General features: G+C 42.8%; 1 protein-coding gene across 2 annotated transcripts; it reads right to left on the bottom strand.

Moving 5' to 3' along the window:
• Nucleotides 1-21,530: 21,530 nt before the first annotated feature.
• On the bottom strand, nucleotides 21,531-54,006 carry LOC111150975 (dopamine receptor D3). Of its 2 annotated transcripts, XM_022508660.1 has the most exons (7): nucleotides 53,737-54,006; nucleotides 43,463-43,575; nucleotides 33,943-34,085; nucleotides 26,704-26,900; nucleotides 23,041-23,176; nucleotides 22,894-22,941; nucleotides 21,531-21,727 (listed from the first exon to the last, which is right to left on the bottom strand). In XM_022508660.1, the coding sequence occupies exons 1-7, from the start codon at nucleotides 54,004-54,006 to the stop codon at nucleotides 21,531-21,533; spliced, it is 1,104 nt and encodes a 367-aa protein (XP_022364368.1). The 2 variants fall into 2 exon arrangements, with proteins under 2 accessions (XP_022364368.1, XP_022364365.1); XM_022508657.1 differs by having other exon boundaries at nucleotides 22,894-23,176.
• Nucleotides 54,007-72,089: the final 18,083 nt, after the last annotated feature.

The following is a 72,089-nucleotide window of genomic DNA, read 5'->3' as shown; positions in this document are numbered from 1 at the left end:
CCTCCATGTTATTTCTTATGTTCCACACATAAGTGAAACCATATGATAATTGACTTTCCCTGTTTGACTTTTTTCACTCAGCATAATCTCCTCTAGTCCCATCTAAGTTGATGCAAAAATTGGGTATTCATCCTTTCTGATGGCTGCATAATATTTCATTATGCATATGGACCACATCTTCTTTACCCATTCATCTGTTGAAGGGTATCTTGGCCCTTTCCACATTTTGGCTATTGTGGACACTGCTGCTATGAACATCGAGGTGCATTCCAAACAAGTTCTGATTCCTTTTATTGGAAAGTACTTTTTCAGAGGCTATGGTCTGGATTCTAGGAGTACTTATTGCTAAATTTATGGTCATTGCTTCTAAGTTCTTTAGTGGGAAGAGAAAGGAAATACACATTTTTTAAAAGGGAAAATACACAGTGAATTCAGGTCCAAACTTAGATTATGGAGTTTTTATAGAAGTTTCATATTTTCTATTTGTACCCCTTAATACTAAAAGCTTAGGTCCTAATGACAGCAGTCTAAATACTTATTTTGCTTCATCTATACACAGACATATGTAATAATGTCAGAATGACAACTTTAGCTTATTACTGACAAGTAATAGCTCATAATAATCTTAAGATTCTTTATAAATTCTTCATGCTCTTGGAGACATACATGTCTCAGAGAAGAACAGTCAGGGGTGCCTGGGTGGCTCAGTCTTTAAGTGTCTGCCTTCGGCTCAGGTTATGATCCCCAGGTCCTAGGATCGAGCCCCGCATTGGGATTCCTGCTTGGTGGAGAGCCTGCTTCTCCCTCTCCCTCTGCCTGCCACTCTGCCTGTTTGTGCCCTCTCCATCTCTCTGTCAAACAAATAAATAAAATCTTAAAAAAAGAGAGAGAGAGAGAGGTACAAATTACTGTGATTTTGAAGTCACTTGAAATGACTCCTCTCTCTGATTAAATTAATTCTCTTCACAGATTCATTTATTTCATTTTGTTTTTAATTTTTATAGGTTGCTTCTTATCATGAATATTTGATCCAGATAAAGGTACATTTTTTCTTTCAGCACTTCAATTTTTCCATTCTATTCTCTTATTGCATACTTGGTTTTTGAAGAGAAGTTTGTTGTAATTCTTATCCTTGTTCTCTACAGGTTAAGTTGTTTTTTTTCTGTCGCAGCCGGCGCGACAAATCGACCAGGAACATGAGGGTAAGAGGATGGTGAAAAGAAATTAAGAGACAAAGAGATGAGGGCAGGAGGAGCACCAAGGAGGATGTCCAATAGTGCCGAGTTTATTCAAGGCAGCAAGGCATTATATAGCTAACAGAAACAATCATAAGAAAGTATCTATTTTTAGCTGATTACTAAAGAGTTTGCAACATGCACAGAAAATCCTTCAAGCTTTCCCATTATCTATTTCCCAAGCACCAATAGCAGACCCTCCAGCTCCAGATGTACTGACTTCAAGGCCACTCAAGACATAGTTTATGTAAGCACAGCACAGTCTTACAACGGTGTAGTGTATAGCCCGTGCAAGGACAGCAAAGACCAGCCAAGAATTCATGACCCCAACCAAATCATTTCTATCTGACTAGCAAACGTGTGGGAAGTCACGTAGGCGAGCGCGCAACACATAGCACAGACCCTTTCTCAGTGCTACTCGACTTTATTGACCTAAGCCTTTTGTTCAGCTATTCAGCCTTTAAAGGAGGCACAAGTCAGGGCCTGGTTTGGTTCTCGTCTCAAGCCTTACCGTGGCCTCCCACATTTTTCCTCTAGCTTCTTTCAAGGCTTTTTTCCTCCCTCTTTGTTTTTGGTTTCCTGTAGTTTGAATATGATATTCCTAGGTGTAGCTTTTATTTTTATTTATTATTTAAAAAATATTTATCCTGTTTGATGTTCTCTGAGCTTTCTGGATCTGTGTTTTGATGTCTGTCATGAATTTTCGGCAATTCTTGTCCATTATTATTTCAAATATTTCTTTAGCTCAATTTTTTTTTTCCTTTTCCTTCTGGTATTCTCACTACAATATGTTATACCTTTTGAAATTGTCCCACAGTGGGTAAATAGTCTAGGTTCATTCTTTCTTTCTTTCTCTCTTTTTTAGAAAAGGAGGGGTGTGTACTGAGGGAAAGGGAGAGAAAGAATCTTTTTAATTTAAATTATTTATTTATTATTATTATTTTTTTATAAACGTATAATGTGTTTTTATCCCCAGGGGTGCAGGTCTGTGAATCACCAGGTTTACACACTTCACAGCACTCACCATAGCACATACCCTCCCCAATGTCCATAACCCCACCCTCCTCTCCCTCCCCCCCTCCCCCCACAACCCTCAGTTTGTTTTGTGAGATTAAGAGTCACTTATGGTTTGTCTCTCTCCTGATCCCATCTTGTTTCATTTATTCTTCTCCTACCCCCCGAATCCCCCATGTTGCAGGAGAGAAAGAATCTTAACCAGGCTCCATGCTCACTGTGGAGCCCAGTGAGGGGCTTGATAGATCATAACCTGAGCCAAAATCAAAAGTTGGACACTTAACTGACTGAGCCACCCAGGCATCCTGTTTTTGTTTTTATTCTTCTTTCTTTTTGTATTTCAGTTGTGGAAGTTTCTACGGACAGATCTTTAAACTCGCTGATTCTTTCCTTGGTCATGTCCAGTCTACTGATGAGTTCATCAATTGTACTCTTCTTGTCTCTTATTGTGTTTTTGATTTCTAGCCTTTCTTTTTTTATTTTTCTTTGAGTTTTTATCTCTCTGTTTCATTTCTCCCATCTGCTTTTGCATCTTATGTACTTTTCTCATTAGAATCTATAATACATCAATCATAGTTATTTTAAATGCCCTGACAAACAATTTGAAAATCTGTCATAGCTGGTGCTTACTTTGTTTCTTCAGACAGTACTTCTTTCTTGCCTTCTAGTATGCTTTGTATTTTTTTTCCTGTTGTTGAAATCCAGAAATGATGTATCAGATAATAAGAACTCAGGTAAAGAGGCCTTTAGTGTGAGGCTTTATGTTAATCTAGCTAGGAGCTGGGCTGTGTTTAATGTTTCTTTTAGCTGTAGGTGTTGAAAGCTTCAAATTCTCATGTCCTTGTTTTTTCCCACTGTTGTTTTGGGTTTCCTTAAGAACTCCTTCTTAAATAGAGTCTGTGCCTTGGAGCTCTTTCAGCTATTATCTAGTTCTTACACTGGGGCCCTGTTGATATGGCAGTAAGGTGTGTGGGAGGGGAAATGTTCTATAATATTATTGTTAAATCTCAGTCTTTTAGTGGGGCTGTATCCCTAAGGTGACTTTCAGAATGTTTCTTAGTTGTTTTTTTTTTTCTTGTTTTTCTTTTTTGTTTTTTTGTTTTTTTCTTACTCCCTGCCTCCCTGCTTCCTGCCTAGTAGGTGAGGCAGGAAGGCTAGAGAAGGATTTGGGTAATGACCCTTCCTATGAAGTGGTATAAGACACTGGTAAAAAGTCTTTCATCTGTAATATAGGTCTTTGCTATGAAGAAAACTCTGGGCACATTTCAAAATGGTTCTAGTTACCCTCTGCTGCAAGAGACATGAAGAAATTTTTCTTGGTTCTTCATCATGAGAAGCTGGTGTGGGACCTCCCAATACCGTGGCCCCTTGAAGTCTCTCATTCTCACACTAGTTCATACTCAGCCTCCAGCAATCTGTTACAATTACCACTGAAGAGTTCCTCTCAGTTTATGGTTCCAGAAGCTTCTGCCCCAGGTGAGCTTGTATCGGAAAAGCTGTGGATTTGCTTGTATTGCCAAGTTTCTAGGTGGTGCATTGCCCAGAGACCTCAATTCTCTAATGGGTCCAAAAAAATTGTTGATTTTCAGTTTGTTCAGATTTTTTCTTGTTGTAAATATGGGAGTAATGTCTACCAGCTTTTTACATGTTGGAACTAAAATTATAAGTCTTTACACATTTATTTTAATATGTTTGGGATCATTCTTTGTCCTGGTTTGTATACTGATATTTAAAAAAATCCTTGAACTTTCATTTATCATAAGAAAGTTCCCATGTTATGAAAATTCCATATAAATATTATTTAAAGTATTTTCTAAATCCCTACATCTTCTTTGGACCAATGCTGTCCAGTAGAACTTGCTGTGATGATGGAAATGTTCTAATATGTTCTGTTTCTGGAGTGACCACTAGCCACAGGTGGTTACCGAGTACTGAAAATGTGTCTATGCAGCTGAGGAACTGGATTTCTAAAATTTTACTTAACTTTAATTAATTTAAATTGAAATAGTCATATGTGGCCAGTGGCTACTGGATTGGATAACACAACTCTTGAAACACTACCTTTCCTTCTTTTAACGAGCTTCTTTTAAAGCTTGAACTTACAAATGTTTTTTTCCCCTTCTGGGACCTTCATGGATGTTCTTTGCCTTCTATGAACAAGCTTCCCCAGACTCATTTCATGGAAAACTTATTTCTAGCCTAGAGGTTTCTCTATGTATTACTTCCTCAAATCGGCCTTCCCTGGCCTCTCAGTCTATAGAAGGCTAGTTTTCCCTATTATTCTCGCTCATGAAAGCCTCCTTCCCTCTCTTATAATATTTACCCCACCTGATAATTATATACTTGTGTGTATGTATCTTTAATGTCTGTTTCTCCTGCCAAGTTATCAGCTCCATGAAGACAGACATCCCGTTTGTATTGCTCATCATTATGTCTCTGGGGCCCAGCACAACCACTGGCACATATTAGAACTTAAGCAATCAAAGGCAACAAAGTGAGTGGGGTTGTTTGTGCAACTACCAGGACAACACAACAAGAACCAAGTAGTTATTTGTTCTCTTTATGTTTTTGTTTTCTTTGATAGGAATTCAAACACACATTCTGATTTTAACCACCATGATATTGCTTATGGTTAGACAAAATTGAATAAATAATTTAAGAACTTTAGGATTTCTCCTACATTGCCCCAGGTTGAAACCTGGCAAAGGTCTGAAGGCAACAGTGTGAGTGGAGGGGTAGGTGGGACAGAGTTAGCAGGTATGCTTTTGCTTTCTTCCTCGTTGAAAGGATTTACTCCTTCCAGTTTTCCAACTATTCTAGAATTGTCACAGAATTCTTTCTTTCTTACTAACATGTCTCATAGCTGCTCTTTCTTGTTTCTGTACCAATATTTAATGTATTTTCACTTGATAAAGCTATTTTTCTCCTTCCTCTCCATTTCTACCCTACTAGAATACCTTCCCTTAACTCACAAGAACTTGGCTTTTTCACTTCACCTGTCTTTGCAAATCCTGAGCAAGTCTTACCCTTCTCTCCACTCCCATCTCTCTATTTCAGTCTTCTAGACAGCTTTGTCTTTATAATATTTTCAAAAGTGAAATAAATCATCTAAGAGGATCATCACTTTGTTATCTCATGAAGCTTTGTTATTTCCTACTTCTTCAGCCTTTTCTTAGTCCCCATATATGTGAAGACAGGGCAATTCTTGATTTAAAAAACTCAGTGCTCCTTGTTGTGATGAGCACTGGAAGTTGCATGTAAGTGATAAAACACCGAATTCAACTCCTAAAACCAATATTGCACTGTATGCTCACTAACCAGAATTTAACCAGAAATTGGAAAAGAGAAAAAAAATAATAAAAAGCCCTCAGTACTCAATGTTCCTTGCTCAAAATCTTCCCTCAAGACAATTCATTTCTACTCAGTTTCACACTCAAAATCTCATCCTTGCTATTTTCAGGCAACATACCTATGATTAAACACAAGTAGTAGATATTCTTTTATAGATAGATCACACTTTCCAATCTAAATTTTCTTACACATGATTTTCCCCTCAGTAACTCTGTAAAGTAGAGAGGACAGAGAACATGCCTTCATTTTACTCCCCAAGAAGCTGAGGCATGGAAAGATTTGTTCCTTAGAATTTTTCAGCAAAAGGTGAACTTTGAAGTTTATAGAAGCAGGTCAGTGAGGAAATGGAAACCCTCAACTGTCAGGGGTTACAGAGACAGGCAGTTCCCTCTAGAAGTGTTTTCTTCCCTTGGCTCCACTCATGGACTTCTCCGGAGACAACGGTAGGTGAGTTTGCCTGGTACCAACAAAGGCTTGCTCCATACATGAACAGCAAGTATTAAAGCCCAGGGGCCTTACGTGCATCCTGGAAGGAAGCAGGAAAACAACCAGAGGGGAAAAGGACAGGAGGACGGTGGGAGGGGGAAGGAGATTAAGTGACAGAGAGGAAAAAGGTGTGAAATAATTTGCCCCTAATTGGTCCTTATGAAAATTTGATATATGAAAATTCCTACTTGAAAATGAGATAAATAAAGAGGTAATTATTTGCATTACAAATTAACTCTTCACTTCAAAAGAGTATTTACCACAGGTGTGATTCTGTGATGTGAGAATTTAGAAAGGAATATGACTTGGGGGAGGGAGGAGATTTAAACAATAAAATCCTGATTATATAATATAATAGGAAATAATCCACAGATAAAGGGGGAGACATCTAAAGAAAGAGGTGGTTGTACAGGGAGCTCTCTGCAGAGCTCAGGTTTTAAAAAGGTACACAAACAAAAGACAGAGAGAGGGGATTATAGATAAGCTTGAACACAAAAGACTATCATGCACCTTCAAGAACAAAATAAAGGAGGCTAAAGTCAGGAATAAACCTAGCTTTACAAAAAGTGCTAAAGACTGTTATAAGGATGTGAAAGCTTTGCTTAGAGTTGAGAGAACAAACGTGGGGCAACTTGCTCTTTGAGTAAGTGAGGTGGTGCAATGTTAACGGGAGTTAAGTAGTTCTTACATTTTTCTATTATTTATTTGCTTCTGTCTTTTCCAAGGTGCAAAAAGACAGAGGAGATTGGATTTTTCTTAGGTGGTGGGGAAGGAGTGTATTGATATTAGCCCACCTGGGCAAGGAATGGAGATTCCCAGGGTCAGGGTATCAAAGACAGGAGGAGACCTGGGGTTCCCCAGGCCAGATTTGGGAAATAGGTGGGGAGAAGACATAAGGAAGGACAAAGTCAGGAGGATGGTGATCTGTCCCTTCCCTCTTCCACAATCTGTTCAGATCTTGAGTAAATTCCACTAAAACTTATTAATTGCTTACCAGAAGTGGATTTCTTACAGAAATAGAAGATGAAACTCAGCTTGGCTCCCAAGGGGACCTGGGGAAGATGAAAACCCACTTTCAGATGCTGGGGCCAGAGGAAAGAAAGGGACAGCAGGATATACCACCTTCTGTACTGAAAGGAAGATGCAGTGAGAATTGAAGTCCCACATGGGTGAGAAAGCAAGAAAACGGGAACCTGTCTAAATAGATTTAAGTTTCTAGCGCTAGAGGCATTCAATGCCGGGAAATTGAAGTCCTGTGTAGTGCAAAGGGGTTCTCAGAGCCTTTATTATAATCTATTGGTGATTACAGCTAATGGAGGAAGTGCCTGGAGACTGAAGGCTTTTCAAAAATGGAAACAGGTTAGATTCTACCAACTGTGAATCAGTAATCCCTGACATCCACTCTATGGCAGATGATTCCTATAAACTAAAGCCAATCATGGTATTCCATTCCCTTTGCCAGGATGGATTTTAAAGTGCAACTGTGACTTACTCCTGGTTCATAGGACACAAGCAGGGGGCAAGTGGCTGCCTTTGGCTCAGGTTATGATCCTGGGGTCCTGGGATGGAGCTCCACATGGGGACCCCTGATGGGTGGAGAGCCTGCTTCTCCTTCTCCCTCTGCCTGCTGCTCTGCCTACTTGTGCTCTTTCTCTGTCAAATAAATAAATAAAATCTTAAAAAAAAAAAAAAGACACAAGCCGAGGTCAGCGAGGGGTAACAGGCAAAGAAATGACATGAAGAAGTGGAGAGTAGGTCTGCTGCTGGTGGACATTGTTGTGTAGGACAGGACTCCTGAACTACCCCATCATTACCTTGTACTAATGGAGGTAGGGAGTGAGGAGCCAGCTTTTGTGCAAAGCCAATACAAGATTCCCGCCGGGATCTGAAAGTGGAGTATTCCTGGGAAGTCTTTTATTAGCCAACATGGAGTAAAGTGAAGAAGCAATTGCCATTAATTTATATAGAAACATTTGAGCATTCCCTAAACACCCCCCCCCACTCAAATAACCTTTTGGGACCTTTCTGATACCTTAGGACACACCTTGCTAACAGACGCACGAAAGAAATCAAGATGTAGCACAGATGGTCCCAGACACCATTCAAAGCTCTGACAGCTGGATACTGAGATGCCCTGTGGAGCTCCCGGGGAAGGAGCTGGACGCGGCCATTTTGGCTGCCCGGAGGGCCTGAAACCTCTCTAAGGGCTAGCTGCGACACAAGCTCAGAGCGCTACTTTTGCTTTTCACCTTCTTTTGTATAAGAGAAAATGCTCTTTGGATTTCTTTGTTTCACAAAAACAGGTGCTACTATAGGTCTTTGTGAAAGCAAAGTGGTGTGACTAGAAATTTCAGAAGGCAGAAGATACCTGTACCCCGGGGCAAGCAGAGACATGAGCTAGAAAGAGCCTAAATCCATTACCCTGATCCCCAAACCAGGCAAAGACCGCACCAAAAAGGAGAATTTCGGACCAATATCCCTGATGAATATGGATGCTAAGATTCTCAACAAGATCCTAGCAAACAGGATCCAACAGCACATTAAAAAGATTATCCACCGTGACCAGGTGGGATTCATCCCTGGGGTGCAAGGGTCGTTCAACATTCGCAAATCAATCAATGTGATAGAACAAATCAATAAGAGAAGAGAGAAGAACCACATAGTCCTCTCCATTGATGCAGAAAAAGCATTTGACAAAATCCAGCATCCGTTCCTGATTAAAACGCTTCAAAGTATAGGGATAGAGGGAACATTCCTGAACTTCATAAAATCCATCTATGAAAGACCCACAGCAAATATCATCCTCAACGGGAAAAAGCTCATAGCCTTCCCGTTGAGATCAGGAACACGACAAGGATGCCCACTCTCACCACTCTTGTTCAACATAGTATTAGAAGTCCTAGCAACAGCAATCAGACAACAAAGAGAAAGAGCCTAAATCCATGATGATGTTGATAAGTCACTGAGTCTGCCAGCCTGAAGCTCATACTACTCAGAGTTCTTCATAAGTGGTAGCAGTAAACTTGCTCCTTAAAGCAATTTGAGACAGGGTTTTCTGCCATTTGGGGCAAAGAAATCCTAACTGATAACAATGGTATGTATTGGATTCAAAAAACATTTTACAGATATTTTCACACCGGCCTTGACATAAAACTAACCCGGGGCTAGGCAACAGTGGCAAGTGTCTCTGTGGATGGCCAAAAGAGTGGTAGGAACCTGTGCATATCCTGCAAACATCGTTTGGCTCTGAGGATTCGAGCCAGCCTTGATATTTTACCAATAACCTGACCACATTCCCTTTGATATCTTCTTCCATTTGAAGGTAATTCGAATCTCAAATCCAGTCTAAGGCAGAAGACAGAGTTACAGTTCAAAGGGACTTTGCAAGCTGCAATGCTAGGATATAACCAACAAGTTGAATAGGTGACAAATACAAGATCCAGCACTGGCTCCAAAAATCTAGGACACATGTTAGGACACAGAAGTTCAAGATGAGGGAGACTTGGTTTAGTAGAACTTTAATGGAAGACATCTGGGAACTTTAGGTGAGTACGGATTATGGATGTTATTGTCTGCTGCCTAGATTCCTCTTTCAAAATGAAGACAACAATTCTCCCAGCTGTGGGGGTTTTGGTAGCTAATGGCCAATGGCTCTCAGCTGAGTCCCTCTCCAGGCATGGTCCTCAGCTGAAAAGAGCCATGCCCCTCCCAAGTTGGGCCTCTTCCTTGGAGATAGCTGCTTTTCATACTTGACTGATATGTGGGTATAAAGGCCTGGTCCATGTACCTAAGGGTGGAGAAGTCTGAAGGGCTGTCTCAGATCCAGGGAACCCTATGTGATCTGCTAAAGCCCTTGTTATAATTGAATTGTAGTATTTTGGTTCATCAGATCTGGGGAACTCTATGGTATAGGAAATATCATTGATAAGAAAAATGCCCTGTAGATTTAATGGTAAGCCTCAGCAGGAAAACCCAAATCGACCCCTAGGATTCAGAAGTGAGGCGAGCTATCTGTAGCAGAGAAGTATATACCTTTAGAAAAATAGCTCCTGGTACGCCACTGGTTCTTGGCAGAATCAGGGGAACTGACCATGTGATACCAAGCGTCCATGCAGCCAGAGCTGCCCATCACAAGTTCTGTCAGACCTCCAACAACAATCTGAAGGAAAGAAAGTTGTACAACCAGGGTCAGGTATGAGCAGAGCCAGAGAGCAATAATAATAAGCTGCATGGTAGGTGGCCCAGACCTCTGTGGCATTCACCACTCTTGCACTAATACTTCATGCTTAGCTCATAATTATGGCTACCATGGGGTGAGAAGAAAAGCTGAATTTGGTCTGTGAGTAGGTAAAATCAGCATGTGGTTGAAACCAAAAGTAGCCTATGGCTGTACTTCATGGGTGCCGTCCACTCAGGGATGTCTCTGAAAAATAGAGATGAGTGGAATTCTTCCTAATGAACAAAGCCTGTCAAGTGAGATACTTTGAGGTAAGAGTATATATCACTCATGGGCAGTAGTGAATGGCTTGGCTAGTGAACTCTCCACAACATAGGAAACAATGCCTTAGTTAGTCGATGCCAGCCAACTTGTATCAGTGCTGGCGCAGTAGGCACAGTTAGGGAGAGATGGAGTCACCATCCTAGCAAGGCTAATTGACCTTGATCATCAGGAGAAGGTAGTCCTGCTCTTACATTATGGAGATAGAAAAGAATACTTCTTTGCCCAATTTTGATGATAAGGGACAAATACAACAAACATAGCCTGAGAATGGTGAGGTTGGAGGCTATGTGTGGCCCAAAAATGTGGGCTCCTGCTTGCTAAGGCTGCTCTAATTACTGCTCCTGTTGGAATATGCAGCCTCCTAGCAACAGACACTTGCACTGAGCTCCCAATATGGCCCCAGCTCTTGAAAGATCAACCAGCTTCTTAATGGCAAGTTAATTACAACAGCTACTCCCATATCGTGATTCATCTTGATTAGAATTGACCAGAACTGACTAATACTCCAATATGGACTTGCCCTTCCTACTCACACAACCTCAGCCAGACAGTGCTTTTGTCGCATTTGATCCACTGGAATAGAACACTGGCAAACATAGCATCAGACCAAGGTAATTGCTTATATCAGTGGAGGTATGGCCGGCCATGTGCACATGACCATGAGCTCCACTGCTTCTATTACATGTTACACCTCCCAGAAGCTGCTAGTCTGAAGAAATGCACAGCAGTTTTTCGGATGCACAATGGAGGCATCAACTTAGACATGATATTCTGATGATGGGGCGCCAGCTGTCAGACATTGGATACACTCTAAATCAAAGACCATTCATGGTGCTTAACCCATCGGTAGAATACATGAATCTAGGAAACAAGAAATAGAAGTAGAAGTGCCCCCACTTAACATTATTTTCCCTGACCCACTTGAGGAATTTTGTACTTCTTGTCTCTGCTCTTTTGGACTCTGCAGATTTAAAGGGGCTTGTTCTTCTTATTTTTAAAATAACTTTATTAAGGCGTATTTTACATAGTGTATAATTCACCTACTTGAAGTGTATAACTCAATGATTTTTAGTAAGGTTACCAAGTTGTACAACCATCACAATAAGTCAGTTTTAAAATATTTGTATTGTCCCAATAATATCCTCATGCCCATTCACTAGTAGTCTCCATTCCCACCTTCTGCCCCAGGCAACCACTAATCTTCTCTCTGTATAATTTTACCTTTTCTGGACATTTCACAGAATGGAATAATACCACATATATAGTCTCTGGTGGTTTGCTTCTTTCTCTTAGGAAAAGATTCTGAGATTTATCTATGTCATAGTATGTATCATTATTTTGTTACTTTTCATTGTTGAATAATATTTTGTTATATGGATACACCATATTTTGTTTATCCCTTCACCAATTGATGGATGTTTGGGCTGTTTCCAACTTTTGGCTATTGTGAATAACACTATAAGGAATATTAATGTACAAGTCTATGTGTGGATATTTGTTTTCATTTCTTTTGGGGAGATGCCCAAGAGCAGAATCACAAGATGATATGGTAAATCTATGCTTAACTTTTTAAGAGTCTGTTAAACCATTTTCCAAAGCAATGGTACTATTTTGCTTTCTTATCGGCAATGTGTAAGGATTCCCATTTCTCTACCCGCTTTCTAACATTTGTTATTCTCTGTCTTAAGCCACTCTTGGATGACTAATGATGTTGATCATGGTTTTATGTGTTTATGAGTGATTCTTATATCTTCTTTACTAAAATGTATGATTAAATATTTTGCCTTTTTTTGGAACTGGTGACTGGGTTATTTGTTTTCTTATTATTAAATTGTAAAAGTTATTTGTATATTCTGTTATATCTTTTTTTTTTTTTTTTAAGTAAGCTCTATGCTTCAGCAAGGGGCTTGAATTCATGACCCTGAGATCAAGAGTTGTACGCTTTACTGACTGAGCCCCCTAGGCACCACTTGTATATTCCAGATGCAGTCTCTTACCAGATATGTGTTTTGCAAACATTTTAGAAGCCAATCTTATTGTTTTTAAATGGTGTCTTTTGACATGCAAAGTTTTGAGTTTTCATAAGATCCAATTTATCTATTTTTTCTCTTTCGATGGTGCTTTTAGTGTCTTATAAGAAATCTTTGCCTATGTTAAGGTCTCAAAGATTTTTCACTTGCATTTTCCTTTAAAAGTTTTATTGTTTAGCTCTTATATTTAATTCTATGTTTCATTTTGAGTTAATTTTGGGTTATGGCATGAGCTGGGACCTAAATTGTGTTTTTGCATCTGAATATCTAATTGTCCTAGCACCATTTATTTAAAAGGCTCTCCTTACTTCAGCAGATTACCTTTGTTGAAAATCAATTGACCATAGATACAAGGATTGGCTTCTAGAATTTCAGTTCTGTGTCATTGATCTATATATCTATCTTATGCCAATACAGCACTCTTGATAACTGTATCTTTATAGTAAGTTTTGAAATTGGGAAGTAAACATTCTCCAACTCTGTTCTTCTTTTAAAAAGAATTAATTTTGGTTATTCTGGATTGTTTGCATTTCCATATAAATTTCACAATCTGCTTATAAGTTTCTGGGGGTTGGGGGGGAAGTCCTGTTGGACTTTTGAGAAGGATTGCATTGCATATACAGATCAATTTCAAGAGATTTACCATCTTAACAATATTGAGTCTTCTGATCAGAGAACACAGAACCTCTAGGTCCTGTTCTTTTTCTATTTCTTTTTAAAGTTAAAAAAATTATTAAGGCAAAATTCATAACCATAAAAGTAACCATTTTGAAGTGAACAATTCAGTGGCATTTAGTACCTCTATCTATTGTGAGACCAATATCTCTAGTTTGAAACACTTTCATCACCCCCAAGAAATTGTATATCCATTAAGCAGTTACTCCCCATACCCTCCACTCCTACTTTTGGAAACCACCAATTTATTTTTATTTCTATGGATTTAACTATTGTAGATATTTCATATAGGTGAAATCATACAATATGTGACCTTTTGTGTCTGGCTCTTTCCACTTATTATAATGTTTCTGAGGTTCAACCACATTGTAGCACATATCAGTATGTCATTCCTTCTTATGGCCAAATAATATTCCGTTCTATGGCTATACCATGATTTGTTTATGCATTCGTGTGTTGATGGCCATTTGGAATCTTTCCAAATTTTTGGGTACTACGAATAGTGCTGCTATGAACATTTCTATGCAAGTGGGTTTTTTGGTTTTATTTTGTTTCGGTTTGATTTTTGTTTTGAATCCTTGTTTCTAATTATTTAGGTTATACACCTAGGGATGGAATTACCGGATCATGAAGTAATGCTAGGCTTAACTTTTTGAGGTAAAAATCCTTGTTCTTTTTTTTTTTTTTTTAAGATTTTATTTATTTTTCAGAGAGGGAGAGAGAGAGAGAGAGAACAAGTAGGGGGAGCAGCAGGCACAGGGAGAGGGAGAGGGAGAAGAAGACTCCCCACTGAGCAAGGAGCCTGATGTGGGACTCGATCCTAGGCCCCTCAGCTCATGATCTGAGCCGAAGGCAGATGCTTAACCTACTGAGCCACCTAGGCGTCCCAGGAGCCTTGTTCTTAAAGGAGGAATATGTATAGTAGGGGATGAAAACCCCATTAAGCTTTAAGTTATGGCTTTTACCTAGTCATTTGGAGCTCCTAGTGCCAGGAGGCCAACAGATAAGTGATGGAGCATCCTGGCAAATATAATTGAATCCTGACAATCAGGAGACGTTAAGAATGTTGCGACACAATAGGGATGGGGAAGAACACATTTGGTGCCTGGATGGTCCACTGAAGTGTCTCTCTGTATTCCTTTTTTTAATTTTACCACTACATGGGTAAGTGTAGCAGCCACGGCCTGAGAAGGTCACCATATCCCACAGGGTCACCCCATCAGATATGTCCCTAGACCAGAAGAGTGCTTAACCGGTAGTGAGAAGAATCTAGAATAGATGACAGAAGAAGGCAATGATGAGAATTATTTTGGCATTGAGACCAGTTGCTTTGACAGAGATTATAGGCCATCCCATTCAACTTCCACAGGAAGAGATTCCTGATGAAGCTGTTTCTAGAATTTACTAGATTCCTGATGAAGCTGTTTCTAGAATTTACTACATAAGGAAAGTGGAGTCAAATGGCATATAGTGCATGATGCACATCCCCTCTTCAGAACTGAGGAATTTGTTCCCCCAACTTGCCAGGAGAGTTGATAGTGAAATCTTTCAACTGCATAGATCTTTCTTGCCTAAGGCATCTCTCCTTCCTGGGGATAGTCCACCTCCAGTCATTGGCGTGGGCCATAAAAGGCCCTGCCCCCTGAGAAATCCCAGTGAGATTATCTGAGTTCCTTGTGCGACTACATTGCAGTTCAACTCCTCCCTCTGCTGAATCCTACTTCTTTCACATACAGGTGTTGATCCCTAAGGCATATCCCATTAAAGTGACCCATTCAGCATGCGGATCTCCTTCTTAGGGTTGCAATATGATTCCGTGTAATTTGTTGGGTCATTCAAAATTGAATATTCCAATCATGCAGAAATGAGTCTGAGGCACTCTGAACTAGTTAAACAAACCATATTTAGAAGATTATATTCTATCTGGGCCCTTGTATTTTAACAGAAATACTAACAACATGGCTACATCCAGAAGAAATCGACAAAGATAGAGAGTGTAAGAAAATGTTACCTGGAGTAGAGAAAGAGGAATTGAGGCTTTGGCAAACTGTCTTAGACACCCCACAAAGGTTGCCATTGGGAAGATGGAATAGAAGATTCTGTGCTGGAGAAAAGAATAGGAGCACAAAGGTAGATTTTATAAGAAGGCAGATTTTGGCTGAAAGGTGGAAAGAGTTTTCTAAAGGATAACCAGTCACATGTCTTGGAAAGAAGTGATCCAGCTTTTTAATACAGCAGGGTGGTGATCATGGGTCAGGGATATTAGAATTTCTTCAATGGGGACGCCTGGGTGGCTCAGTTGGTTAAGCAGCTGCCTTCGGCTCGGGTCATGATCCCAGCGTCCTGGGATCGAGTCCCACATCGGGCTCCTTGCTCGTCAGGGAGCCTGCTTCTCCCTCTGCCTCTGCCTGCCATTCTGTCTGCCTGTGCTCGCTCTCTCTCCCTCTCTCTCTCTGACAAATAAATAAAAAAAATCTTAAAAAAAAAAAAAAAAAAGAATTTCTTCAATGACTTGGAGACCAGGCTAAAGTCCCTTCCAAGTTTCAAATCCCATGATTTTATGTTGTGATAAATCACAAGCTTTTCAAGGGTCTTTAATACAAAGTCTTATGGAATCTGCTCAAAGCATAAGGCAAGACTCCATTATGTAAGTTTTTCTTAAAGGCAAACACCATCTTTACCGTTGCCCATCTGGAGTGGTGCTACATGAAATAGGGGAACTACATGATATTCCTTCAGTTTTCCTCAGCTCTAATGAGTTTGCTATTGCATTCCTTTTCATTTTATTTTATTTATTTTTTAAGACAGAGACAATTAAGGATGGTCTTTGAACAGTTGGACATTTATTAATAAGCATGCTTGTAGGTTTTTAGGGCTCAGAAGATAACTTATGTCCTTCTAGAATTATTTTTAGCTTGTCTTATCATAGCTTAGGAATTCAGACTTACCATTTTATTGATAACAAAGTTGAGTGCCAGGAATTTTGCACACTTGACTCAGGCCACTAAAAAGGCTATATGCCAAGGCTGGAATCTGACCTCTTACATTCTGAATGGCACAACTTTTGTGCATTACCCCAAGTCATCCAAGTTCCAAGTCCTCTTGCCTTCCAGATCACTTTCTCCATATTTTATGGATTGATTTGTGTCCCCCCCCAAAAGATATGTTGCAGTCTTAACCCCCGGAATCTGTAAATGTAAGCCTCTTTTGAAATAGAGTCTTTGCAGATAAAATCAAGTCAAGATGAGGTCACATTGGATCAGGGCGGGTTTTAATTTGATGACTTATAAGAAGAGGGAAACTTGGACACAAACACACACACAGCAGGGAAATACCATGTTAAGTCGGAGGAGAGATTAGAGTTATGCCGCCTCACTTAGGGATACTGAAGATTGCTGGCAACCACCAGAAACTAGGAAGAGGCAAAGAAAGATCTTCCCCTACAGACTTCAGAGAGAGCATGGCCCTGCCAACACCTTGATTTTGGACTTAGAGCTTTCAAAACTATGAGAGAAGTCTCTGTTATGTTAAGCTCCATGGTTTGTGGCCATTTGATACTGCAGCCCTAGGAAATGAATGTACTATATCCGGGGCACTTTTCTCAGGAAGGAAGAGGTGGAGCAAGAGGAAACACATTCGGCTCAGACATCGTGAGGAACAAAGACAGAAAGTCTTGAGGGGTACGTGTATCCTGCTTCTCATTCCCTGGTCAGGAGACGAGCAGAGACACCCCCTCCCCCCACCAAGGTCACCCTTAGCAAGTACACACCTGCCATTAGCCTGACATTGGATCATGCTATACTTGGGCATGTGGCTGGCAGAGCAGGGAAAGGGTGTGCTGTTAAGGACTAGCCATTTGCCTAACAACTTCACTACAAATTCAGCCAAGTATCCTGGGTACATGTAGGGAATAAAAGACAAGAGAAAAATCAGATTTCATGTGGGTGGCTGAACAGATTGTGCCTGATAACACGAGACAATTAGAGAATCAGCAAGGAGAAAGAAAGATGGGCTGTGAACCAGAGAGGAATAAAAATAGCTGCTTGGTGGGGAGGGATGATGATGATGATGGTGATGGTGGTGGTGGTGGTGGTGGTGGTGGTATCAATGATAACAATCTCTCACATTTGTTACAACTTTATAGTTGGCAAAGCACTTCTAATTCATGAAGTCTAATTGTTGTCTAGTGAGGAAGGCCATTGGGGTGGGTGGGGCAAGAGGTCCCAGGACTTGCGCTTGGCACTGACTCCCAGGTTCTGCCTCTGTCAGTGTGTGCGACAGAGCCGAGCTGACATTGGCATCACCCTCCACTGAGTCTCCGTGTCAGGAGGTAGTCATGGAAACTCACTCCCTTCCTAAGCTGATGAGGAGAGAATTAGGTAGAAAGGAGGAATCAAGTTAATTGCCTGTCATCCCCTCTCTGCTCTTTGTGTGTTGATTCAAATTAAGCTTTTTCAGTTTTCTGATGTCAGCAGATACCAAAGGATGAGAGCACAGGCCTGGGAGTCAGGACCTGCAGGAAACAGCCAGTTCTGAGAAAATCCCTGAACCCTTCTGCTTCTCTGTTTAGTTCTGACCCAAGCATTCAGGAAAACAAATTTCTTTGCCTGACCCCTAACCCCCTCCCCTGCCCCTCGATTTCTGACCCAAACTCTCTGAACTGCCTTCATTTAACCATCTCTGACTCTGCATCCATTCAGCCAGCCATTCCCCTCCTCTTGCAGAGAAAAGAGCAAAGAATTCAAATTGAATTCTGCATTTATTGAAATTCACTGTAGCTCAGAGGGAAATAATTAAATAAGTCAGTTAAGTAAGTCGTCTGTGATGTGTGTTGCCCACATGGAGGGAAGTGGAGGGAAGATCTAGAGGTTTTCGGCAAGTGGGATCACCACTAACTCAGTTGTCACCTGTGCAGAACTGGAGGAGGTCTCCAAGGATGAGGCCCTTTCCTTTCCTGTCCTATGGTCTCCTCTCTACAGCCAGATGGAATTATTTGAGATTCCTTGCGTGCTCCTTGCTTGTTCATATCTTCAGCTCTTCAAAGGTTTTTCTCTGCCTGGAACACCCTCCGTACTTCTTAATTATGTCTTAACCCTGACAATACTTGTCTGGGAAGCCTCTTTAGGGCTGAATAGAGGACTTCCAAAAACCACGAAATCCCTTTACTATAGACAAAAAGCAGGTCATCAGTGTACACACAAATTCGACCCCCCACTGTACTACAAGCACTGGGGGCAGGGACCCTGTCTCCCTTGATGATGTTTCCTAGCACTATACCATGCCCGCACATGGAAGGTGGTAAACCAGTATTTACTGAATAAGCAGTTGATTTAGTACATGGTTGATGAAAGGAGTATAGAGGATGGTGTTTTAAAAGAAGAAAATATTTACTTATGATTTAGAGTTGAATGTTGGTTGTAATCTCTCTGGATTTCCATACTATTTGCATTTCAGCCAAATAGTATGGCGGGCCCTGAGGCCTTTTCTTAGGGCACAGAATAGGTTTGCCCCAAGAACTCTGCCTTGCTTCTTTCAGGCCAGCGTCTCTCCTGGAACTTTTCGCCACGTTGGCTCTGAAAGTAGCAAGCTGTGAGGTTAAGTGCTGGCCCAAGGTGGGAACTACAGAGGCAGAGGTGGTAGAATGAAGACTCCCAGGCTGAAGGGGCTGAAGAGAGTGCTCGGAATTCTTCTAGAAGGCTCTTCCTGGACCAGAAGAAAATTCTGGGAAAGGGATGTTGTCTCAGATTGGGGATAAGAGGCTGCTGTCTAGGGAAAAGATGCCCCTCAGTTTAAGGATGAAGGTGACAGGATGACTTTCTCCTTATATCTATATGGAGTTTATAGTTTTTATAGAAGAGTTCAGTATATTGGCACTCTTATCTGTCATTAGCCAATGGGAACAATTGTTCTGGACTTCCGTTTCCTTTTATATAAATGAAGGAGAGAGTAGAACCAAATGCTCTCCAAGGTCTGTCACCTGGTTTTATACAAACAGATTATGACTTTGCTGTGTGACTGTTTTAGAAGTTAAACGTGGCAGGAGAGTGAGAGCATTGCATTGGGCAGGCCGCCTCAGGAAGTTAAGGGGCGGAGGTGGGTCAGGCAGTCTGAGGATCTTCCCTGGACCCTGGCTCCGTTTTTTTCTCCTCGTCTTTTTTTCCCACCCGTTTCCCTCTCTGGTGGAAGGCAGTGTATCCTAGCGGTTAGTTGCACGGGCTTGCGAATCAGGTAGACGTACACTTGAACCCCAGCTCTGCCAGTTACTGAATGTGTGTGACCTTGGCCTGTTAGCCTGTTTCCTCATCTCCAAAACTGAGTTTATCTTCTCTTAAAGTTATCCTAAGGTTTTAATGACTTGATGGAAAGGAAGGATACACAATATGTGCCATCCTTCTTCTTCATAAATATATTAATACTGACATTGTCTATGTTTTTATTTTTAGAACTCTCATTTTGACATGGAATTTTATTAATTTTAACCCACTGTCCTACTTGTTTTCTGTTTATTTTGCATGGAAAATCCTAGGAATCATGTACTTTTACTTCTTCAGATATGTAACAGTTATAGTCCCCAGTTCTGCTTGCCCGATAAACCCCTTGAGCTAGACGGCATGAGGTACATACAGGAAACTAGCAGGCACACAGAATTTTTCCACCAGACTTACAATATAAATACTATTTTAGGCAATAACATTTTAAAAATGCTGGCATTAAAAGCATTCAGGAGTAACAGGTAACTAAGTTACTGGGGGTATAAATTTCCTTCTTACACACTTAAGGGTTAGAGGAATAAAGATGGGGCAAAGAAGCCTTGGATTCTTGTAAAGTTCTTGTGTACTTCAAAATTTTACCAGCATCGCAGTGGACATCTGTCACACCTGTGCACTAACAGCTCTTCACAGTAAATTTATTGAAGTTCAAGATAACACTTCATAAATTATCCATAAATTGTACCTGGATTCTCTAGGCAATGAGAAATAGCTTCTGTAGGTGAAAAGGGAAGTGGTGAGAATATTCAAGTTCCTTCTAACTGCAATTTTGAATAACATCATCGACACATTATTTCTATTATGCCTTTCATTTCAGTTGTTGGAGCGGCCCTGTGCAGACTCTGCACTAGGCCTTTATGAAGACTGTCCATGTAACATCTTTGGACAGCTACCCTGCCTGCTGCCCTCAGTTCTGAGGTCCTCTGACAGTCTAGGGGAGTCCCTACTACTCTTACAGGTGAATGAAAAAACACAGAAGCAGGTGGTAGGCAGGAGCTGTCTTCTTCATTGTCATCGATCCAGAGCCTAGGAAGTGACTGGCACTTTGTAGACACTTAAGACTTAATGGATTTAGGGTCTGAAAGTATTGGGTCTCTGTTAAGTAGGAGATGAAGATGCCTGGGTAGGAAAACCTTATAGTGTTGTGAAAAGCATATCTAAGGCATGTTATGAACCATAGAGTTTAAAGTGATTCTATAGTTGGAGTGGCCACTTCCTTAACGTCCTCATCCTGAATTTCTCTGGAGTTGATTCTCCGAGAATACAGGAATGGAGTCAGAGGACCTTCTTAGTGAGAGCTACAGGGCAGGGGTAGCAAGGTTTGAAAGCAAGCCCAGGTCCCAATGTGGGACAATATCTCCCACGGGGTGAGGAATTTCCCTCATCAGCTGCAGCCAGATTCTACAGAGAATAAGGTGCCCTTATAATTCAGCATACAGCAAACAAAAGGAATGACCACAAGGGTATGGGCCCCCAACTGCACAAAGTCAGCCTGTTGGTTTAAGTAGAGGCTTGAAGGAAGAGAAACCGGCTATTCTGCAATGGTTTACTGGCTGAGATTTCAAGGACCCCTGGCGAGTTGACAATTATATCTGTTCATTTTTCCATCACTGTGATGAATCATGCCTCTGATGACAAGTGTGTGTGTGTGTGTGTGTGTGTGTGTGTGTGTGTGTGTGTATAGAGTCATGTTTTAGGAGCTTCTTTCTGAATTATTGCTTGTCACTCAGGGACCTCCCAACCACTTGAAGACTGCCAGGATGAAGTCAGATTTTAGCTGGGGACGTAGAACATTATGTTTAGGAAGAAGCAGTTGGTTAAACCTGCCACTCAGGGAGGTCCTGGCTCTGGGAGTCGTCTTCCTATCTCACGCCACAGAACACAGCACTGTCGTTCTGAGCGGGCCCTGGCCAATGGCCTGATGGCCTGTCAGCTAAGGGTGGGCACAGGGAGTCCACTCTCCTCTCCTTCAGCAAGACAGGATCTTGAGGAAGGCTTTACGGAACTCGACATTGAAGGTGGTATAGATCACGGGGTTGAGGGCACTGTTCACGTAGCCCAGCCACGTGGTGGCGCTGTAAAGCTCTGGGGACACATGGCAGGCTTGGCAGTGAGTATTGAGAACGTGGGTCAAAAAGAAGGGCAGCCAGCAGACAATGAAGGCCCCTGGGTTGCAAAAGAAGAGAGAAACTGGGTCAGGGGTTTGCTTACTCCTTGTGTTATAACATGAAAATGACTCACCGTTGTTTGCTTTGTGCCAGCCACCATGCTGGAATTGTACATGCCCCTTTAATTTTTACACCAACCCTATGGAGGAGGTGTGATTAGCCACCTCATTTTTCTTTCTTTCTTTTCTTTTCTTTTTGGATGAGAAAATTACATGTTTACATCTTTGATTCATCTCGGGCCTTTGTTCCTAAATCAACTTTTCTAGCTTGATATTTAGGTAGCTCTTTACTAGTCTTTTCTACTTCTCAGTTCAATTCGAATATTTACTTAATGTCTAGCCATGCAAGACATGACCCTAGGCACTGACAGGGAAGAGGACCTTAAAGACATGACTGACGTTTCCTGCTGTTGAGATTACATCCAGGTATCCTCATAAAGTCCCTGAGACACGAGAAAGGAAGGTTTGTCAATGGCAGTGAACAGGTTGACTTGTCTTCACTAACTCTACATGCTATCTGTGATTTGTCGACTGTTTCTCTTTAAATACATTTTCTATTTTTCTACTATAAAAATGAACCCTGATTTTGTACATTATGGAAAACTTGGTAAATACAGAAAAGTAGAAAGAAGAAAAATAACCGCCCACCACTCAAAGACAATCACTTTTGACATCTTGGTGAATTAATTTTCATGTTTTTCTTTCTCCGTCTTTGAAATAATCTAGATGTTATCACACCATATGACAGCAGTTTTTTGCATCCTTATTTTTTCACTTAATATTTTAGAATAAGTAAGCCTTTATTAAATATTCAATATATGCCAGACACTTTTATTGAATTATTATCTTATTTATTGTTTGATTTATCCATTTTAATTTCACGGGATAGACAACAAATACAATGAATAAATGCAGTTCAGTTAGGTCACATGTTCAATTTTATATTTCATAATTTCTGCCCAGGTCTTTTGAGTTTTCCCCATAGTTAACATTGATATGCAAACCCTTCTCAATTGTATTGCAAGCATTTATAAATATTACCATTATTGGATTTCCATTTCTGACAAATGTGTTTCCTTAGTACCCTCTGCCAGCTCCACCAAACTCAACCTAACCCAACCAAATTCAACCCAACTCAACCCAACTCAACATGATCCAAACTCACCAAGCACGATTGCCAGCATCTGGGTTGCCTTCTTCTCCCGAAGTGGCACTCCACGAGGCTGCAAGGGCCCCAGCTTTAGAGATGTCGACAACCTGCCATTACTGAGTTTTCGAACCTCTAAGCTGAGCTTGGGTGCCATGGTGGGGCTGAGGGAGTTCCGAGTCCTCCCCTCCCTTTTCAACTCTCCCCCGGCTTCTTGGAATCCGGGTCGCCCCAAGGCACTATCTTGGCAGATGCTGTAGTAACGCTTCAGCTCCATGTGTGCCTGGCTAGGGGAGAGTGGCTGTAGGTGGGACAAGAGAGGATCCTGACATTTTTGGGGACACTGTTTATCTTCTGCATGCTCCTGAAAAGGAAAGGGCATGCAAAGAAGTTAGAGAAAATCATCATTCTGTGAAACCTCCGGAGAGCACATCTGAGAGTGTGGGATCATGAAGAGTTAAGGTACATGAAATCTGCTTCTGACTTCACAACTAAAAAATACCTACCAGATATAGAACATTTGAGAATCACAATGGCCCCTTGAGGAGGGTAGTATAGGAGTATAGCCTGGTCTTTTTGAGTTAGAATGAGCTAGATATACAGAGGAACACGTGAAATGATGCTACTAAGATGTAAATCACAAAATCTGGAATGTGGGAAACTCTGTTAGACAAATGACTCAGTTTTTTTCAACAAATAAATGGCAACAATAACAACAATCGCATTTACCAGTTGCAAAGTATGGGTCTTATTTGAATTTTGAGTCAAATAAACTATGAAAGACTTGTAAGACAATTGGAATAATGTGAACACTGACTGGATATTTAATGATAATAGGGAGTTATTTATTTGCTTAGGGTTATGTATTATGGTCATACATTTTATAAAGTCTTCCTTAGAGAGTCTTACAGAAATATTTTTGCTGAAATGTTATGAGGTTTGAGACCTGCTTCATAAGAATCCAATGGGCATGGATGAGTGTAGGGGGGAGTTCAGATGAAATGAAATAAGATTGGCCATGAGTCAATTGCATGAGTTAATTAGCCCTGAGTTAGTTGTCTTTCTGCTTTTTTTATTTTTGAAAATTTCCATAATAAAAAGTAAAAAAGAAAGAAAGAAAGAAAAGATAAGAAAAGAATAAAGAAAACCCAGGATTTTCACCTCAGCTTTCCTACTTATTAGAAGGACCCTTGGGCAAGTTAATTAAATACCTTTGAACCTCATTTGTAAAACAGAAAAGAAGTTGGGAAATTTTGGTTTAGGTTGGTTGGCCCTGAGAGTATGTGGACATTTCTGGTTATTTGGTGGGGATGTGTGTGTACTCAACATCTAAACTTCTTTCCATGTTTGAAGAATCAGACACTATATCAATCTCCAGTAGCAGGCAGGACCCCTTAGCTCCCATTACTGAAGGTATAAAAGCCATATATTCACTCTCCACACACCCTTACCAGACATCTAGAGCTCTGGCACATAAATTAAGCCCAGCCAATTAGAAATTTGCACCTAAGACCTTGAACCGGAGCTGGTGAAGCAGGGACACTTGAGAATTTGTCTAGCAGTGATATGAGTTCCAGGTCTTCCAACCTGGTTCTTCCTTAGGCATGAACAACATTGTCTGAAGTTATTCTCCAACCTTCTCACTGAGTCTGAGCTACTTAGTATCCTTCTAGTAAATTCTTTTTTCTTTATGTTAGTGTCAACAGCCAAGAATGCTCATTATTCTCTCCTTAGTTCAAGAAATCACAGAGCTCAAAGTGATCCTTCCCAGATTGTATATTGGTGAGTGTATTTTTCAGCTCTCTGCAAACCCTCATCACTATCTCCATGGCTGGCATGAAGAAACACTGGATTCTTTTGGGTCTGGCTGGCAGAACCCTCCACTCCCAGATGGTAGGACAGACCAATTTCTCCAAACTCCTGGCAATGCCAGCCTCTTGCTTCTTTATTCTCTCTTTGGTAGTCTCTGCTTTTTTCCTTTTGGGCTTGGAGCCTCCTCAGACCTTAGATCTGCTATAGGCAACTTGAACATTCTTACCTATTAAAAAAATTATTTACAGTAAGACTCTCTAACTGCTACACCAGGACTGTGTAAAAAGTGGTTAATTGGCTGTACAGAGATGGGACAAAACTCAGAATGAGTTCTTAAAATTTTATTCCTAATATTGGCTTGGAGTTCAGGGAGAGGTTTATTGATCTTCTAACGCCTCCATTCTGCACTCAGCTTGCTTGGGGAGGCAGGGCTGGCTTGAATTCTTGAAAGGACAAGGATAAGGGTGACCATGAAATTGTCTTGGTTTTCCCCCATATATAGTGGGAAATAGGACACTTGAAAGTCTCACATTAGCCTCTCTTCTGTGTTTTTCTTGGCTCTGCCCATGTGTATTTCATTGACACCCTATTTCTTCTAGCCAGGTGACTCTGGATGGCATTTTCACACCATGTCCAAGTGTCACTGGTTCCAGTCGTTGAGATCTAGCTCAAGAGTGATATGCTTTCTGTAGATCACTTGGTGATTCTTATTCTGAAGCTCAAATCAGGATCTCATATTTGTTATATACAAGAGATACAAGTATAACATTGGGACTATTCCATTCTGTGGTGAAAGTGGAAGCAAGTTAAGTCAGAGTGTTGAGAAAAGGTATCTTATATTTCTCCTGTAACCAAATACATGGCTTACTTACCATTTGTCCAGTGGCATCTGATGGAAATCTGTCCCTTATTGAAAACTGCCGAATGGAGTGCAGCCTCAGACAGGAAGACTAGGGTGGGTTGAAGGAGAGACAGTTGTAGGTTAAGGTCTCCATGGATGAACCATATAGATGACGATGTTTCAAATATCCTTAATGTTTGTCCATATCCTCAGCTTTAGGTCCTTACCTCCTATTTCATGGGAACCAATATTCTTGTTCTATCCAAACTGTGGGACTTGAATTTTGAGAGACTGACTCTCACTCAGGTCATTAAAGGTTAATCTGGGCATCCGCACTGGACCTGCCTTCAACATCAAATTCAGTTCTCACTCTGTCTATGAAGCCAGTTCCTGAGCATATTGACCTTTTCTCTCATAACCTCCGTGGCACTTCTATTTCGGTGCTTAACTGTCTTCATCTCAATCCACAAACATCCCGGGGCTGTTAGTTAACTTTGGGTAGAGGGGTGCTCTATCTGCTTGTCTAGATTCTAAACTCTATGAAGGCAGATGCTGTATAATATTCCTGCTGACCCTTCCCTAGCAGATGGCAAGCATGTGCTGGACATGGGGATGAGCCGACTTTCCAGATCAAAGCAAATGGAAGATCAGTGCTGAAGCAGCTCCTTTTCAGAGCCTTGAAAGGCCCAATAACACGTATCATCAGCACTCCATTTCCCAAGTTGGTCAGCCCCTTGACACAGAGACACATCTAGTAAGAAAAAGAGCTTTCTATGGGCCCAGGTGATTCTTGGAATAAGTGGTCTGCTCAAAAGCCAATCCTGGGGATCTACCAGCAATGCACGGGACAGCTGCCACCTACAGCAGCCAATCGATGTGACATTTGTACCATTGGACATTTGAGGGCAATGAAGAACTTCGATGGAAAGCAGAAGACATCCAGAAACTATCCTATCATCTTGCCAAGCAGTGTGAGCTCTAGGGAAGACTCACAATGTACTTTCTGGATTTGATTTCCTACTCTAAAGCAGAGCCAATATGAGCAGATTCGAAGGTGGGTGTGAGATGTGTGTCTCTGATGTGGCAGCATGAGCAGAAGCAAGGACTTCTGGACACAAGGCTAGGAAGCTATGGGGTCGGGCACTGTTCTCCCTCTGCCCCTCTGAGGGGCTTACCTGTTGAGGGAAGCCAGGTCTGACACTGATGCACTGACTGTTCTGTCGAGTGAGGATCCGTTTCCGTCTCCTCTGTCTCAGCACCACGTAGATCCTGGCGTAGACGAGGACAGTCACTCCGAAGGGCAGGTAGAAGGACACCACTGAAGAGTAGATGACAAAATCAGGATTGGAGATGGAGCAGACACTGGGGTCTCCTGTGAGTGAGAGGAAAGGAGAAAACAAAGCAGTTTGCCAATATGAGACATCAGTGGGGAGCACACAAAATGGCCCCATACCATGTGTGGTGTCTCAGCCATTTAATCCACACAGAACATGGGGAAGCAAGGGTGCTGGACCCACCTCCCCCCTCACTGAGTCTCAGGTCACATGTGCCTCGTTTGTGGCGGCTTTCACCAGCTCCTCAGTCAGAAGCAGCTCCTCCTTCCTCTGTGTCCCACAGCCCTTGCCTTGCCTCTTCGCTGTGGTTAGCCCACGCGGCTGCTTGTTAAGTTGTGGGGACGGGGATATTATGTTGTCAGTTCCCTGAAGGGAGAAGGTCCAGTTCATCTTTGTGCTGTTCACAGTTCCCTTAAAAAGAAAATTACCCAGCGATTACATGCCAGACACTCTCTACACTGGGACTACAAACATGTCTGCCCTTGAAGGGCTCAGTCTAGACAGACAGGCGGTCTTCCTGAATGCTGTGTTCAGTGTCATGGAGGAATGTGGCCTGGGAGGCTGGGGAGAGTGTCATAGAGCAACAGGCCAGAGGCTCCCAGGAGTGAGGCAGCTCCCCAGAAAAGCGCCTGCTGGTGTGGAGGCATTTGTTGAGAATGCCAGATCTCCAATTTGAACCTGAGGTCCAGGGCAGGTCGGGGCTGAAGACGGGAAATTCTATATTTTAGGGAATCTCAGGACCAGTCAGGGAGATGGGGAGAGGGTTGTTAGGGAGATTGTCACTGTGGACAATGTGAAATGAGGAGCACCTTCGTCCCTGCTTTGTGACCTGAAATGCACCTGTCCCTATATTTTAGAGAGTCCCTGTGGTTTTGCCTTTTTTGCTACCAGGTGTTGAAATTCCTTCAATGTCCAGAATAAGGCCTGTAATGTGCCTCGTCTGGAAGAGAAAAGGGAAGAAAACAAGTATCTTCCAGATGGTGTGCCAAGGACTTGATGCATATCTTCTCACCTAATTACTGTGGCACAGGAGCTATTACTGACTCTATTCTCAGATAAGCAGGTTAAGTCTCAGAGAGGTTCAATAAATGGCCCAGCACCCCACACAGTCTGAAAGGGGCCCAGCCTAGATCTGTTTCTCCAGTCATTCTGACCTTAAAACCAACGTTCTTTCTGTGATTTTGATTCACCTCCCTCTACCACGATAACTGACTCCCCTCTATCACTGGGAGACCAGCACTGTCAGCAACAGCTGTTGGGACACCCAACCACTCTTCATAAAGGGTAGGGGATTCTCAGCAACCCCAGATCTGGCCTTGGAGGATACAGTCACAGAAGGGAGCTAATGAGGAGAGGGCTGCAGCCAGCCATATGGTCCCCTCATTCTGCATTTTGGTCTTCTGAGATAGGCAGAGGCCAGGTCTGGGGTGGGAGACCCAGGTCTGCCATTTACTAACTCTGGGGCACATGGCTTAACTACGCCAGGCCTCAGTTTCATTATCTGAAAAGGAGGATAAAAATAAGGTCTCATGGAGGGGTTGTGAGATTAAATGAGGGAAAATTGTAGCTATTATTATTACTATTTATTCTTTACTATGACTATGTATTATATACCTCCTCTGAGCTGTTTGAACTTAAAAGGCAAGGTATCATTTGGAATGAAACCTGTAGAGAGACTTACAAAGAACACTATCTGTAGGGGAGGGAGAGGAGCAAAGGCTAATAATTTAAGAAAAAAAGTGTACTCCATTCTCAGCGAGGCATTTTAATGAGAGCACTCACATGAGGATCTTGAGGAGCTGCTCCCAAGGTTTTTGATCTTCTTGGGAGGAGGGTAAAATTCAGGAAAAATTAATATCGTCTCGCCAAGTCTGTGTCAGCATCCTTTAGGAAATGGCTTATAAAACTTCGAGCAGTGGTCACCAGATGGACATTTTCTGGTGTTCTGGGGGAGACAGGGTTGGAGGTGGGACAGGGTGGCAGATGCTGGTCTTTCTGAACCTATCAGGACTCGTGTAGGCAGTGATCAGCCCTCTTCCTGAAATCAGCTCACCTGGGATCAGCATCTGACCGTGACTTAAACACCTCCTGTGAGGAGAGGCCTGAGCACCTTTTGCTAGTGAGAAGGGGGGCAGGGATAGATGCCCTCCCACTATTTGTCTGGTTACCATTGCTGGTGTTCGGGGTACATCCCATTCGTCCCTCCAGATATACCTTCGACCCTTCTGTACCCTCCTCTGGGTTCTGGGAAGCTGACCCCTAGATTTTATATATTAACTCCGACTTTTTTTTCCCCAAGTTTTTATTTAAATTCCAGTTAGTTATGGTCCAGTGTAATATTAGTTTCAGGTGTAGAATTTAGTGATTCGTCACTGACATACAACGGACCCCCAGTGCTCATCGCTACGAGTGTGCTCCTTCATACCCAAGGGTACTCACGCCTACTTTTAAAAGACAGGAGCAAAAGCGGGTATAGTATGCTTCCATTTGAGTAGAAAGTGGATACACCAGCACATGCACACACACACACGTGTGTGTATGCGTACTTGTTTCAAGCATTATCTTTACGATTATTAGTGTTTGCTTCTAGAGAGGGTCACAGGGCAGCTAATGATCTAGGGTAGAAGGGAGACCTACCTATATGTGTGTCTACGGATCCCCATACCTTCTGTTTTATCATGGGCAAGTATTTATTTTTCCATTAAAATATCGAAAGCAAACACATGAGAAAGAGTGACGAGAGACCACAGAGCTCTTTCACAATCACTGAGCCTGCACAGTCATCCCTTCCTCCCTCTCTTATCTGAGTAAAATGCTGCCCGTCCTTAGATCGAGCTCTGTGATCTCTCCCACAATTTCTCCAGGCCACAAAGTCCTGCGAGGTCTGCCGGTGGGTAAAGTGACCCAGGAGGCTGGTAACCAGTGAGTGAGGGCCTGCCCCAGCTCCCACTGGGACTGGTCTGGGTATGTGTCCTGTCGGCAGGGTAGCAATTCTGGAAGCTTCTCTCCGCTGAGTCCCAGATGAGGTGGTGAAGGCAATGAGGCCCCCCCGCCCCAGGAGATGAGCTGCCTTGCCTTGATTATTTAACCAAAACAGAACTGTGCTACTAGTACAGTAGCTATGGGATGAATACAAGAATGACGAATACAGGAGACAAATGGACAAATGAGCACATAAGCAGTCGCTGGCTGGAAGACAGTGGGGAAAGCCAGAGGGTCACACCTCATTCTCTGAGATGTTGGATGTTTAGGCCAACTAATCTTAACACTGAAGGAAGAAAGGATGATAAGAAGAACTCAACCACTTACTCATTCAACAAAAGTTTATGGAGCACCTACTGTGTTCCAGGCACCATGCTGGGTGACAAAATCCTTGGCTCCACAAAGGGGTGGGAGAGGCTTTTGTGGACTAGCCTGGGAACTTGAGACCCACAGTGATGCGAAGGGCAAGGCCAAAAGCAGGTTGACTTAACAGTTTCATGAGCTTAAAACTCATGGAAGGATTTGTCTTCACCCTGTTCCCAGAGACCCACCCACCTTTCCCAGAGACAGGAGAGCCTGATGCATCTGAATTCAGGATGAGCCTGTTATTCTTTTAACTTTCTTTGGTCAACCTGGCTTCCACCAGCTCCAGTGTTCTGAAAGCCAGGTGAGGGATTCTGTTGCTCAAATCTAGATAGTACTCCTATATTTCCTTGTTTCAAAGGAAAATTAAGACTATAAGTCTTGTGTCTATGAAATGAAAGGATCGGGCCGCCCATTCAGGGACTTTTAGAGTTTCCTCTAGCACCAGTACTCCATGCTGTCAATGATGGGGTGTTTAGCTAGTGCTGGGTCCCTGCTGGGAGCTTGGGGCCACACTGATCAGCCAGGGCCCCCCAACCTTGGCACTCTCTGTGACCGAAGGTCCTGCCTTATGTGCATTTCCAGAAATTCATGTTGCCCTTTTCTCGGACAGTAAGAATAACGCCGAGATGAAGGAAATTGAAGTTCAACTTTTTTCTGCCTTATGTTGTCTGATAATTCACAATCCCATAGGGCAGCTCATTTCATTAAGAAGGGCTCTGCTAGAAAGTTCTTTTGTGTTGCACAGCTTAGTGGAAATCCAGCCACTTCTGATATCAGGTGTCATTGGCCTTATCCTGCTCTTTTCTCCTCTACTTTTCACAGGGTGAGTAGAAACAAACGGCTGAGAGAAGTCATTTATATCGGGCTTTCATGTGAACTTAGGAACTTCCTTATAGATGGAACCCATATCCGTCAAGATAATGAAGCCGTACTGTGAAGGACAGACTGAGGCAGAGGAGGACAGCTGGGCTTCCACGCCTTGATTCTGCTCACCAGTTCCCTGAACTGTGTTCTAGGACAAGGTCACTGGCCTCTATAACCACCAGCAGAACTGTTGCTGCTCCGACTTTCCTGGAGCAGGTGCCTAGTTAAATTTTGACGCACAGAAACCTTTTCTAACACACAATAATCACAACAATAGCGGTAGCCAATATCCACTGGACTTTACAAAGGACCCGACACTTGGAGGCTACACATGAATAAATGGAGGGCTTACTAATTAATCTTATTAATAAACTTAAAAGTAAGAGAGAGGGGGGCCCCTGGTTGGCTCAGTCAGAAGAACATGATCTTGGGCTTGTGAGTTCAAGCCCCACGTGGGGGATAGAAATTGCTACAATAAGTAAGTAAATAAATAAATAAATGACTGAGAAAAAGTTGTGCTAGAATAAATCATGTACATCTTTCAAGTAAGAGAGAGATTGAAAGAGATGAGAGAGAAGTGAGAGTGTACATGCTAAGCCACAGGCATTTTTTGCCTTCTCAATTCTATATTTGAAAATCCTTTTGGAAAGACAGTTTTCTGAGTTTTGTTTCTGGAATAATAATGATCTCACTGGTGGCAACAACACTGCAATTAGCTCATCATTCATCTTCACTTTAGATGTTGACATTAACTGGGAACTCGGTCTAATTTCAGATTTTGAGACTGTTTTTAACTGTTACTAGGGTGTGTGTGTGTGTGTGTGTGTGTGTGTGAGAGAGAGAGAGAGAGAGAGAGAGAGAGAGAGAGCATGAGTACAACAGCCCCTGCCAACCTCCCAGAATAAATAAGAGGAGCCCCTCCACAGACTGAATGCTGGTGGGGATTTGCGGCTGGCCAGGGGTATGCGGAGCTGTGGTCTACTGGTGGTAGTGAGTCCCATACTACAGAGTCCAACTTTGACTAATGTATTTTCGTATAGAAACTAAGATACAGAAGGTGGCTTAGTTAGCAGACAAACCCAAAAAGCGTATTTAACACCCACCAAAAATAGCATTTCAATACCAGGCAGCCTCTTAAGAGTTGTGTTAGGGAATGTTGTTTTGGGGAGTATGTGTGTGTCCACAACCCTGTTTGTGTGTATAAAGTGTTATTCAGGGAAAACAATAAAGTAACAAATGGTAAAGGGTAAATGCAAACATGGTAGTAACATTATATTTTAGGAACTCCCTGAGTTAACTAGGCAAATATTCGCTGGATGACTCAACTACCCTTCAATATAGCAGACAAAGAAACCTGACCTCGAGTGCATGGTCTGTGTTTGGCTGGTCTCCATATGTTATTCCAATTTAATCCTCACTTAATCAGAAAAAAGCTCTATGAAGCAAGTACAGTGGAATTATTTCACACGTAGCATCAGATTTTAGTCAGTGATTAAAGTGAACATTGTTTAGAGCTGAAATTTGCTTTGAAAAAATCTCCTGAGTCACATGTAAAGATAGATATACACAGTCTCGTTACAGCCCTGAAGGTAGTGAGTAAAGACCGTAAGATACATACCTTAATACGGCATATATTATAAAGAGTTCAAACACAACATGCGGTTTTAGAAATGAAGTTGTTGGTCTTACATGCAGGGGTGGGCATATAAAAAATGCTGAAAATTAACTTGCTCAAGTATATTCTTCAGTGTATTATTATCCCGAAGTTATCAATAAGAAAACTTAGAAAAGTTAAGTAGCTTGTTCCAGGAACACAACAGGTAAGTAGCAGAACTGAAGTTTGAATGTAACTTTTCTGACTCCGGAGCCTCTCTCTGTCTTCCCAAATGTGTTTTGACTTTTGACTCGTTGGGCAGCAAATGACTCTTTGAGGACTATTCATAAGCTAGGATTTGCCAATATTTACATACAATGTGCTACATATAATATCTGTATACACATAAATACACAACTGTGTGACTTGTACATCTACACCAGAAACTAATGACCTTGGAAGATAGTAGGCATTAAACAAATCCAGATGAACACTAGAACATGACTCCATTAGTTCTCCACAAATACTCAGTGTTGACTTCATTATATGTGCTTACAGGAGTTTTCATTCAACACGTGAAATTCCTGAGGCTGAAAGATATACATGAAACAGCCAAAGAAGGCATTGTTCCATATGAGGTGTAATTTTGGATCAATGTCTTATGTCTAAAAAACCAAACATCTCAGATATTCACATTGTTAATCCATATGTCCATCCATCCACCCATCTGTCTGTCCATCCATCCAGTAGCAGATGTACCATGTGCCAGAATTTATGGCCAGAATTTTTGTATATTAAGATATAAGAAATACACTCTTCAGTAATTTAGGGATACTAGTTCCCAAATGCCAGAAGTGATTTTTGTTTAGTACAAAATGAGAAATATATATCCCATTTGAGGGCTTTTATAGTGTTATTTTGCATTGTAAGTCTATTATGTATTGTCATCTTTTCATTAGCAAATCTCACCTGAATTATTAATATAGTTTAATTTTTTTAACTGGCCCCTCGCTTCCCACAAGTACAATGACATTTCTTTCAAAACAAGGAGAGGCCAGATTTTTCACTAACCGGGGAAGAAATTTATGCTAATAATTGATGAGGTTCTGCTTTGTACTTGAATCAAAACCCAAAGCTTTGCAGTCTGTGGGATCCTTATTTGATTATGAGGTATGCTGATCAGGGTCAGAAATTTCCAGGCTCAGAAGCGCTCACAGTCACTCAAGTGTGCCGTGAATCCCATGGGTGTCGGTAAGAGGGGCCATCACTGTTACCTGTGGTGTTGAGGCCAAAGAGGAGAGGGCAGGAGACAGCAAAGGCCAGCACCCAGACAGCTGTGATCATGAGGGCCACACGTCGACAGGAGCTCTGTCCCGTGCCATGTTGATAGTGAACTGGCATGACTACTGCGGTGTACCTGGGAAAGGAAGTGGGAAGGGATGGCCATGATGAGAAGGGATGGAGGAATCATTCCAAAAGTGGACAGAGGTTCCTAGAGAACCAAAGAGGTTCTACATGTGACAGGAGAAGAAGAGTTTGGTTGGAGAAAGAGAGAAAGGGTGTTTGAGTGAAAATGGAGAAAGGTTGCGCTAAGAGGGGTGAAGAACTCTCTAAACAGGGAGAGGGGGCAAGAAGAATAAAGTTAGTAAAACAACAGACTGGGCCACTAGCAGGCCCCTTTGCCAGAGGTGGTTGAGGCCCAACATACCTGAAACTTGTACTCACATACCCGAACCTCCAAGACCCTGGGTGCTGGTCTGTGTGCCTTTTCTTTCTCCCACAGTATTTCAGATAATGATAGAACTGGGCCCAAAGAGGATGTTTACCCCTGCTTGTATCCTAATATAAATTCTACCCCTCCTAGTGACAACTATTCCAAGTGGCAGAGATTTTAAAAATAGAGATGAGTAATATCTAATGAAGACTTATTTCAAAACTCAGTTTTCATGCTCTCTTAGTCCATTCAGGCAGCTCCATCAAAAATACGAGCGACTTGGAGGCTTAAACAGCAAACATTTATTTCTCACGGTTCAGAAGGCTGTGAGGTCCAAGATTAAGGCACTGGCAGATTCGATGCCTGGGGAGGGCCCACTTCCTTGTTCATAGATGGCTATTTTCTCACGGGAACCTCATATGGCAAGACGGGTGAAGGAGCTCCTGGGTCTCTTTTCTATGGGCACTGATCTCGTTCATGAGGGTTCTACCCTCATGACCTCCTCATCACCCAAAGGTCCCACCTCTTAATACTATCACTTTGGGGGGTAGGATTTCAACATACAAATTTGGGGGAGCCACCAACATTGGGTCTACAACACACGGTTTTCCATGGTCAATGCACAGTTCTTTGTGTTATGGGACATTGTCTTTTCTGGGATAACTCCTCTCACACATTTCTAGCTACTGAGCCGAAAGAAAGCTGGTCCCGTACATCTACTCATGACATCTTCCCCATTTATTCATCATTTATTGCATCTCTTTCCTACCAGCTGCTCTCTGCGATGGCCACAGCCTCCTGGCTGGTCCCTGTCACCAGACTCTAAAAGTAGATTTCATGATGTCCTCCCCATCCTGGGCCCCCCAGCAGGAAACTGCTTGAGAAAGGCAGAATTCTTTTTTTTTTTTTTTATTTTTAAATTAACATATAATGTATTATTAGCCCCAGAGGTACAGGTCTGTGAATTGCCAGGTTCACACTTCACAGCACTCACCATAGCACATGCCCTCCCCACTGTCCATAACGCGACCACCCTCCCCCCCCACCAACCCTCAGTTTGTTTTGTGAGATTAAGAGTCTCTTATGGTTTGTCTCCCTCTCGACCCTATCTTGTTTCGTTTATTCTTTTCCTACCCGCCAAACCCCCCATGTTGCCTCTCAACTTCCTCATATCAGGGATATCATATGATAATTGTCTGAGAAAGGCAGAATTCTAAGACAGTCTCCAAGATGCCTGCCCTGTACTATTCCCCACATTGAATGGAGGCTGAACTTGAGAATATCAAGTGCTATCACTGCTGTAATTAGATTACTAATCAATAGACTGAGTGAATCAAAAGGGAGATTATCCTGGATGGGCCTGGCTTAATCAGGGAAGCCCTTAAAAGGCACTGGGCAAGTTCAATAATGAGACAACTGGGTGTTGTCTCATGGGTGGAGAGACAGAGTTCCCAAGTATGATTTGTTACTTATGACTCAAATCATGCTGTAGCCTTGGTAATCCTCAGAGGTCCTTGTACACCACTAGTAGTAAGAAGCTGTTGATTGCTTGCCTTGTGGATCCTGAAGACCTTCTACAAAAGAGGACAATTCGAATCCTAGCCAAGCTCAAGGACTCTAGTGTGTGTAGCTGTGTCTACAAAGGCTCAAGTTTTCTTTGTCTTCTCCTTGTCCAGGGAAGCCAGAGGCCAGATTCAGAGCAGGATCCTCCTTAGTTCCTCCTGGGTCCCTCAAGGCTTGGGTCCGAGGAAGGGAAGAACATACCCTGGGCTGGAGGGGCTGGGCACACATGCCTGCCGAAATCTTCACCTCTTGTGCACCTGGCCTTAGGGTTGATGTGTTAGCAATTGTATTCCCACAAGAGCAGCTCTGAGGGAGGAGATGGAGGCGGACTCTGCGAGACTTGGCCTTGGTAGCATGACATGGGGCAGAGGTGGCTTCTTTCTCAAGAGGGAGAAACAGAGGTCCTTATTTAATAAGCTCAGATTAAGATCCCACCATCCATCCCAGCAGCGGCCTGTGAGATCTCGGTTCCCCTTTTCTGAGGCATAAACGTAAATCCTCTCTTGAGTCCCTAACCTGGCGATCAAGGAGTGGGCGAGTCGTACCTGGTATTCCTCTAGGCTTGTCACTCTTCTCGGTACTTTGAACTCTGCTGGGTCAGTGGGCTGGGGCTTGGAGTCAGATCTGGCCCCTAGCAGTGATCCCTGAGGTGCCTTGGAAGAGAGGCTGAGCCTTGAACCCAAACGGCTATGGTGACCAGCCATTGGGAGATGGGAGGGAAAGGTATGACCCACTTCCTTCTCTCCGGACCTGCAGCTGTGCCCAGCCTTCTATTTACTTAATGTCCTTTCATGAAAAAGACGCTGACTGCCCCATACATTCGTGGTGTGCTGCTCAATAGCTAACAACTGGTCTTAAGGAGAAAACAGCCCTAACTGGTACCATCTGTCAATCTTCAAGGTGCAAATACTCCCACCGTTGCCCATTTCAAGCTACACCAAAGGTTTAATACCTGGCTCAACCAGTTCCTAAAATTTTGCCTTGCAGCCCTTGCTAGTCTTTATGAGCTGCCGCAAGCCTGCCGCTGAGCACATTGTCCTAGGTATGCGTTGATGTTCAGCAACACCCTGGAAGCTCCTGTTAATTCAGTCAGGGTAGGCAACGCTGGCTCCATTTTATTTCATTTGTTTATTTTTTAAAAGATTTTATTTTTTTAATTGACACAGAGAGGGTCACAGTGAGAGAGGGAACACAAACAGGAGGAATGGAAGAGGGAGAAACAGGCTTCACACTGACCAGGGAGCTCCATCCCAGGACCCTGGGATCATGACCTGAGTCGAAGGCAGATACTTAAGAACTGAGCCACCCAGGTGCCCCCTGGCTCCATTTTATAAAGGAGGGATTGGAGACAGAGAGAGGTTGCTTGATGAACCCAAGGTTCCAAAGCTGGTAGAAGAGCCAGGTGTCCCCCCCATTGAGGCCCATGTCTCTCCTGTGTGCCCCACTCTCTCAAGGGCACTGTCAAGTCTCTGAGGACTTGTGGGGACAAGGGCTTCCTCAGGGCAGGTGGCATTAAAGGGTGGTTTCTATTTGAGAGTACTTTGGATTCCCAGAAACTTCCTCAATTAGTTGGATTCTATTAAAGTGGGGGGGGGGGCAGCAGGTCCTGTTAAAATACAGATTCCCAGGCCACGCCCTGGCTATTCTAATTAAGCACTTCCAGAGTGGAACCCAGAAATGTGCATTTTGAACAAGCCAGGGCATCTTACAATCCGGCAAATTTGCGAAAAGTCTGAATTAAGGAAAATTTCTGTCAAAAATTTCCTGTTAACTTGGGTAAGAAGTGAGAGATGAAACTACACTTACTACTGTTACCTTCCATTTTTTTTTCGTATTGTTTTCTGAACACGATTAAACTTTTGGAATAAACGAGCCCCCCCCCCCCCCCCCCCCTCCGCCCCCCCCCAGGATTTTCCCCCCCCGGGAGCCAGCCGCGGGGGCAGAGCCGTAGGTGCCGTTCCGGAACTAGCCAGCGGAGGGCACCCTAATGCAGCGAGAGCTGCCAGCGCCGCCGGGTGAGAAGTTCACGGCTCACCTGCTGGCTCCCCCCGCCCTGTGGGGAGGCAGAAAGGGAAGGCTCGGCCCGGCGGGGTACCGGAGGCCTGCGGGGACCCTGAATCCGCACCCAGGCAGGCCACTCCGCCTCTGGTCTCCTCCGGAACGAGCCGCAGGTGACCGCCTGCCGCGAGGGCGGGGCTGGGCCTCCCGGGTCCCGCCGCTGCGCTCCCCGCGCTGTTCCACTCCACGCGTCCCCCCTCTCGCTTCCTCGCCTCCTCTCCTGGGGGCTCCTAGGTCACCGGGCTCTCTCTGGCCTGGCCAGAACGCTGGCAGCCTGCAAGGTGGTTAAGCCCTTGGCCGTTGGAAGCAGACTGATCAGTGTCTGAATCCCAGTTCTTCCATTTAACTGCGTGGCCTTGGGCCAGAATTTGGCTGCCCTGAGACTCAATTTCCTTATCTGTGCACTGAGGGTAATGATGCAGCCGGATAGCGCTCTTAGGGACATTGAATAAGATTATCTCTGTGAAGACTTTTAGCACGAGGCCTGGTACCTATTAAGCATTCAAAAAAAAAATAGTATTATTATTATTGTCATATTATTGTGCTAGCCCAATGTATCTGTGATTATCTCTATCAGCGGGTTCATGGGTATCTGCCCCTTGTTCCTGGGAGCATTAAAAGGAACATTAAATGTATTTATTTACCAAACCAACAAGTATACAACACTTTCTATAGGCCAGCAGCTGTTTGACGTGCTTTAAAAATATTAACTCATTTCATCCTTGTGATAACTCTGTTGCTATGATCTCCACTAAACAGTTAAGGGAACTGAGGCCCAGAGAGGTTAACTGACTTGCCGGAGGTCCTATTGCTATTAGGAGGTAGAGCCAGGTTTTGCAGCCAGGCAGTGGGGGCTCCCGAACTAGAGGCCCAGAGCGTGGTAGGTGCACCTGCATCAGGCAGAGTGCTACAGAAGAAAGGGTGACTGTATTCCTACTCCCGCACCTACCAGCAGTGTGATTTGGGCACCATCTAGCCTCAGACCCTTCACTTGTAAGATGAGGATAATTCCCCTATCTTGCTGGGGGTGCTGTGAGGGTTACCAAGAATGAAAATCTCTTGGCTTGGCCCATGGTACATGCTATGGAAATGGTAGCTATTGGATGGCTTCTGTTTTTAGACTCATGCAAGTTCAGATTAGCCCGGAGGACCCAGGACACAGAAGACATAGGAAATACACTTTCTTGACTCCAAGGACGTAGCATCTACAGTGGCAGATGCTGGTGTGGCCAGGGGCTCGCTCTTGGTGCCCCATTCCTACTGCCACCATGGGAGAGTCAGGAGACACCTGTTTCAGTCCCAGACCTATGTAACGGGCTGTGGGAGCCCCTCCAGCAGGTAACATTTCTGCACAAACGAGTTCTGCATAAATGACCCCTGTGATGGGTTTGGGTGGGGGGTGTGGGTTGTCGGCTTGTCACTCTACTGAAAGTCTCAGGACCCTGGCGGAACCGTGACCTCCACCTGAAGCCCTATCCTAGGCTGGGAGGTGTGTGTGTGTGCGTGTGCGGGACTTACGTGGGTGCTCCTGCAGGAAGCTGGTGGTGGGGGAGGAGAGAGGCTGGCCTGGGTGGGAGGGCCTGAGTCTAACTCCCTGCCTGGGTTTAATGAGCCCCAGAGCTCTGTGAGGGCTGCTTTTCACCACCTTTTCTTTGGTCAGACAGGGGGCTCAATAAATCTTTAGTTCTGTGGACTCCCCTCCTGGAATTGTTGAAGGAGAAAGCTTTTTGCAAATGACTGGAAAGCCCTTTGCAAATATAAAGTGCTTATTTAGATGCAAACGAAAAATCCAAGGTGCCTGTGACTCATCTGGTACCTATTGTGCTTGCTGCAAAGACGCGGAGGCTTGCCTGTGTGATGGGTGCCATTTGAGAGCCACTTAAATAACTCCCTGGTGAATGAATTTGGTTGCATTATTCCCGGGCCCCTAGCGGAGGACTCTAATTCTCACCGCTCAGAACGTGTCCTCCTCCTCTGACACTTTCTCAGCCTTCTGCCCGAAGCTAGTTCTGACCCTGGATGCTGGGGGAGGGGGCTGGCCCCCTGGGGAGGCAAGGAGCCAAGGGGGGTGGGGGGAAGAGGGGCTGGTGCTTTTTTAAAAAAGAAAAGGCAGCATTAATCCAAGCATCCAGGGCTATGCCTAAGAATCTAATGACAATAGTATTACTTGCTTTCAAAACCTCTTTTTATCATTTCGTTTCCTTTCCAAGCTCTTACTACCCTGTTAGTACATATCAAGGCTTCATGGCCAAAAAAATGCTGAATCCATTTGGTCAAGTTTGTCAGACTGGTGAGTAGCATTGTGTGCAGACCAAAGGTCTGCATGAATGACTGCATTTTTAATGAGTTGACCAGCTATTTGGCATCTCATGAACAGAATTTAATGCTGTGTACTGCACACGGCCCTGAAGGATGATGGAGACAGCTTTTCCAAGGCCGATTTTCCTTCCTAGAACAGAGGAGAGGCTCCATCTTGAGGTTTTGTAATGACTGGGTTCATGCGACATGCAAGCCAAGAAGAAAGCATCCTTCCCCACTGGGGTGTAAGGCATGGCTTGTTCCCCAGATTTCAGGTAGTGAGGGCAATGCATTCTGGGGCTTTTCCTGGAGGGGATGGGAGCCAGTTTGAGGTTTACTCTTTTGGCGGTGGTGGGAAATGGAAGAGTAGGTCAGGCGTGACTGCCGCCCTTGGGAAGGTGCTCTAGTGCAGTTGGAAAGACGCACCCTCTCCTGACCACCTCAAGGTCTGCAAAGAAATGCTGGCTGAATTCAGTTCCCAAATGCGTGTGCTGGGCACAGCCTCGCCTGCCGGCCCCACCTGCCAGCCCCACGCATGTGAGTGTGTGGGGGTGGAGAGCGGAGGCACCATCTCAAGAGGGTAGAGAGGAGGGCCAGGAACCAGGAGGCTAGGAGGGGGCTGCCCCACAGCTTCTCCTGGGAGCTCCAAGGCTGATCTTCACCCACTCACTCGTGTTCTTTCTGAAGGTACATATTTGCACTCTGAACACTGGCTACCTTCAGGCAAGGACCACTCGGTGCCGATTAAAATTCTTCATTCAGTGTCTATAACCGGCACGGCAGGGAGACTCACAGGTGATAAGGAGCTAGGACTACTGTACGGGTTTGGGGTGGGAGAGGTGATGATAAGCAAACCAGGGGCCATCTGCTTCTTATATCACTTATATATTTAGGTACTAAGTGTCCAAAAATCACACAAAAATCTTACATGTTCTAAGCAGAGTTCTATTCTCAGAGAGCTAAATATGTTATAAAATCCCTAACTATCCCTTCATTTTAAAACAGCTTTATCAAGATACAATTCACGTATTGCACACTTCATTCACTTAAAGTGTACAATTCAATGTTTTGGGGGGTATTTATAGAATCATGCGACTATCTCCCTTTATTTTTAAACACATCCTTTAATGGTATGAGTCCCAGCCTTATGGACACGTTCTTTAATTCTCCTTCTCAGCTGGAGACAACCAACTGCTTCTCAAGTGGTAAAAGTCAAGAGACTATCGGTTGACTGATTGGCCTGCAGTATATCACTAGTGGGCAGGGTTTTCGGGTCCATCCTTTGGTTATTGTTCGAGATTCCCACATCAGCACATGAAAGTGAGTTTAGGCTGTTGGTAGAGAGGGCAAAGGCCCTGGTCCTGCAAAGGTCAAACACTGGGAAATGAGGAGGACCTGCTCTAGGACCTCTTGTTAAAGGCAGACTGGAGATGTCTTGAGATAGTTACAGAGAAAGCACCATGAGAATTCAGGGGTGACGGAATCAAGTTGTAGAAATTTGCAAGGGCTTCGTGGCACAAGGGGCAGGTGTGGTAGACCGTGAAGCAAGAGAAGGATGTGGGGTAACCCAGAAAGAGATGAGATTGAAAAGATGGACTGAGGCCATAGGGCAGAAAACTTTGACTCCTAGGCTGTGAAGGTAATTCTGATATTTACTCTTTAGGCCAAGGAGACACTGCAGAGTTATGGGGAGGGCAATGGGCATTTGGACTTTAGTCCTGGGGAAATGATTCTGAGAGAGGCATGTAGTTAGGAGGCTGCGGCAGAAGTCTGGTGACAGGTCATAGGAACATAAAATAAGCAGGCATAGTAAGAAAGGGAAATCCGGCGGGGGTGGGGGGGGGGGCGGAATGGCAAAAAATGAAGTCTAGAAGCCTTGATTGCTTAGATATGGGAGATCAGGAAGAGGAAGGGGACAAAACCTGAGATTGTAAGGCAATTAAGAGATGACGGTTTGGTGCTTTGATGGTTTGGCTTTTAAAGTTTTGAGGAGCCAATCAGCCATCTAGGTGGTAATATGGTTTGAAACTCAGGGGAGATCTCAAGGGTGTAGCTGGAGATTTGAGGGGGCTTAGCACAAAGCCCAAGATTATGAACTTGGAGTCAGATAGACATGAATTCCAATGCTGACACTGCTCCAGACAAGGGGTGTATCTTTAGGTCAATTCCTTAATTCCCCTAAGAAGTTGGAAGTGAAGCCAATAGTAGCGGGTCAGTTGTTGTGAAGATGGAACGAGTGAGTGCCTGTCAGAGCCTGAGCACAGTGGGGTCAGTTCTCAATGACTGGCAGACCTTGTTTGGGCTCCCCTGTTCAAGCTAAGGAGGGGGTAGATGGAGCTGCTGGGAGAAAAAGGGCGGAGGAGAGAGAAAAGGTAGACAAGAGGAAAAGTGAGGAACAGAAGTGCCCAGGGCCAGGGTACCCTGTTCTTCGGGATGGAAAGCGATGCCACTTGGGAGTCACAATCACAGAGATCCACTCACTCCAGCAACCGAAAAGCTATTCTAAAGAGACATCATTGTTTACTTGTTTGCTTTAAACTCTATGAAGGAAATAAATAAACAAACAAACAACCAAATAAATAAATCACAGCCATACTTCCTAAAATTGCCCTTCTCCCCATCCACATCTCTCCCTTCCTTGCAGGTCTTTCCACGCTTTTCTCTTTCCTCACCTTCTTCCTCTTTTCCCTCCCTTCTTCCCCCACGTCACCAAAAACAAAACAAAACAAAACAAAACAAAACACCCACACACATAAAAAATAATAACAGGAAAATTTTCCTCCCAACTCTTGTCAGCTTCCCTTCTGTCCTTGACCCCGTCCCCCTTTATTCCCAATTAGGAATCACCAAGGGCCCCAAAGGATGGTGAAAAGGTAAAGCCAGAATCCTCTCTAGGGCTCTGGGAGGAAGGAGAGCCTAGGAAATCTTATGGGATGATTGTTTTTCTCCTGTCACTGGAGTTTCTTCTCTTTTGCAGATCATAGTTTAAAAGAAAAAGAGCGAGAAGAAGATGTCCTGGTGGCTGAGTTCCACTTGGCAGGGACCCCAGTGCCCTCAAATGCAAAGCCCGGATGCCCCAAACAGCAGGAGCGACTTCCCCAGGCTGGTGTCCCACGCCGCCTGGCAGCCGAGACCAGCCCACAGGGAAATCCCAGCCCTACCTGTCGATGCTGATGGCGCAGAGGTTCAGGATGCTGGCCGTACACATCATGACGTCCAGGGTGACAAATATATCACAGCAAACGCGGCTGAAGTTCCAGACTCCACCTGTCACCTGAGCGGCAGAGACAAGGCAGTCAGTGTCCCCTGCGACCCAGTCATCTCGGCTGCCTTCCTGAGGCCCCCCTGTACCTGCGGACCTGCCCTCCCTGTGCTTGGCACCGTTGTTGCCAAGGGCAGGCAGAGGCCGAGGAAGTGCTGGGCAGCCCAAGATGGTCACCCAAGAAAGGACAAATTCACAGAATGCGAGAACATTAGAGCTGGAATTCGTCCAGTGTTTCTCAAAGTGTGGCCCACAGTGGGGTGCTCAGTAACGACACACATTTCTGAAGGCTTCCCTAGGCCAACTGAGTCAGAATCTCTGAATCGAGAGCCGATGAATTTTCATTTTAAAATAACCCCCCTCCAGTCCCTACCCGCCCCCGCGCACCCCCCCCCTCACCTGCACGCCCATTCACCAGGGTTTGAGAATTACAGATCAAGTTCAACCTCAGGAGGAAACTAAAGCTCATCGCAGTTAAACAATGGGCCCATAGACATCCAACAGGTAGTGAAAGAGCCTGGGTGAGAACCAGATGTGTGCCCTGTGCCCAGTCCACCTTTCTGAAGCCTTCCGCACAGCAGAGCACCTACCCTATACCCAAAGAATACGCTGAGGACACGTTTTCCACAAAACTTACCTCTAAAATGAAAATCTATCTGGCTTCTGTTTTAAAGCTGGGATGCATTCTGGAATGGTATCTGTAAGAGCCTATGTGAAATCAGTCTATGCCAGCATGCCCGCCTTGAACACCTCAGCTTCAGTGCCCAGGGGGTGGGCGGAAAGGTGGGTGCAGGGCATTGGAAAGGGGCGCAGGTCCTCTTTTCCACTCACAGCACCAGGGAAGACAGTCCTGACCTCACGCATTTACACATGGGTTCCAGGCTCTGAATCTTCCTCTCACTAATGCTTACCAAGAGTCAGGAATTGAGGCAATTTAATTTAGATTGTAGCACATTTCTGTTTTATTTAAAAAAATTTTTTTTTAACATAACCTAATCAAACCGGAGAGTTGTGTCAGGGAGACTGTCACTTTCAGAGTGTCCGTAAAATCCATCTGTGAGCCCTGAGGCTTTTTGGGGCACCTGCCAGCTTCCTGTCTGTGGGGACCGTGGTTCTCGAGGAGAAACCCGTGAGGCTTGGTGTCCTGGCTGCAGCTGGGGGCGTGTGACATCCCCGCTGGGCAGGCCTGGTGGCTGGCGAAGGAGAAGGGGAGTGAAAATGGGTCCAGGAACCTCTACAGTAGCTTCTCGAGGGAAGATGGGAGAGTGCGTAAAGGTGGAACTGTTGCTCTGGTTGGTTTTTGTCACCCGAGATTCTTGTTGCCCGGAGGGGTCCCCTTCCCATTCGTTCCTGATTTATCCCACTAAAGGAAGGTTCGGAAAGCCTCCCTCCTCGAACCACTTCTTTCCCCTTCGATTTATTTCTTTCCAGCATCCCATTTTACTCCTGTATTTGGTCATCTCCAGACTCTATTTTGAGAAACCCTAACCAAAGATATTTTGTCTAAAAGCAACAATGCCAAGTTCAAACTAGCAAAGGGGAACAAACCCCTTGTTTTTGTTCGTTAGGTTGTGGATTTGTTTTCTTTTAGTTCAGCCATTTGGCTTTATAGAAATAAAGCCTAATATGCACTGATAGGAATTCTGGGAATGAGAAACTCATGAAAAGGGGGCTGTATGGTCATAATAGCTGATTTACGGGAGCCAGGAGAATAAGGGATATTTTTCTCAGTGCATAGGATGCTTGTATGCTGCGAAAGCTTCTTGCAGAAGCTTCGAATTTTGTATATTAAACCTCATTTTAACATATGTCTTCTATGCAATATATGTCTTAAATTGGGTAAAGCCCACTTTTTGTTTTGTAAAGTTGTGAATGCCTGTTTGTGTCTGTGAGCTGGGGTGAAAATGTAGGTGACAGAGGATAGTTGCAACAGCAAACTCCAGTGCGTGCTGGGTGTTTATTTGTTCTTTCATTCATTCATTCATTCATTCAGCAAGTAGTTGTGAAGCCCCTGATACTTGTTTATAGAAGAAGCATCTGTTATGTGTTTTAAGAGGTTTTAAAAATGTGTTTTGGGGGTGTGCTTTCGGTGGCTCAGTTGGTTAAGTGTCTGCCTTTAGCTCAGGTCATGATCCCAGAGTCCTGGGATTGAGCCCCACTTCGGGCTCTCTGCCCAGCGGGGGGTCTGCTTCCCCTCTGCCTGCTGCTCTCCCTGCTTGTGCACATGCTCCCTCTCTCTCACTCTTGCTCTATCTCAAATAAATAAATAAAATCTTTTAAAAAATATACTTCCGGCCCTGTCCTTGAAGAACATATATGATAACTGAGGAGCAAGGCATTCTTAAATAAAATAACCAGAGATCATCATGAGGGCCTAACATTGTGAATACAACCTAATGTTTATTGAGAACTTACCTTATGTGGGTCACTGGCCCACGTGACCTATTTCAGGAATTTCTACAGCTTTGCCACTTTAGATTCTGAAAACCGAATTTGTTTTTTATTGTAGGGGCTCATAAAGCTTTTGGGGGACAAAATATACATGTATCTGATAGGAAAGTAAATGACTGTTAGCTAATTCTGTGGGAGCAGGGACTTCAACTTGTTTGCCGCCACATCCCCGGCTCCTAGAGCAGGACCTACCATGCAAATACATTCTGGAAGAGTGAATGGTCTCTGACGAAATCTGTATTAATACTGATAGTTAACATTTATCGGATGCTTACTAAGTCTTGATGTTCTGCGAAGCACTCGACGCACATGGCTTCTATTGGTGCTTACCACCCTATGAGAGATGGCTACTGTTTTCACGGCAGAGAAAGGGACAAAAACTGGGAGAAGGTCAGAACCCCACCCGGGGTGGCACAGCCAGCAGATGCGGGCAGTGCACAGGAATGCAGGTCACAGCCTGCCCTGTTCTAGGGGAGCGTCAGGAGGGACGAGGTGCTGGAAAAGGATGGGAGTTGGGCTGACACAAGGGGAAGGGAGAAAACCATATGCTCATTGAGGATTTTTGTGTGACAAACGGTATCACCTCCCTTCTCGGAAACGGGCACCCTCTTTTCGATCGCCTCTCTCACAGCGTTCCAAAAATAGTGCAAAAGACAGGGGTGGCTGCTGGCCTTGGGGTCTAGTGAAAGCACACACTGGGCAGGTTTTTTGCTCCCTTGCTTTTTAAGCCCCTCATGGCCAAAGCCCTTCAAGCTGTCCTCTGACTTCTCTTGTGCGCCCCACCCCCCACTGATTCTGGCTGGCCTCTTCTCCTGTCTAATTCTGCCTTCAAAATCCCCATTTTCCTTGATCTCAGCTAAGTGTCAAAAAAACCCCACGCTGATCAGTGGATTGAAGTAATTCCCACTAAGGTGCTGTCCCTTAGGCTTCCCTGGGGCTTACTCCTTAAAATAAGTCTTTAACTGGTGGATGTGCAGTGGAAATACTCATTTTACTTTATTTATTTATTTTTTTACTGGAGTCCTCCACATCAAGTAAATAAGAGTAAGCAATCAGTAGAGCTGCGAAGGGCCATGACCATGCCTAAGTAACTCTCACAATTCTGTCACAGCAACCCGATGAGGGAAATAGTGTTTCTAATTTATTGGTACAGAAATGGAGACTGAGAATGGTTATGTGATTTGCCCAAGGATGCGTAGCTGGCAAAAGAAGCTGGAATTTCAAACCCTTAATGTTAACGATTACTCCACCCACGTCAGTATCTTGCCGCGCCCCTGCTGGGAAGCACACAGGTCCACTCAATCCTACCGTTGTAGGAGGGATAAGAGCTGGCACTGGCCTGTCCCTCTACCACACAGCACATTTATTGAGGGTCTGGTACTTTGCCTGGGGGAGTATACTGAGATAAGTGGAACCTGTTTTTGAACCCCAGGGCTTTAGCATATAGTGTGAGCATGTAAGGGGGACACATATACGAGTGGGTGTGGGTGAACTGAGGGCCCAGGAGGGAGAAACCAAGAAAATAACTACGATACAATGGGAAAAGTGCTGATGGTGAAGTAAGGACAAAGTGTGGGGGGAACATAAAAAGGGAAGGGAGTTTGGAAATTAAGGCAAAAAAAAGAAAAAAAAAACAAAAACAAAATCTGATGGATTTAAGCCTCTTTAGAAACATGATTCTACCTTTCTCCTAAATTCTAATGAATAACTCACTACAGAATTCTGCACGGCCAGGTGGTGTTACGCTCACTTGCTAATGAACATAACTAACTCCCTTCGGCAATGCAGAAGAAGGGAGTAAGCAAGAAAGTGTCTTCAGGTACCGAAGTTGGCTATTGATTTCTAACAGACACAGCCTAAGGCAGCATTTCCCAAATTTACTGATTATAAGGCAGCATTTCCCAAATCACCTGAGGCTCTATTTAAACAAAATGATTCTCAGGCCCCACTCAGAATAATAAGCCCCTCCAGTGATTCTTCTACTGCCTGGGAGGTTGGGGAAACCCGGGTCTGGGGATTTGGGGGTGGAAGTAGGGGGCATGACATTGTCTTCAGAAATTGTCATCCCTAAAAGCAGGGCTCCTTGCCCATTCTGTGTCCCACGGATCCCTTTGTTCTCACGGTTCCCTTCTCAGAAGAATATTTGTAAGTGTATACAGTAAAATACATTAGATTACAAGGAATACCAATTATATTGAAATATAGTTACCAAAGTATTTTAATATATGTGCTTCTTTAATAATGCACTAAATAACAAAGCCTAGCGACAGGTCTAAAATTCCTACAATTTCAAAGTACTCGTGAGTGTAAATGGTATTTCAAGGTGTGTACGACAACTCTAATGCGATTTGAAAATAGAAATATCTGTGATTTCTCTTGGGGACAGTAAGGATTTCTTCTGCTGTGGGTTGATGCCTACCTTCATATTTGAAGAAAATGCTAAATTTCAGTGTAGTGAAAATAAAGAAGTAATTTTATTTATATCCAAGTTGATGGACTCCCCTGATTAAAAATTCCTGCTCTAAGGGATGGGATTTTTAGTTGTTTGGGGAGATGTCCAAGGCACAAAAGTGGAATTACTTCTCTAACCTCTTCATTCCATTTTTGTTCACCACATTTGGAATCTTTCTGGGGTTCAGGGGGATTGCGGTGAGGCAAGATAGGAGATCCAATGATCTGAATCCCAATTTCCTCATCTGTGAAATGGGGGACAGTTTACAGATTAGTGGCTCTTAAATGTTAATTTGTAGCAGGTGTTCAGCTGCTTGCCTGAATTACCAAGGATAGGAGTGGGGTGGTGGTGGTGCTGGTATGATTACCATAGACTTCCAGGGCCATCCCTGGAAATTCTGGTTTGGTGGACCTGGGGTAGACCCAGTAGTTTGTATTTTGAACAAGCAGTTCTCCGTAATAAAGATTTAGCTCAGAACTGCTCAAAGTTTAGATGCATAAGAGTCATGGAGGAACCCATTGAAAATGCAGACTCTCCCTTATTTTTACAATGTCATTACAAGGGTCAAAGTTTCCTCTCCCCAAAAATAATGTTGCTCTTTCCCGTAGTCACTATCTGACCTTGATTCCCTGCCTCAACACTACCCCCTGTTCTTTTTTGCTTGGTGTATATTACTCAGTTCTCACGTCTTTTTTTTCCTGTCCACACTGGGACCCAAGTAGTCTGAGTTTAATATTCTAAAAGTTCCTCTGGCTGCTTACGTTGCCTTTCTGCCCTGATATAAGTGCATTGAATATCACAAAGGATGCTTAACCAAGTGGAACAAAATGGGATGTTTGTGCTTGGAGAGAGAGCTCCACACAGACTGCAGCTTCTAAAGCAGGAAATTAAAAACTTGAGAGGGAATCAGAGATAGAACTATTTGTTGTGGCACAGAAAAGAGTTTTTGAGCAAGTGCTGCAAACTGGATGAAAGAGACAGCCAGGACTCAGCCCACTGAAATAGAACCTACTCTGAGATCACCTGCATGATTTCTATCTTAAACTTGCTGCTAGGCTCGAGGACAAAGAAAACTGAAGAAGGTCAGTGACTAGCCCCTGCTAGTCCCCCAGCCCAAGCCAGGCTCCTGTGTGCCTTTAATGATGAGGATGGTACTGTGAAAGCCACTGTGTTGTGTCTGTGCTGCCATCCTCTGCCTTTGTTCCAATAGTCCTTGGAGTCCTCTGTGAAACTCTGAAATTCCTGAGCAAGTCTTTGGTGTGCACCATGGAAGGAACATATCATCTCTGCTAAACCAACTCTTTCATCCAATGATTAGTTCAGAGAAAATCATGTGCCAGAAGCCAATCCAATCAAGTACATCTTAACATTTCTAGTAAAAATTCTGGGACACAGATTTTCTATCTTGGTGTGAACGGTGGGGTGGACACATGTGAGGCCTATAGTTTAGACTATGCCATGGGTAAGGCTAATTCCTAGAATAGAGCTGGGAGAATTGTGGAGAAATGGAGCTGGAGGCTGGTTCCAACGGTGCCTGCAGCCCACCCTACCACGGGACTTTTAAAGGTCCTGGTGTGAAAGAAAAATGCATTCTGTTTGTTGCTTAAGTCGATTGGAATTTAGTTTTCTTTTACTTACTACTAAAAGTGTCTTAACTGAGATATTTATAGTTCACACCTTTTAGTTATCAAAGTACTTTCTCAACTGATGACAGTTGAGCCTGACATCAAGCCCATGAGAAAGGAAAAGTATACTTGTCACCTCCATTTTAATTCCTTCGATTCCAGGTCTTCTGACTTCCAGTTCTGAGTCTTTCTCATAGCATAACCCTGTGCAGGAATGACATTCATCCCAGTGAATTCCAGAAACACAGTGCTCTGTGACATTTTGTTTGCCCATCTCACAGTAATTCTTCCTCATACCACATCCTCTTTTTAAATAAAACCCACATTTTCACTTTCTTTTCTCTCCTCCCATGTATCCTTCCCTTATGATCCAGTTTTTGTTAATTAAACTTAAGTGAAGTCCCTTAGTAGAAACTTTGAGGCATTCCAGGGAAAGGGCTATCTCTTTCCCTCTCTTTCTTTCTTTCCCTGCTGTCCCCACCTATCCTATTTTTGAACACGGCCATGATGCTGAGGGCCATGGCAGCCATCCTTCGAGCAGCATGAGGAAGTAAGCCAGCTTGTCAAGGATGGAAGAGATTGGTCCTTGATGACACCATGGGGCAGCTGAATTGACACCAAAAATCCCCTTCCTCCAGAATTCTTGTCGTGTGAGAAAAGTAATTCCTCTTTGTTTAAGCCACAGTGAGTAAGGTTTTTCAACATTTACAGCATACACACTGGTGCCTGGTAAAATTAGGCCGTTTTCCTTCAAAGGAAGGAATCTGGCCAGTATGAGCCAATATTTCCTTCAAAGAAGATAGATGTATTCAAATCAAAGCACAGGAAGCTGTGAATTTGGCAGCTAATTTGGCCACTACATTGTGTTCCTCTCATTCCTGTGCTGTCCTCTTGGACAAACATTTTGTGCTTGTCCCCAAGCCTATAGCAGTCTCTGTACTGTGGTCAACACTGCATCCTTTCCTCTTTCCAAGGGAGTCCTTAGGTATAATCATGTAATTACTAGACCAGTTACTCAAACTGTACCACAATTAGCACAAGTTAGTATGATTAATGCTTTGCTCTTCTCTGAGATGCATGGACTTATATATTCACAGTCCTTTTAAGGGCCCAAGGTACTCTTTTCTCTCTTTGAGATACCCTGTCTGCTTCTGAGGTCCACAGAAATCAGGCAGGTATTTAAGATGAAGAAAATTATATACTGTGATGGGTTAGGGAGACCTGGTCCTTTGGAATAGAACTTTCTAATATCTTAACTTGTTGTCTGTTAATTATGGCTGCTTTAAGTCATGTTCTTTTATTGAGAGAGACCCTTAGAGGACTGTTGGTGAGAGTGGTACTGAAATATTAAGTTGCATTGACAAGAGCTTTAAAGCAAGTAGGGAAGACCAAAAAGAGGTCCAAAGCCCATTTCCCAGTGGAGAGATGTCTCCCAAATCTTCTTTATATGATTGCACACTTGTTTGACCATGCTCTTGATTGCTGAAAACTTGCACCAAATAACCTGTTGGACATAATGTGTACTGATTTTTATGAGAGGGAGCCAAGGGGAGAGCTCATAGATCCAACCTGCAGAGAGTCCAGTAAGCCTTTGGCAAGATTTCATGCCGGCTCTCTGTGCGATCGGTTGCTCTTCTATGCTCAGCAGAAGGGGGATGTCATCAATTTTGGCAGGTGTGGCTGACAAGGGATGCCATGTGTGTCTAGCGTGGAACAATCACAATGTCAATATCCTACACCAGTATCTACAGAGATTTTCCAAAATGGTCTATCCAGAGTCCTGGAAGCAACCCCAAATGGACAGTTGAAGAGGGATCTTGGGAGGCTTTGTTATAGATACCCGAAGACTGGCTTTATTTCAGAGGCAATTAATTTAATATGTTTATTAGGGTGGAGGTCCTCATCCTGTATTTCTTTCTGACATGCAGGCTTCTGAAAGACCTAAGAATCCTAGTAATGTATAGGGGTGGACAGAAATACTTTGAGGTATGGGATGGTGATGTTATGAATCATTAACTAATCCATTCTGGTTGGTAGCACTTTAAATCTGCCTACTCTTGAGCAGAAATCTCACATGTGTCTAACTTCTTTTCAGTCTCATTATTATTGAATGTAAAAAAAAAAACAGCTCATTGAAACAATAGATACGGCTGCAGACGGTATAAGCAGGAATTGCCCATCTAATGCATACATTATAGAAAAGATTCATTTAATCATTCATACAGCAAATATTTATTTAGCACATATTATGTGCCAGGTAGTGTGTTTGGACTACAGGGGAGAGAAAAAAAGAACAAAGACATAGCTTCTGACTTCAAGGTTGTCTCAGTTAGTTTGGGTTGATGGAAAAGTCAAGATAATTACAAGATCTTTTGCCATCAGAATTATCTTAATTGGGAAAAATTATTGTTTGTTTTTTTTCCCCTCCAACTCTTCCCTTAGCCTATACATCTATCCCAATCAGCCTAGATGTTTTTCTGCTTTTCCTTTCCTTTTCTATTTTCTTGGTTTCTTTCCTTTATGTTTCCCCTTTGAGATCATAAGTCTAATTTTAGTTCCCAGTCATTCTTTAATAGGGATACCAGCCTAGGCAGTCTATGTTTGAGGTTTTTGCTCTCCTGTGATATGTCATACTTAATTAACTGTCACCTTCACTATTAATATTAACTGAGATATTAATTTGATGAATTTTAATTTCTCTTAATCATAGCATCATTTTGATCCTTCATTGGATACCTCTTTAAAATGATACATGATACACAGTGCAGGAGAGACATATTAATAGTACATTAAAGTGTTTTTAAAAAGCTCTTTAGTAATTGCATGTTTTCCTGGTAAGACTATCTGTTTCTTGAATAGGTGTAGGCACCCTGATTCCTTTGTTAGCAAATGGATGTTTTGTCTTGATCACCTCCTGACTCTGTTTTGCACTCTCAAATGAAAATACTTTCAAATTTAAGAAATGTTTCTCTCCAGAAGAATTCTCCAGGGTCTGCTGCATTATCTGACTGGCGAGGGCTCTGTACTATTAATGGAGGCATCAAAAATATAAATGTGAAGGTTTGGTCTGTTTGGTAGCAGAATCTGTAGAGAGCTGGTACCCAGGAGGAAAGAACTGAGTGCAAGGGTAACTAAACAATCAAAAGAAGTCTGATCTATTTGCAGACTGTTTTTTCTCTTTTCCACTTAGTCATTAAATTTTTTTTTGTTTTTCTATTATTCCTTCTGCATCTCCCTCCCTCCTCACTGTTGTCCTGCATCCTTCCAGCACAACCCTACCCCTCTGTATACATTAAAACACTGTTGAAGCTGCCCACAGACTGCCTCCCTCGAACCCCCCCCCCCCACATCTTTGAGACGTGACTGGCACTGAGATTAAACCTGATGCATTTTAGGATGTGTTGCATCACTCAAGTCCAGTCACCTGGATGCTGGAGACCCAGGAGCACAATCATTCCTGGCTCCTTCATTCTGATGTGGGCATGTCATGTCGGATAATGGGATAAAGGGAGAGTGACGGGACCTCTCCTTCCTTCCTAGTCTCAGGATCGTGGCAGGGAACATTTTGAGCCCAGAGGCCGGGAACACAGGGAAGACAAAGACCAGGACAGTCACACAGGCAGCCCGCAGGTGGGGCTCACTCACCTCCAGGTACACCACCCAGGGCATCACCAAGGTGGCCACCAGCAGGTCAGCCACAGCCAAGCTCACCACCAGGTAGTTGGTGGTGGTCTGCAAGGCCCGTTCCTTCAGCACTGCCACACACACCAGACCGTTGCCGAAGATGATGGCCAGGATCAGCGCGCAGTAGGAGAGTGCGTAGTAGGTGTGCGGGCGGGCCCGGCTGGCCCCTGTGGAGTTCTCTGCCCCACAGGTGGAGTTGATCTGTCTGCTCAACTGGCTCAGAGGCGCCATAGCCCAGAGGGAGAATAGTGATCCCCGTGGGTTTCCTGGGAGGAGACAGAAAACAATGTTGGCAAAACTGGACTCCTTGGAGCTTGGCTGCTTGGGTACATTTTTATGGATTGCTTCAACAAATATTTATCAAGCACCTCCTATATGCTTGGTACTGTTCTAAGCACTGAAAATACAACAATGAACAAAAGGGAAGATATTCCTGCCCTCATGTTGGGGCCCACTGGGGGAGGAGAATACAGCAAGAAATAAGATAAAGGATGTAGTATGGAGGAGAATACAGTAAGGAATGAGTTAAATAAAGAATGTATATGTTCGATCATGAGATGCATTTTGGAGAATGATGAATCAGAGGAGGAGGTAAGGAGATGGGGAGGATTACGTGTGTGTGCATAGGCTATCTGAGGGCAATTTTTAACCAGGATAATCAGGAAGCCCTTGTGAAGAAGGCGACACCTGAGTCAAGACCTGGAGGACACGAGGAAGACAACCACGCAGATATCTGCAGGAAGAGTGGTCCAAGCAGAAGGGTCCAAGCAGATACAAAGGCAGGACAAGGTGGTGTGTGGAAGGCAGCAGGCAGTCCAGAGGGGCTGGAGCCCAGTGAGGCAGGTACAGAGTGGAAGGGTGTGAGATCAAGAGGCTGTGCAGGGCACTGAAAGAGCTGTGCTTGGACTGTGAATATGTAGAGCTGTTGCGGGATCAGAATCCCAGCTCTGCCACTTCCTACTGCTGGACGTTGGGTGTGTTACTGCACCTCTCCTCTCTGAGCTTCATTTTCCTCCTCGGCAAAGTGGAGGAAACAATGGAATCCACCCCATAGGGTTTTTGTGAGGATTAATTGAGCTATTAAATATGTAAAGCATTGAAAGCTATGATACCTAGAAAGCTATATAAGTGTGAGCTCTTTTTTTCATACTGGACGGTTTCTTTTCGCTTCCCATTCCCCTTTCCTTGTTTTCTCTCCACCCTCTTCTGTTGCCCCATCTGCCTTTCCCCCTGCCTCCCTCTGTCTCTTCCTTTAGTTTCTCATCTCTCTCTTGCATCTTGCTTGGGGCATGGTGGGTGTGGGATGCCGGCTTATGGGAGAAGAACTCAAGAGTAATGGAGTATAGAGACAGTGTAGTGGTTTTTATACTTAAGGAAAAATTCATGTGTGGAATTTTGTTTGAAACTTCCTAATTTCGAAAGACTGGTTGCCAATTAAAAAAATGTTTAAACTCTATGAAGTCCCTTCTCACCCCCCACCCACAAAATTTTACATCCATGGGCCAAGGGCCCATAAGCATAAATTTTCAACTTCTGAGCCCTCACTTTTCAAACAGGGAAATAAGACCCAAAGAGATTAACAACATGTCTTAAGTCATAAAGCTTATTAGTGGCAGAACTGCATGCAGGCCTCTGATTCTTCCAAAACTCCCCGTTGGCATCTGCGAGCTGTAAAAACTGTCGTGTCCCCATCCCATTGGGAAGAATGAATCCTTGAACTTGGGGACTTTGGGCTTAGGGTGGGAAAGGCATCAGAGCCCCTCAGCTGCCCCTGTGACACCAGCATTTTGGGGCCAGTCCTGAAGAAGGGACTCTGGGCTCTCACAGCCAGGTTTTTGTGTATCCAGGAGAAGTGGGGGTGGGGAGGGAATGTGACAAAAATCACCGTGTCTTGTAGAAAAATATGGAAATGCCTATGCATTAAAGCCTTGTGTGCTGGAAGAGGGACTCCTGCCGTGGGATCTGTGCTTTAGACGGTCCCACTTTGGACCGTCTCTGTCATATCCTCTCTATGGGATGAGGTCATGCCCTCCCACAATGCCAAGGAGCACATCCAACAAGAGTCCACTCTCTCATTCTAAACCACATTCTGGGCACCAAGATCACAGAATTCTCTGCCCAAACTTCATGGAGCCTGTTTCCCAAGCCCTATTCTGGATTTGTCAACCTGAGTGTGTGCCATGGATATTTGGGACCCCTGAGCTCAAGGGGTGGCTCTTTGGGGGAGCTCAGATGAGAAGCTTGGGTACAGCCTGAAGTGGGGAGAGAAGAGGATGGAGTCCCTGGAGCAGGATTTGGGGTGGAAAGCAGCTTCTCCTGCCCTCTCACATTTTGTTTTGAACTCTTAGGGACCAGGAATCCTAAATTTAAACCTGGCCTTCCAGATGGTTACAGAGGTATATTTTTCAAGGCAGGAGTATTAAACATCTTATTCACTGCTTTGTGGATTACAACTAAAATACTTAGAAATGGAGTATATGCGCCTCCATGGGAACACTCGCTCCAGGCAGAGGTAGAGGCTGGCTTGGTGGCCAGGCTTTGCTCTCAATCCTGGTATCTGCAGCTCCCCGTCAATGAGGGAAGTGGCCTAATCATGATTGTCATTTTGTGTCTCATTTTGAAATGTTTCATCCTGGAATGTGTAAGTGTGAAAATGAACAAATGATTGTAAGGGGCCGACTTGGAATGAATTCAGAGAATTATTTTAAAAGAAAATTGTTCTTTATCTTGGCACACTGTTTGTACTCAATAAAATTTAAAACATAATAATAGTTTCTGATAATAATTATAATTTTCTCATTATTTGGAAAGGGCAGCTGCTACCCTAGAGATAGGAAAGCTGCTTCCAAGAGCTTTTTGAAAAATACAATGCTTTCTGATTATTGATGGATATTTCTACCTTTGAGGCCAGCTCAGACCCAGAACACCTTTCCTCCTGCAGCGGGACCAGTTGGGAAAACAGTGGCCAGAAATCAGTCTTCCATGGGATCTGTAGTTGGCCTCTGATGTCTTAGCCTGATCTCACCTGACAGGTAAGCTGGAAGCACAAAACCTTGGGATATTTGTTACCATCTTGGACTTTTTACCCTGTTGAGGTTTGACAGCTACTTAAAAATAGTGCAGCTGAGTGTCAATGGCTAATTAAACGAAAGGAAACCCTCAACTCTGAAAATCAATCGGGAGCCTGATGTTGGAATCATAATTGCATGGATTTCTGATTTATTATTGTTTTTGCATTGTACCGTCTCTGGTCTTAGGTTCTGTGTAGTAGCAGGTGGGTGTAGCCTTGGTTGTCCAGGCAGTTCCTAATGAGTTGATGTGGGAGATGGAAGCAGTAAGTGAGTGAGAGCCTGGATTACTCCCCGCCTCTCAGCTAATTGTTTCAACTCTCTCCCTCCTTAGAGCTTTCTTTCATCTTTTTTTTTTTTTTCCCTTTAAACCAGTATTGCTTATATAACACAGAGCTGGGTTGGGATTTTTCCTTTCTTTTTTCCTCTGATAAATATATTACCAGATATCAAACTGGTTTCTGTTAGGGAAAAGCAGGAAGCCTGGAGAATTTGTTAACTTAACCACTCTTTAAGTAATTCATACTGATAACCTGGTCTCCTCATCAGCAAAATGTGGACATCATACCCACTCCATGGGGTTATTGCGAAGATCAAATAATATTATATATGTCAAGTCCTGGCACTGCTGGCAGCTGGGGCTGGATAATTCTTTTTGGAAGTGGGCATTGCAGGATGTTTAGCAACACTCCCCTTCACCCAGGTTGTGACAACCAAAAATGTCTCCAGACACTGTCAAATATCCCTTGTGGGACAGAATTATTCTCTCAATTGAGAATCATGGCTCTAGCATAATGTCTAACACAAGCACTTGAAGTACTGTGGCTTTTATTATTAAAGGGGAAGTGGGAATAAGTGAAGGGGTCAAGTAAGCTCCAATTGTAGAGTGGCTAATGGACTTGGAAATTAAGAGATTACTGGTGACCTCAGCAAAGAGTGTTAGTAGTTAAGAATGGATGAGCAGTGAGAAAATGGAGAAGGCAAGGACTAGAAGATTATGGCTGGTCTTACTCTTTTAAGATTCATTATATATAACACTACTCACAAATTTTAATAAACCTTTCAACTTCTTACAAAGTATTGATTTACCTTGGTCTTTATAGTTTATTCTAGCATCTCTGAAAGTGAGTGCATAATTTATTTTAAAGAGTAGAGGGACAGAGAGTAGTCAGGCCCCCATCAGCTAGGACATACATCCTGCTTTACTGATATTCCCTCAGTGCTGTGCTACATTCTGCCTAGAACGTTTGTGGGGTGTCTCCTTGGCACTTGGTTGCATACCAGGCATGTTAGGAAGATACTCATTAAGGTTTACCAGGTCTTAATTATTTGTTCCCTTTCCTTAAGAATACTGAATTGGGCAAAAACCAAAAAAAATAAAAAATAAAAACAAAAACACTTGAGTTCTCAATTTCCTTCTGAAGACAGTAGTCACCATCTCTTCTGTTTACTACCATGTAGTGGGTACCTGGACTTTATCTCATTTTAATATTTATAGTAGCCCTGAAGGTGGATATTAATATCTCCTTTTTATAGACTAAAAAGCTGAGTCTAAATTTTCTTAAGATTATATCATATGTAGGGAGCTGTATTGAGCCTAGCTTTGATCTTGGGTCTCCTTAAATATCAAACTCACAACTTATTTAATGTGTCTGTGGACATTGATGTATGGAGACATTTCCAGTTAGAGCTGGTTTTTCCTAAACTCAGAACACAACACCTTAAAAACAGGGTTCTGTGACCAGATCTTCACTTGCATCAGATCCCTGTCTTCTGCCCTCAGTTACATCCTGACCTCTAGTCTGCAAAGCTTTTCTGGTTCTGGGCTTCAATGCAGACTTTCTATATTGGCTGAAAAAGTTAATAATTATAGCTAAAATTTATAATCATTATCATAGTTAAGCCTCGCAGCAGCCTGATAGAGAAAGTAGGTCCTATTATTACCCCCATTTTGCAGGTGAAGAAAGTAGGTAATAGAAAGGTTAATTATCTTGCTGGGGTCATACAACAATAAATGATGGAGCTCATTCAACTCTATCTGTTTCTAGACCTTACATTTTTAACTACTCCACTATTGGGGTGAGGGTGACAAACTTGAAATGGAGACACATTTTAAAACCTTGCTTTTTCAGAGCACCTGACCAAACCCTGTGAGAAGTCAAAGCAGGTGCACACTGCACATAGAAACAGTGGGAGTTACATTGTCATTATTATTAGAGGCAGTCTTTAGCATTTCTATGGCACTTTATTCTTGAAAATTGCTGTCTAGTTTACTTTCCAATGAAGATTCACAAGTGCATTAAAATACATAGCAGACTTCTATATTTGGGCATATTTACGTTGTTGGCAAATGCACCGAGAAAAACCATAGCTGATAGCCAAGGTTATATACATTTTAGTCTCTAATGAAACCTGCTCCATGAGGCAGAGAATTCCCACTCTCCCTAACAACTTCGAATCACCAACCATTTTATCATTTTAATCAGAGATAAAATGGAAAGTCAATGGATCAATCAATAAGTAAACATTAATCAATGGCAAACCTCAGTGCATTAGATATTGAGTTTAATAATGAGTAAGATCTATTTTGTATTTGCTTTAATTCATGATCCATAATAAGCAGGCTTCTGTATAGGTGCTTTAATATCAAGCCTTCATTTGTATACTGTCAGTATTTCCTTGCTTGACACCACTGCTCACGGCTAGCCATGCAGACCTTTGAAAATGTTCAACTAAAAATAAACAAGCGTCTGAGCAAAATGTTTTCATATCATATTTGCTTCTCTTTGGCTCCAAGAGATCCAATGGTGTGTCAAGCAGCAATTCTTCATGCATACCTAAGGACAGACATCTTCCTGACCTTTTAGTATCAGTAAGAAAAGGGCTTCCCCTATAAAGTACAAAGAGACATGCAGAATGAGTGTAAAATCCAAGTCCCACTCTGCTAGTGCTGCGTTATTATTTGTGCATGCATTTTGATAGTATTCGATTAAACGAAATTCATGAACTGGAACAAATACCTAATTGCAACAACTTCCGTTGACCCAATAAGCTACAATAAATAATGAAAGTCTAAGAATTAAGAAACAATATCCTCAAAATCATATGCTATCATTAAAGAAAATATACACAATCATCATCTCAAGTACTGCATATCTCTGTTGGGAATAATTGGATTCTGACTTGGAAACAGCCTGACTTTAAATAGACCATTGAAAACAGTGCCTCTCCAAACCCTCAGCCCTGGATTACTAGGATGCTAAATTGGGGAGTTTAAAATAACAGACCCTTACAATTAAGTAAGACCCTTAAGGGGAATACAATCAACTTCCATACAAATCCTAGGGATAGTAATACCTTTTTATTTTCCATCTTTTAATTCTGCCTTGATAGAGCTTCTAGAGCCCATGAGGATCTAATTTTGGGGAAAAAAGAGAAAGAGAACAGGTCTCTATTGTCAAAAATGAGGGAAAAAATGAAAACAGCTTCTTTAGGGTTTCAGGTTTTTAAATAAGAGAGGGTGCAGTGTTTTAATGCATATTCGTAGAGAACCACAGAACCCCAAGCTGGTTAAATAACCTTCCAGGAAAATGCTGTGCATTAAATTAGAAACAAAAAGAAAAATTACTTACCCTGAAAATTTCTTCTGATTTCTGGAGACTGTGGAGTTTAGCACCTCAGTGGCTGCCTTCACTTACTGACAGCAGACATGCTCAAGCAAAGCAAACTTTGCCTTTCCAAGGACACCGAAACTGTGGAAATGAACAGAAAGAAAATCACTCATTTTTGTCTCTAAGGTGAAATCACTTGTGGGCTGCTCTTACAGCTTTCCTATTAGACCTTACTGCATGCTTCATAGCTGCTTCAAATCCATGCGTTTCTTCTAGAGGATTTGGGAGGGACCCTAAACTGATCTGTCCTGGGGTTAGCCGTTGGGAGGCTCTGTCCTTGGTGCTGAAAGCGAGGTGTAGCAGGCAGAAGCAGGATGGATCTGTTTTCTATCTGTCTCTCCTCTTTTCCCTCTGAGCCTCTATCTGCTGCGTGCTATGTTTTTTTAGTACATGTGTGTTTCCCCCTCAATGTTCTTTTTATCCGTTATTCTACTGTCTTTCCTTCTATGCTTTAATTTCTCTTGAATAACTCTAACCTTCCTCAGCTTAATTGCTTGGGCAGCTTTTGGTGGGTGTAAAGATGATCACTACAGAAGAAGCAACAGATCAACAAATTGATACCACAAGAGGTTAATAAAAATCTGTAAAATTTAAAACACAATTGACAGATTAATTGAACTTGGAGGTGTAAGCCTGTCTGGGAAAAGAAGGTTAAAGGAAATATATTACAGTGGAAGCAAAACTGAGGCGTGGAATATAACTGGTGATTAAAAGATGAGATAAGCTTAATACAGTGAGAAATGTTAAATATTTGTTTAACAGCACTCCTTGCATTCAGAGAACTCTACAAAAACATTTGCCGATTCGTTCTCACTGCTCTTCTGAGGTATATGTGAGTAAGCTTTCTTAACTCAACTTTAGAACTAGCTAAAGTGGGATGCAATTAAGGGCAATGCCAGTAAGTCTCTGAAGCAGCACTAGAACTTAATCTTACCATGGTCACCTATTCATATAACATCTTACCATGGAATCTTAACTATTCCTTGTTCTCTTGTTTTTGAGCTCGTCTTCCTTCAGACAGGGTGGCAAGTCTTTCACTCCTTTCTCTGCCAACAGTGGATGTGCTTGGCAGCTGCAGTGCAGACAGTCATGGGGAGTCTGGTCCGAGTCTGACTATGATGGAGACCTCTGCTGGATGAGAAAGAAGCAGCAGTAGCAACAAGGTTTAAATATGGCTATTCCTAACAACCACATTAATTGAACATATACTATTAATCAGTCATTTTGATTCACTCTCTCTTTTAATCTTTTCAACAACCCTAAAAGGTAGGTATTATTTTTATGTCCCTAATTTACAGATAGGAAAACTGAGGCTTAGAGAGGTTAAAATAATTTCTGAAGGTCACACAGCTAACAAATAGTGGAGCTTGGATTTGGATCCAGACATCTTAATTCCGGAGCATGTTCTCTTAACCACTCTGCTATAATTCTTCAAAAGGTGAAAATTTTAGATTTCCCAGGAGACTGACAATATGTCATAGAGAATAATAATTATAATGACAAAGATGATGATATCAATCATACAATATTTGTATGGTGACTAATAATTTATAAAGCATTTTCTCATTCATGTTCTTGTCTGCATCTTGCATAAATCCTCATGAACCCTGTTTTTACAGAGGCTGTTATGGATTGAATTGTATCCCTCACCCTCCATTCCCCCCAAATTCATATACTAAAATCCTTAACTTCTGAATATGACTATATTTAGAGATAAAATCTTAAAAGAAGTGACTAAGTTAAAATGGTGTCCTTAATCCAATCTGACTGGTGTCTTTATAAGAAGTCAAAGAGATATCAGGGAGTCACACACAGAGAAAAAGCCACATGAGAAGGCAGCCATCTATAAGCCAAGGAAAGAGGCCTCAGAAGAAACCAAACCTGCTGATGTGTTGAGCTAGAATTTCTAGCCTCCAGAACTGTGAAAAAATTAATTTATGTTGTTTAAGCTACCCAGTCTGTGGTATTTTGTTATGTCATCCCTAGGAAACTAATACAGAGGCTTAGAAAGAGTAGAACCCATATCGAAGGTTGCTCATGATTCATAGGGCATTCATACATTGTTATGTGACATACCGATAATGAATGTGCCCTAAAGCTAGAACTCCCAGCTTGAATGTGAACCCTTAGTCTCTTCTTCTGTGGGTCAGGGGATCAAGAGAATAGGTACTGTCCAGGATTGGTATGTCCAATTTGTAAAATTGGAGAGAGTGTGTGAGTAGATTGAAGCAGCAGGGTAATTAAAGTTCAAGGTCTTGGGTACCTGGGTGGCTCAGTTATTTAGGCATCTGACATCTACTCAGGTCATGATCTTGGGGTCCTGGAATAAATCTTGTGTTGGGCTCCCTGCTCAGCGCGGAATCTGCTTGTCCCTCTGTCTCTTTCCCCCTGTCCCTCCCTCTACTCAAGCTCATGCTCGTGCTCAATCTCTCTCTCTCAAATAAATAAATGAAATAGTTTTTTAAAAAAAGGTCTTAACTGTTCATTTTCAATACCATGGTTCCACTTTTGAGTATCCTATGTTTATTTTCTTAAACATTTGAAGATACTGTGTCTTATAATAACGTTGTCTGATAATACGTGAATGTAGCAGGGAAGGCCACATTTCTAAACTTTCTGTGTTGGGATCCCATGGTGTATTCTCACAGGGCAACCATAAATGTTGCTTGCAAATCTTTCCTCAACATTTTTGCTATGCCTTTTTGGGGCAAAGTTCAAAGGAAGATAATGAGTGACGAACATTCTTATTCTAATTCTATATAAGACCAGTGGGTGGAGGAGTTAACTGCCATGCCCAAAGTCATAGATCTAAGCAGTCCTCAGGCTGGATCAGGTGGCTCGCTGGTAGACTCCCTGACTGCCTTGGTGAATAGGAGGGGATTGGTGTACAAAATGAAAGGAGGTGGTGAGTGAGGCAGTCCTTTCTTTCAGGACATCCCTGTAGGTGAAGATCAGCAATTGCTCCTTTTAATCTGGCACTTTTCGTTCATACAACACTGAACAAGTTTAATTATTTTAAGTAAATGGAAGTCTTATTCATGATTGGCATTGAAGATTTTGAGATCTGCCTTCTGGGAAGAACTCCAGGACGCCTACAGAACAGACATCCTTGGGCAAAAATCAAGAAAAATGCAGCTCATTTTCCTCATCTTCCTTCCAGGAACCCATCTCAGTAGCATGACTGGAACTTTCTCATGTACCAGCCAACAGCGCTTCATGAGGGAAGTTTTTATGTCTTGAACCTGCAATGGGAGGTTTAGAGCAAGAGTTAAGAGGCAGTGGGTTTATGATACATAGGCATGCTCAGTGTTTTTGTTTCAAGGGGAATTGGTGTGAAACTTGTGGTAGAAGTATTTCCCTCTCAGTTTTGCAGTGCTGTTCCAGGGTAGCAATTGCTGGTTTCATCATTGGAGTCTTACTTTCAGCACCAAAGATCAAGTGCAACATGGCTTTTTTGGCACCACTTTAAACTTGCACAGAGCTTACACTCAGCAAGACAGTATGGAGACCCAATATGGAGGTGTGGGGAGCCAATTTAGAAGGCCTTACATGAACAGAACAACATTTTGTTTCCATGTTTCACCACAAGTAGCATTTCTCACTGTGAGAAGGAACATTTGATTACGATGATCTTCAATTGCATGAGTACCGATCTAGCCACCTGGTGTGTTTTTCACTGGAATCAGACCTCATGTTGTAGAGTTCAAATGTAAGTTGGCAAATGCAGTAAGTGGTCCAGACAGTATGGTTGCTTCCTCCTGATCCCAGCTCCTATTCTTCTCCAATGACACTGTGGTCTCATCATAGATGAGAACTGTCTGAGAAAGCCTTGGGTCTAATATTTGGATTCATTCTGCTACTGTCATAAATTATTTGAAAGAGAAAAATAGCTCAAGTGATTTATTAATGGTCAGTACTAAACTTCAATCTTGATTCAAGTACTAAACTTCAATCTTGATTCCTTTCTACCAGAGAATGGCAGTAAATAACATGTTAGGCTTCCCAACCATTCAGATCGGAATCCACTCCACTCTTTTACAGGTAGCACAGTGAGGGTAAGGAAGAAAGTGATAGTTGTCTTTATATTCAGATCTACTGTTCTGTGTGCTTGTATCCTACTTCCTTTTTAAATGTACACCCTTCTTCACTTTTCCAACTATTTTCTTCCTGTTTTTTTCTCCCCTGTATCAGATATTCTTTTATTATTCTAGATTTCCTCAATTTCTTCCAATGTAGTCTATATTTCTTTTCTTCTTCCCCAAAATACATATAAATGGGAATGGGGTTGGGTTAGAATTAGAAAATTTCTATCATGATTAACTTATCGTTTGTTCAAAAGGATTTTGGGTTGATGAGTATGGCAAATTATATTTCCCAAAGATGACCACAATTGTATTTCTCATCCCTCATGTTCTTTGGGAATTTTGTCACTTTACCATCAAGAGATAGAGTCTCATGTCTCTCTTCTTGAGCCTGACAGACCTTTGTAACTGCCTTAACTAATGAATAATGGCAAAAGGGACTCTATGTTATTTCTGAGGCCAGGCCATGAAAATGCCATGCACTTCCATTTTGTTTTCCCGAGACACTTGCTTTTGGAACTCAGTCATCATGCTGTGAGAAAGCCCAACCAGGCCATGGAGAGGCCTCTCCTACATGGAGAGGAACAAAGATGGTCGTCCCACAGACCTGGCTGTGCTTCCAGCTGAATGCCAGCTTCAACCTGCCACCCAAAAGAGTGAGTCATTTTGAAAGTGCCTCCTCCAATCTCCAACTGAAGTGTCCCAGTTGAGAGCATGTGGAACAGAGACAAGCTTTCATGGCAAAGCTCTGCCTTAATTTCAGATTCATGAACAAAATAAATGTTTGATACTGTTTTAAGTTAATAATTTTATTGTGTAGCAATAGATAATAGGTACACCGAGACTCAGTTTTTCTTGAATTTGTTGTATTTAGTAGTCAGAAAAGCACAACTCAAATTCCATCAAATCCCATCACATTTTGAAACAATTACCGATTTGTTATTTAGTGTGTTTTGTTTGAATCTCAGATGCTGTTTGTCTTAGAGGTTTTATAAAACCTTATTACTCAAAGTATGGACCATGGACCAGCATCAGCTTCACTTTGGAAGCTGCTAGAAATGGAGAATTTTAGACCCTACACCAGACTTACTGAATCCAGAATCTACATTCTTAACGAGATGCTCAGGATATTCATTGAAGTTTGAGAAACACTGGTATAAAGAACAAGCTTATAAAACAGATTACAGATGTAGACACTGGACAGTTTATTATTTGCTTTTATTGCCACCCTAGAAGTCAGGATTCTGTATGTACAGGGAGTGGGGAATGAAGGAAATGGAGGACAAGTGTTAAAACAGAAGTAGAAATGGGTGGGAAGGTGAGGACCTGGGAGCTGAAAAGGGGCCTTGAGATGCTAGATTGTGTGAGGCCTGTTTCAATAGTTTCTCTCTTGGGGGTTTGGGATATTATGATGAATAAGATGGAGGGATAGTAGAGGTACTTTACTTTTTTCATAATTGACAACATTATATTATAGAATAGACTGTGCTTTTCTTGAAAATAATATATATGTTTATTTTGTAAAAATAGTTTCAAAGCCCTTTAGGAATTCCCAGGAGGAAATGTTCTCTGAGATTGGAAATACACTATTATTATTGTTGCCATAAGTTGGGGTTTGAGTGTTTGCACACCATGCCTCTCTTAGGTAAGTGACTTTATAATGGTTTGATCCCTGCCCTAGTGTACAAAGGAGCCCATTTATCTTCATATCTGATTTTTCAAGATACTCGGCATGTATACAGTGTATCTATAGTCCATTCTCTATGGGTTACATTTTTAATCCTCAAAAGTTTAGTTCTCACTAACAGACAAGACTTGTAGAACTTTGTATGTTAATGACAATAATCTTGCATTTAGTGGCAGCTTTTGTTCCCTCCACAGCCCCTTAGCAAACTTATCATTGATGTCCAGATACTTACTGACTGCTATGATTGAAATATGGTCACTTCCAGAAAAAAAAATGATGATTAAAAATTGTCTGGTTTGAAAAAGGACAAATACAACCATCAAAACAAAGGTATTTGGTGTCATTAGAGCTCTTAAGGGAGTTAAAAACTCAGATTTATTAGGATGGTATCCGTATTCCTGGAAATGGCTCTTTCCTCTCTTGTTTTCTCTTAAGAAAAGATTTTTTTTCTCAAACAGGTTTCAACTCTTTTTGTCTTAAATATGCCATATAAAAGGGCTGATGGTCATCAGGCTCTGATTATATGAGGATACTTAGTAGAACCATAACTTGTAGCTTAGGGAAGCAGATTGTGTTTATATCCATCCTGACCACACCTCTGAAATGAGACACTAGACAGTTTCAATGTAATCATGCTGCCTATGCCTTAGGAATAGAAAAGGAGAGGAAAATATGTGAGTATATTCCCCTACTCATAGAGGTATCCAAGTGTGCTTTCCAATATACAAAGGGAAGAATCAAGTTTATTATTTTGGCTGGAGTTTGGCAAATAACAGAAAATCCCCCTTCTCAACTGAACTAAATGATAAGAAGTTGGTTATCTCACAGAAGAAGTTCAGAGGTAGGTGACTTCACACTAATTCATCAGGAATCCTTTCTTTCCTTCTGTTCTGCCAATCTTAGCATATAGGTGTCTTCAGACAGGCTTGCTGCATGGTCGCTCTAGGTCTTCATATTCTCACACAACATCCAGAGGTGGAGAAAGAGACCTGCCTGTAAGATTGAAGAAGCCTTGAGACACCTGGGTGGCTCAGTTAGTTAAGCATCCGACTCTTGATTTTGCCACAGGTCATGATCTCAGGGTTGTGAGATGGAATCTACATCGGCTCTGGGCTGGGCATAGTGCCTGCTTAAGATTTTCTCTCTCCCTCTGCCCCTCCCCTGCACTGCGCTCATTCTCTCTCTCAAATCTCTAAGTAAGTAAGTAAATAAATAAATAAATATTTAAAAAAAGACTGAAGAAGCTCTGCCCCAGAAGTCCCTCAGCAAATTCTCTTTATGTTTCATTTGTCAGATTTACATCACATGCCCATGCTTGAACCAATTACTAGCAAAGAGATAAGAACACCGGTATTAACAGATTTATCAGGACATTCCTGAGTTACAGGGGAAAAGACTGGGTACCTGAACAAAATATGAAGTTTGCTAGTGAACAAAAGAATAGGTTGTGGTGAATGGCTACCTTGGAAATTAAACTGGACCCCCAGCACTGCTGTTAAAAAGAATCATCTAAAATGTTATAAAGAATATTATAGTCACATTAAAATGATTTAAAAAAGTACAACAATCATGCCACTCCAACTAATTTCATTATGCAAATTTCATTCTAGTCTTTGTCCACATGTTGTACACTTTTACATAGTTGAAACCTTAATTTTATAGTCCATGTTTATCAGGCAAATTATTGTGAATAATATTTGTACAAGTTTTACATTATTGTTATCACCTTTAATGACCAAATTCTTTTTTTGAGTTGATTTTAATTCAGCCTCTATCATTTGAAACTTCTCCTGTCATTAATACAACTTCCAGAAACATTTAGAGGGGATATTTGTATTAAAGGAACATGAAGGGTGAGGTTGTTATCGGCATATTAGGAAGAGCAAGGGCCAGTAGCTGAGAGATCATCAGACCTGGAGTCTGAGATGAGAGTTTTGTCTTAACCCTGCTACCTGTTGACTGTGTACCTTTTGACTGACTTATTAATTTTGTGACCTCAGTTTCCTTTCTTGGAAAAAATGAATTTGGAGTAAGTAACATCTAAGATCATTTCCAGCTCCTATTGTCGATAATTTTATGAATTCTAAGATTCTCTGAAAAGCCCGAGTGCTTGGGCCTCAGGCTAGAATACTGACTTAGTAGAGACATCAAGATTGAACACTAGTGGCCACATTATGCCTGCAGAAACCTTGGGTTTAGCTAGCTCATTTTTATGTAAAGTGAATGCGAGTACTTTTTAGATAGAACAGGCACTATCCACTTAGACTACAGTGTTCACTGTTGTTTTGCATTAGGATGCTTCATAGTCTCATAGTCCTTGTTTTGCCCCTGAAGGGCTTTGAGTTTGCAACCCCTGGAAGAAGGTGAGACTGGTGATTCAATGAATCACCCACCTGAACTCAGCACCTAGCTTTCCATGGAAGTTTTCCTTTGGAGTATTGTTGAAAGGAAGCCTTATTTGTTCGCAAGATCCAATGATGGTTTCCATGTTATACACATAAACACCTTGTCAGGCACCAGAGACAGGTTGGAGAGGATGATTGATGGGAGTGGGCTTGTGAAATCACACCTGCTGTCACAGCAGATGGGGAAAAAAGCTGGAGTAACCTGTGGAATTGCTGATCCTTTTTGAAAATTCATCCTAAAAACATTATTTTAGTTCTTTTACATACTTTAGAAAGAGTCAGTATCACAAACCAGGCTCTAGGGGAGTGACTACTCTATGAGTTTTCAGGAGTATAATTTCAAAAAAATAATAAGAAGCCTTCAGCAACCAGGTGAACTGGTGTTTGAGCTCTGAGGTGATGAGGCAACTCTTTTCTTTGGCAGGCAAAAAAAAAAAAAGTCATTCAAACTGCAATTTCTGGCTGGCTGCCCACAGGGCATATAAGGCTATCTTCAGTGCATGTTATCCCAGTCCACCCATAGCACTGCCTTTGGGGCACAGAATGCATCTTAGAAAGAGAGAAAGAGGGGAAAAAAGAGAGACGAAATTGACTTTGTACAGAGCAAACCAATGAATGGGCAATGGGAAGCATGGCGATTTATACCAACTGGGAATCCACATGGACCCAAGGAAGGGGCTCTGAGGTTACTGTTTTAACTTCATTGGCTCTGTCCTGTGCAATTTAGGATTATGTTATCCTAATTTTATCTGATACGCACTAAAAAATTTATCCAACAGACTGGTTCTATCTTCCACTATGTTTACTGCACTGTTTCATAGAAGGTACAAAGTGTGTTTGGGTGGGGAGAATATGCACACGTGCGGAGCTAATAAGCAGGGGATGAGTTTAACAGGACTAGGCAGTAGGCTACGGGGGGGGGGGGTCAAGACTATGATTAAATCCAGAGGAATCCTACAGACAGAACTGTAGGTGAAGAGGGAAAGGCACTTCTTCTAAGTGTGAATAAGACTTTCCAGAGAAGCTGGAAATTGATCTGAGTTTTAGAGAGCCTAGGAGTAAGGTTTGCGGTACGGTGCAGTTTCATATACCAGAGTTTCGTATACCAGAGTCCAAAGTCTCAGGCAGTTCAGTTACTCACTTGCTTAGTCATGCATGCAAGCCTTCATTCGTTTGGTCAACAAATACTCATTGAGCATCAGTTCAATGCCAGGCCCGTTTTCGATGGATAATCATGACAGACAAACCCTGCTCTGATAAGGGAGACAGAATAACACCAGCGAACAAAGGAAAGTTTCAGGTAGTGATTAGCATTATGCAGAGAGAGGTAGAATTGGGTGATGTGACAGTGATTGGGTGACTACAACAGAGTAGGTGCTTTCTTTGCTTCTCTGAAGAGATGATGGCTAACGACGATCTGAACGACAGAAAGCAGCCAGCCGTGCAAAGGTCAGGGGGAAGAGCATTTCTGGCAGAGGGAACAGCTGGTGCAGAGGCCCCGAGATGGGAACGTGTTTGGCACTTTTGAGGAGGCCAGTGTCACTGGAGTGTAGTGGATGACAGGAGGGGTGGAACAAGGTGGGACTAGAGAGGGAATATGCCAGATGGTATAGGGGTTTGGATTTTATTCTAAGTGGGATGGAAGACATTTGAAGGCTGAACAGAGAAATGATATATGCAGATCCCTCTAGCTGCTATATATGAGAATGGGTCACAAGAGGAGGAAGAGAGGAAGCAGCGGCCAGGGAAGGGGCCGGTATCGCAATCCAGAAGCACACTGGCGTTCCTTGGACTCCAGTGGTGGTACTGGAGATGGGGGGAGACATGATTACATTTGGGTTATGTTTTGGGGTATAGAGTTGACAGGACTGAACAATAAATTGGATGTGGCCATGAGGGAAATGGAGTTGCCAAGATAGTGAATTGGACTCACTTATTAAGAATGATCTGGTTTCTCTGAAACACTTACAGAAGCTCTCTCACAGCACTGAGCTCTCCAAACAAAAATAAGCATATTGTGGAAATAAAGACCAACCAAATGAGAAAACCAAAGGTTATTTATTCGGAGCTCTCTAATAGCCAGGGAGTCAGCCATTGTCACTAGATGTGGCAGAGACTCAAAGGCAGGCAGCTTTAGAGTGAAAAAAGGGAAGGCTGTAGGTATGACCTGGGGAAGCTCTACATGTGCTACAGCAGGGTGTCCTGTGTGACTGGTTAGGGGTGCATATTTGTCTTTCTGTGTTTGGTCCTAAGTTGGAAGTGGGGAAAATCATTAGGGAAGTTGAGAGGCCAGTACTAAAACAACTGGAATGAGAAGAGGAATGAAGAGGATAAAGAACCCATGTCGGGTTGGAGAGAGTGGCTGAGCTGACCGAGGAGGGGCTACTTCTCCAGCCAGGAAGGCTCCTTCTCCCTGCCTCTCAGAAGGCTTCCTGAGTCAACCGAGCCTACACTGGGCTTCTGTTTCTCAAGCCCTACCAACACAGAGCATCCCTACTGCCTCTGTATGAGAGCCTCTTCTGGCTTGGGGGGCAGAAGCGGGGTGCGGGAGCAGGGAGGAGAGGAACACTCCTTCCTTGTATCCTAACTGGAGTCTTTCGCAAACACTTGCACGTCCTATTCTTGGGGTTTGTGTTTATCTAATCCTTGGAGTCCTTTACACAAGACAGAGAGGAATACAATATCAAAGTCGAGAAAAAAATCTTAAAATAAGTGTCTTAAATTTCACTTATTCAGTTTTTCTGTGGATAAATAAATACACACACACACACACCCGCATACACGCACAGAGTTTGAATGTTTGAACAAGGTTCAATTAGCTTTTTTGTTGAGTTCACCAAGTAGATACAATTCAGATTGTCTTATTGCCCTATTCCTCTGCCACCATACTCTCAGTCAGTTCTAATTTAAAGTATTCTGTCCCATAAGTAAATTCATATCTGTCAGATCATGTGTTCTGACTTTTGATTTGTAGCATATGGTCAAGGTGTCAATCAGCTTCCTTCCCTGTTCACCTCAGTGACTGAGGTAGTATGCCCTAAATGATATCCCAAAGTGACACAGTGTGAATTTTTGTCCTTCTCCAAGTCAGTGTTTTAGACTCAGTTTCCTCATTGTATTTCCGTTCAAATGGTGGTTTTCCTGTTGAGTTGTGTTTCAGAAGCCATGCCCTGGCAGGTTCCCTTGAATCCTGAATCCATTGTACTTTCCGTCCTCCACACCTCTGAAAGTGCGTTGGGAGGGCCAGCATTTCTGATCTTAAAAAACCATGGTGCATTCTGTCATCAGCTTTCCAAGGGATGACCTTGGAGTGACTGACTACCTGCTTTTCTCTGTTCCTTTGAAGGAAAGCATGTTGTGTTGTTTCACAAAAGTCTCTTTTTACCTTTCCTCCTTCCACA

Source organism: Enhydra lutris, unplaced genomic scaffold (genome assembly GCF_002288905.1).
Source record: "Enhydra lutris kenyoni isolate GAN:26980312 unplaced genomic scaffold, ASM228890v2 scaffoldscaffold2, whole genome shotgun sequence".
Classification (NCBI taxonomy): Eukaryota; Metazoa; Chordata; class Mammalia; order Carnivora; family Mustelidae; genus Enhydra; species Enhydra lutris.
The sequence above is the reverse complement of the archived record's forward strand: the minus strand, read 5'-3'. Positions and strand labels throughout refer to the sequence as shown.

Excerpts from the sequence above, each read along its gene's own strand:
- LOC111150975 (XM_022508657.1), bottom strand. The coding sequence starts at position 54,006 with ATGGCGCCTCTGAGCCAGTTGAGCAGACAGATCAACTCCACCTGTGGG. Across the intron at positions 43,576-53,736 it reads CCTGGGTGGTGTACCTGGAG|GTGACAGGTGGAGTCTGGAA; the intron begins GTGAGTGAGCCC and ends TCTGCCGCTCAG. Across the intron at positions 23,177-26,703 it reads GACCTGGCTTCCCTCAACAG|CCACTCTCCCCTAGCCAGGC; the intron begins GTAAGCCCCTCA and ends TCCCACCTACAG.